This window comes from Oncorhynchus kisutch, linkage group LG13 (genome assembly GCF_002021735.2).
Source record: "Oncorhynchus kisutch isolate 150728-3 linkage group LG13, Okis_V2, whole genome shotgun sequence".
In the NCBI taxonomy this organism is placed as follows: Eukaryota; Metazoa; Chordata; class Actinopteri; order Salmoniformes; family Salmonidae; genus Oncorhynchus; species Oncorhynchus kisutch.
The window spans coordinates 7331594-7403682 of record NC_034186.2 but is presented as its reverse complement, the minus strand read 5'-3'; the positions used below and the strand labels follow the sequence as shown (position 1 = coordinate 7403682).

Genomic DNA, 72089 nt, shown 5'->3' with positions numbered 1-72089 from the left:
ATTATGGGGTATTGTGAATTGATTGATGAGAAAAAAAGTATATTTAATCAATTTTAGAATAAGACTAACATAACCAAATGTGATAAAAGTTAAGTGGTCTGAGTATTTTTCAAAGGCACTGTAGAATCCAAATGCCTACCTTGACTTCCTCTGAGACCTCAAACTGTTGGTGCACCACGTTGTCTACCTCCACCATGAGGATATCAGAGGAGGGCAGCGGGAGCGCCTCTACTGTCACGTCTGCCTCCTGCACCTTCTCCTCCATTGTTTCGGCCAGGATCGCTGGCTCTTTACGCTCTTTTCTCTTGGGCTTCCGGCGTGAGACATTGGGCTGGCTCCCTGGTTCAGTGACAGAGGCAGACTCAGAGGCAGCAGAGGCAGGCTCATCCGGCTCCACCTCCATCTGCTTGGTGATGCGGATTCTACCAGAGAGAAAAGAGTATTTCGTACAGTGCGTATGTTTCCAATGGACACTAACACACACTGTACAGATGAAATATCAAAAAGGTAACATAACATGCATAGTAAGTTCTTTCTTCTTCACCCCTACCTTCTGTGGCCCATAACAATCATCCTCAGCTTGTCACCAAGGTCCTGCATCTCATGGATCTGTACAAAAGTTCCTGTGTTGTAGATGGCATCCAGACTCTCCACCACATCAGTCTCATTACTGAAGAACCCCAGAGAGAGACGAGAGAGAGAGAATGTCAACAGAGAGAATACAGTAGGATCTGTCTAAAAGGGCAAGTACTAGATCCAGGATGATACCAGTATCGCGATACTCCTTAGTATTGTGGCAAGTGAGACAAAACAAAGTGGATTTAACTTCTTTAGGAAAACAGCCCTAATGTTGGAAATCATTATGTTGTCATCCAGAGTCACATGCATTTATTTTCCAAGCACACAATATGTTACAACAGGTTTTTAAAGAACCAAAGAGTTTGGTCTGCTTCATGTTATAGATATATTGCTATAATGCTGTCATCACAGGCCGTAGAGGTTACAGTTGAAGAAAGATGTCCCTTACGCATCATCTTTCTTCAGGAACACTCCAGCGTACGGTTGGGCAAGTCTGACTTTTCTCCTCAGAAGATCCATAAGCCCCTTGTTCTTCACCTACAAAATGAAACACACCATCTAATATATGTAATGATTAGCTTACTTGCACAACAACAAGATGTTTGAAAATGCAACTAATGCATTAACAAAAACAAAAAGAAAATGATTCCCCTAAAAAAAAATTAAAAAAAATGTTAGATCGAAAAGATCTACAGCAACGCTGACCACATACAGTACTAGCATTGAATATGATGCAATTCCATGTAAGACTTAGATTGGAGGCACTAAGATGTAAGACCCACTATGCATGAATCGCTCTGCCATTTCCTTGTTGCTAAAAATCTAATAGTTTGCCTAATTTCAGTTTATGTGACAAAACAAGCAAGTATAGTGTAGAGAATCATTGTACCATCTAAACTGCTGTGAAATATATTTTATATAAACAAAAATATTGGATTTTCAGCTGTTTGAAGCTGGTGTAAAGCAGAAAACTAAACTTAAAACAGGAATCATAGAAATATCATAGAACAGAGCTTAGATTTGCTTTAAATGAGAATGACAGATTTATAACTCCCATTTCTATGTGCGTTTTGTCAGGTCTCCTAAAAAGTTAAGTGTTGCAACTTTAAGTTGACACACTGGTAGAGAGACACTAGTCATTCAAAATAAGTGCATTTTCTAATTCTGAATATTGCATCATCCAGATGTGTCCTTGGGAGACCTCGGTGTCTAATGAGTCGGCGCTGCTTACCTCGATAATTTTGATAAACCTTGGGAAAACCGGGTTCCTACTGACGGCGATCAGTGGTACGTTGGGGAACACTTCAGGGACCAGCATGGGGGTGAGAGCTGTCATCTGGGGGGAGTTGTACGATGTTCCTCCATCTCCCCCCGACTCGTCTCCCCCAGACCCGCTGCTCTCCGACCCATCTTCCCCCGAGAAGCCAGCGCCGCTGCCTCGGTTGCCAAACAATCTTATCTGGTTGTAGCTGGTCGAAGGCCCGCAGCCGAGAATCGCTCTTTCCCCGGAATAAAAACCGGTGACCCTTGTCCATCGGTTGAGCTTCGCTAGCCTCCCGGCTCCTGTCATTGATGTAACAGCGTTCCCATAGCGGGCGTTGCATAATGTTTTCCTAAGCGTACCGTTTGTAGAATAAGATCTTTTGGCCACCATTCCAGTCCAGTTAGATGACTCGCTAACGAGAGATCGCACGGTCCCCGTTGTAAACATATTGGAGTAATTTTTCGACAAGATTGCGCCGTTTTTAGAAGTCTGCTTGCAAGCACCCAGCATTATCATGTAAGTGGCCATGTTGAATCTCGGGCTTTCTACTGTCGTCACTAGTTACCACAGCCACAAAGTATTTAACCCCGCCCATTTCTAAAATGTAACGTCTTTAAATATGATTTTAAAACTAACCTTGACGTTAACCTTAACCACACTGCAATCCTTATTCCTAACCTTAAATTAAGTTTTTATGATATAGTAAATGTTGTGGCTGTGCAATCAAGTGGAAACCGTTTCCTACGTCACATTTCCTTCTTCCGGCAGTGTTAAAAAATTTTTTTTAAATCTTTTGCAACAACAATAACAACTATACATATCAATACAGGGACATTCCTGTGAATACAATGAAAAATAAATGAAATAATAGTTGTACAAATCTCCACCCCCTTTTACACAAGCTCCCTGACATGAGCGTCAACGATGTGTTTCTTCTTCGATGAAGTTTAACGGCGGTTAGCATCCAATAAATGTTGCACTACCGCCACCTATTAGACTGGAGTGCAACTCCCTTATACTTTGCTTGAGGAAAAAACAAAATACCCGACCATCTAACACTACATTCACACCAAAAATTATTATAATAAAAAATAACATCACCCTTCTCCACTATTTAAATCTATTTAGCCCTACTTTAAGGCTCCTGAGTGGCGCAGTGGTCTAAGGCACAGCATCTCAGTGCTAGAGGTGCTACAGACCCTGGTTTGATTCCAGGCTGTATCACAACTGGCAATGATTGGGAGCCCCATAGGGCAGCACACAATTAGCCCAGTGTCGTTAGGGTTTGGCCGGGGAAGGCCGTCATTGAAAATAAGAATTTGTTCTTAAACTGATTCGCCATGTTAAATAAAATAATATACTTCAGGCCAACAGCCTGAAAGGATGGGACACCACCACTTAACACACCCCGTTGACGTCAAGTCCCACACACCCAAATACTTTTACCGCTACCCCAGTAATCACTTCTTTTAATGGCTCCCTTTCCTTGAGAACAAAACAATTGCCCCATTCGTTTAGCGCAGAGTGCCTCCTCCCTATAACCAGCAGAAACACAAACAATTATCACAAGACTACTTCTGGTTACCCTCACCGATTCCACAGCACCCAACTCTCTTTTCACTCACCCTGAAACCACAAATGGATCAGCCAAAAAGGCAACGGTCCACTTTTTCCCAAAAACGTCAATCCTACTGTCACAGACTCATCTTTATCCTGACCCTCGGTGCTAGCCTCGGGCTCAGAGAACTTCACCACACCCGATACGTCGCCCTCATTCACTTCCATTTCTCTTCCCGTCTTCAGCTCACTCTGCTTACACTTTCTACCATTCTTCTTTAACAAACCATCTCCCTTTTTCCCAACATTTTTAACCGACTCAAGCTCACCCACTTTCTCTCTCTCTCTCTCTCTCTCTCTCTGACCTCCTTTTCCCTCCATTCCTCATCCGTATCATCCAAAGTATAGTTCTCCTTGATAATACTGCACATCTCCTAGCATATATCTTGTTCTTGCCTTCTCAAGGGACGCCAATTTAACCGTCTGTCACAATCACAGTACAATCAGCAGGAACCCCTCAGGATGTAACGCTGAACAAGGTATCCACTTGTAAAGCAGCTGCTTGGTCTTGATGTTCTTCTTTATCAATAGCTTAGCGCTATGCTTTTACATTTCAAACAAGCGCGCTCTTCCAACCACCATCCCACTCTATCTTTATGCTGTCTGGGAATACTCCATCCAATAAACTTAATTGACAGTCTTTAAAAAAAAAAGATTTCTTTGAGATTTAATTGTTTCATAGACATCACTGTTTGCAAACAGAAAAAGCATATGCAAAGCATAATGTTACTGGAAACTTAATTGACAACAAAAAAAAGGATGTTATGCAAAAAAAAATAGAAGGTTTGATGATGCACATATTTACAGGTCACAGGGTGGCGCAAATAAAGGAACAATAAGGAAAACATTTAGTTATCGATTTGAACCAAGTTGTTGAGGCATATAATGTTCTCTCAATGTAAAATACTGGTTGTACAGTAGTGTGGGTATAGATGCTGTTCTAAGTGGACCAATCCTAATACCAGTTCCTGTACCTCAGTTTCATACAGTACAGTGCCTTCAGAAAGTATTCAGACCCCTTGACCTTATCCAACTTTTGTTTGTTTACAGCCTTATTCTACAATGTATTCAATTGTTCCCCCCGACCTCATCAATCTACACACAATACAACCATAATGACAAAGCAAAAACTGGTTCAGAATTTTCACATTTACAGTTGAAGTCGGAAGTTTACATACACTTAGGTTAAAACTAGTTTTTCAACCACTCCACACACTTCTTGTGAACAAACTATAGTTTTGGCAAGTCGGTTAGGACATCTACTTTGTGCATGACACAAGTAATTTTTCCATCAAATGTTTTCAGACAGATTATTTCACTTATTCACTGTACCACAATTCCAGTTGGTCAGAAGTTTTCATACACTAGGTTGACTGTGCCTTTAAACAGCTTGGAACATTTCAGAAAATTATGTCATGGCTTTAGAAGCTTCTGATTGCAGACCTCCACAAGTCTGGTTCATCCTTGGGAGCAATTTCCAAATGCCTGAAGGTACCACGTTCATCTGTACAAACAATAGTACGCAAGTATAAACACTATGGGACCACGCAGCCGTCATTCCGCTCAGGAAGGAGACGTGTTTTGTCTCCTAGAGATGAATGTAATTTGGTGCAAATCAATCCCAGAACAACAGCAATGATCTTGTGAAGATGTTGGAGGAAACTGGTACAAATGTATCGATATCCACAGTAAAACGAGTCCTATATCGACATAACCTGAAAGGCTGCTAAGCAAGGAAGAAGCCACTGCTCCAAAACCGCCATAAAAAAGCTAGACTACGGTTTGCAACTGCACATGGGGACAAAGATGGTACTTTTTGGAGACATATCCTCTGGTCTGATGAAACAAAAATATAACTGTTTGGCCATAATGACCATAGTTATGTTTGGAGGAAAAAGAGGGAGGCTTGCAAGTCGAAGAACACCATCCCAACCGTGAAGCACAGGGGTGGCAGCATCATGTTGTGGTGGTGCTTTGCTGCAGGAGGGACTGGTGCACTTCACAAAATAGATGGCATCATGAGGTCGGAAAATTATGTGGATATATTGAAGCAACATCTCAAGACATCAGACAGAAAGTTAAAGCTTGGTCGCAAATGGGTATCCCAAATGGACAATGACCCCAAGCATACTTCCAAAGTTGTGGCAAAATGGCTTAAGGACAACATTATCAAGATATTGGAGTGGCCATCACAAAGCCCTGCCCTCAATCCCATGGAAAATTTGTGGGCAGAACTGAAAAAGCGTGTGCGAGCAATGAGGCCTACAAACCTGACTCAGTTACATCAGCTCTGTCAGGAGGAATGGTCCAACATTCACCCAACTTATTGTGGGAAGCTTGAGGAAGGCTACCCAAAATGTTTGACCCAAGTTAAACAATTTAAAGGCAATGCTACCGAATACTAATTGAGTGTATGTAAACTTCTGACTCACTGGGAATGTGATGAAAGAAATCAAAGCTGAAATAAATAATTCCCTCTACTATTATTCTGATTTGTCACATTCTTAAAATAAAGTGGCGATCCTAACTGACCTAAGACAGGGAACTTTTTACTAGGATTAAATGTCAGGAATTGTGAAAAACTGATTTTAAATGTATTTGGCTAAGGTGAATGTAAACTTCCAACTTCAACTGTACATACCGTAAGTATTCAGAACCTTTTCCTCAGTACTTTGTTGAAGATCCTTTGGCAACGATTACAGCCTTAAGTCTTCTTGGGTATGACGCTACAAGTTTGGCACATCTGTATTTGGGGAGTTTCTCCCATTCTTCTCTGCATATCCTCTCAAGCTCTGTCAGGTTGGATGAGGAATGTTGCTTCACAGCTATTTTCAGGTCTCTCCAGAGATGTTTGATCAGGTTCAAGTCCAGGCTCTGACTAGGCCACTCAAGGACAATGAGAGACTTGTCCTGAAGACACTCCTGCATTTATTATATTTATTTAACCTTTATTTAACTAGGCAAGTCAGTTCAGAACAAATTCTTATTTACATTGACGTCCTACCAAAAGGCCTCCTGTGGGGCCGGGGCCTGGGATTAAAAATGTTAATAAATGAAATAAAAATATAGGACAAAACACACATCACGATAAGAGAGACAACACAACACTGCATAAAGAGAGACAACACTACACTACATAAAGATAGACAACACAACACTACATAAAGAGAGACAACACAACACTACATAAAGAGAGACCTAAGACAACACAACACTACATAAAGAGAGACCTAAGACAACACAACACTGCATAAAGAGAGACAACACTACACTACATAAAGATAGACAACACAACACTACATAAAGAGAGACAACACAACACTACATAAAGATAGACAACACAACACTACATAAAGAGAGACAACACAACACTACATAAAGAGAGACACCACAACACTGCATAAAGATAGACAACACAACACTACATAAAGAGAGACAACACAACACTACATAAAGAGAGACCTAAGACAACACAACACTACATAAAGAGAGACCTAAGACAACACAACACTGCATAAAGAGAGACAACACTACACTACATAAAGAGAGACAACACTACACTACATAAAGAGAGACACCACAACACTACATAAAGAGAGACAACACAACACTACATAAAGAGAGACAACACTACATAAAGAGAGACCTAAGACAACACAACACTGCATAAAGAGAGACAACACTACACTACATAAAGATAGACAACACAACACTACATAAAGAGAGACAACACAACACTACATAAAGAGAGACAACACAACACTACATAAAGATAGACAACACAACACTACATAAAGATAGACAACACAACACTACATAAAGAGAGACCTAAGACAACACAACACTACATAAAGAGAGACAACACAACACTACATAAAGAGAGACAACACTACATAAAGAGAGACCTAAGACAACACAACACTACATAAAGAGAGACCTAAGACAACACTACATAAAGAGAGACCTAAGACAACACAACACTACATAAAGAGAGACCTAAGACAACACAACACTACATAAAGAGAGAACTAAGACAACACAACACTACATAAAGAGAGAACTAAGACAACACAACACTACATAAAGAGAGACCTAAGACAACACAACACTACATAAAGAGAGACCTAAGACAACACAACACTACATAAAGAGAGACAACACAACACTACATAAAGAGAGACAACACAACACTACATAAAGAGAGACAACACAACACTACATAAAGAGAGACAACACAACACTACATAAAGAGAGACAACACAACACTACATAAAGAGAGACAACACAACACTACATAAAGAGAGACAACACAACACTACATAAAGAGAGACAACACAACACTACATAAAGAGAGACAACACAACACTACATAAAGAGAGACCTAAGACAACACAACACTACATAAAGAGAGACCTAAGACAACACAACACTACATAAAGAGAGACCTAAGACAACACAACACTACATAAAGAGAGACAACACAACACTACATAAAGAGAGACCTAAGACAACACAACACTACATAAAGAGAGACAACACAACACTACATAAAGAGAGACCTAAGACAACACAACACTACATAAAGAGAGACCTAAGACAACACAACACTACATAAAGAGAGAACTAAGACAACACAACACTACATAAAGAGAGACCTAAGACAACACAACACTACATAAAGAGAGAACTAAGACAACACAACACTACATAAAGAGAGACCTAAGACAACACAACACTACATAAAGAGAGACAACACAACACTACATAAAGAGAGACCTAAGACAACACAACACTACATAAAGAGAGACAACACAACACTACATAAAGAGAGACCTAAGACAACACAACACTACATAAAGAGAGACAACACAACACTACATAAAGAGAGACAACACTACATAAAGAGAGACCTAAGACAACACAACACTACATAAAGAGAGACCTAAGACAACACTACATAAAGAGAGACCTAAGACAACACAACACTACATAAAGAGAGACCTAAGACAACACAACACTACATAAAGAGAGAACTAAGACAACACAACACTACATAAAGAGAGAACTAAGACAACACAACACTACATAAAGAGAGAACTAAGACAACACAACACTACATAAAGAGAGACCTAAGACAACACAACACTACATAAAGAGAGACAACACAACACTACATAAAGAGAGACCTAAGACAACACAACACTACATAAAGAGAGACCTAAGACAACACAACACTACATAAAGAGAGAACTAAGACAACACAACACTACATAAAGAGAGACCTAAGACAACACAACACTACATAAAGAGAGACAACACAACACTACATAAAGAGAGACCTAAGACAACACAACACTACATAAAGAGAGACAACACAACACTACATAAAGAGAGACCTAAGACAACACAACACTACATAAAGAGAGAACTAAGACAACACAACACTACATAAAGAGAGAACTAAGACAACACAACACTACATAAAGAGAGACCTAAGACAACACAACACTACATAAAGAGAGACCTAAGACAACACAACACTACATAAAGAGAGACCTAAGACAACACAACACTACATAAAGAGAGACCTAAGACAACACAACACTACATAAAGAGAGATCTAAGACAACAACGTAGCATGGCAGCAACACATGACAATACAGCACGGAAGCAACACAACAGCAACACAATATGGCAGCAGCACAACATGGTAGAAATACAATATGGCAGCAGCACAACATGGTAGAAACACAATATGGCAGCAGCACAACATGGTAGCAACACAACATGGTAGCAACACAATAGGGCAGCAGCACAACATGGTAGGAGTACAAAATATGGTACAAGCATTATTGGGCACAGACAAAGGGCAAGAAGGTAGAGACAGCATGATGCTACCATATACACCATGACGCTGCCACCACCGCCAGGCTTCACTGTAGGGATGGTGACAGGTTTCCTCCAGACTGACGGTAGAGACAGCATGATGCTGCCATATACATCATGACGCTGCCACCACCACCAGGCTTCACCGTAGGGATGGTGACAGTTTTCCTCCAGACGTGACGCTTGGCATTCAGGCCAAAGATTTCAATATTGGTTTCATCAGACCAGAGAATCTTGTTTCTCATGGTCTGAGAGACTTTGTCAATGAAGTACAAACATGCATAGGTTGGCCCAATACCCTTTCAAGTGACTTTTTACAATAATTTGGTTCCTCCATCTAATATCATTGTCTTTATTGTCTTGATGTATTCATTGATTGAAACAAAGATCCCTCAGTCATTTACTCAAATAAAGACAAGTCCATTTTCTTCACCTTTCTTTACCACAAGGGGGTGCTATAATCCAGTTCAATGCAGGGCATCGAAATGTTATGATTATCCTGGCTGATGAAATTATTTTCTGCCCTGAAATCCAGCAGGGAATCACAACTCACATCATGTCAGTCAGAGCAACATGTGGTTTAGGGTGGTACAATTTGATATCGTCATGGTACATACAACACACCTTACAATGACATACAACACACCTTACAACGCCATACAACACACCTTACAATGATATACAACACACCTTACAATGACATACAACACACCTTACAATGGGGTTACTGTTCTCCTTTTTAACAACAATGAAATATCATCTTGTTTGCCGTGTGTCAGGTGATTAACAACAACAAGACTTTGTGAAACGGCTGAATAAACAATATCCTATCTAGATAGTATGATTATAGTGCATGGTCTGCTCTATACCAACAAGTAACAGTGGTCCAACATTTACAGTCTATAAAAAATAAGCAAATCAGCCCAGTCCAGTCAACCATACCAGACAGACTGACAGAGGACTGCAGCTGCATATGTTAATACCCATTCATTAAAGTCTGAATTGTTTCGGTGTGTCCATACGACCTTATACAACACCTCCTCTGTTTCAGACAGGATGACCTCACTGGAGACAGCACCTGCTAGAAGTGAATGGGTATGTAGTACAGTAGAGTAGAGGCCACAATAGAATGTTACTGTCATCCAATGTAAAGGCTGTTGTGATGGGGGGGGGGGGGGGGGGGTTCTCCGTCTCCCCCACCACACACACACACACGTTCGGCGGGGGGGTCGGTCTTAAGTGCAGAACATACATTTACCCTAGATGAGTTCATTAAAGTAGTCTGCTTATTGGCAAATCTCTTACTGGCATGCTTGTGTATGAAAGCACTTCAATAGAGTGGTATATCTATAAAGCTTTACGGCGTGGCAGGTTGGTTAGAGCGTTGGGCCAGTAACCAAACATTTGCTAGATCGAATCCCTGAGCTTACAAGGTAAAAATCTGTTGTTCTACCCCCTGAACAAGGCAGTTAACCCACTGTTCCCCGGTGGGCGGTCATTGTACATAATAATTTGTTCTTAACTGACTTGCCTAGTTAAATTTGTAAAAATATATATTTTTAAGAATAACTGAAAACAAGGGTTTGAAAATGTAACCCCCCCCCCCTACCCAAGAGGTATGTTTATGAGTGCATCTAACATAAACAACCTTTAGAGTTCTCTTAGAGAATCCTTTGAGGGAATCAAAGAGCGATTCCAAGATTGTTGAAACTCCCATCAACAAAGGAAGTGATGGGATCTGAATTACAGCCGGAACAGTTGGCAATCTTCAAACACAGCTGTTGACTGACAGTAAGAGGGACACAGATGGAAATGTGTGAGCCTGGTGTCATATCAGAGTATCAGACCCCAGGCAGCTGGTGGAGGGGAACACAGGTCTCTTTGGTGGGGAACATAACACAGGTCCCAGGTCTCTTTGGTGGGGAACATAACACAGGTCCCAGGTCTCTTTGAAGATCAGTGAGGTGAGAATACAGGCCGGACGGACAGACGGACAGACAGACAGACAGACAGACAGGAAGAAAGAAAGGGAAGCAGGTAAAACAGGGAGGCAGACAGGTAGACAGGCAGGAAGAAAGGGAAGCAGGTAAAACAGGGAGGCAGGCAGGAAGAAAGGGAAGCAGGTAAAACAGGGAGGCAGGCAGGAAGAAAGGGAAGCAGGTAAAACAGGGAGGCAGGCAGGAAGAAAGGGAAGCAGGTAAAACAGGGAGGCAGACAGGAAGAAAGGGAAGCAGGTAAAACAGGGAGGCAGGCAGGTATTTTCTTATTTGTAATTGTTATTATTGAACCTTTATTTAACTAGGAAAGTCAGGTAGACAGACATGTAGACAGGCAGACATGTAGACAGGCAGACAGGTAGTCAGGTAGACAGGCAGACATGTAGTCAGGTAGACAGGCAGACAGGCAGACAGACAGACATGTAGACAGGGAGGCAGACAGACAGACAGACAGACAGACAGACAGACAGACAGACAGACAGACAGACAGACAGACAGACAGGAAGACAGGCAGGAAGAAAGGGAAGCAGGTAAAACAGGGAGGCAGACAGGTAGACAGGCAGGAAGAAAGGGAAGCAGGTAAAACAGGGAGGCAGGCAGGAAGAAATGGAAGCAGGTAAAACAGGGAGGCAGGCAGGAAGAAATGGAAGCAGGTAAAACAGGGAGGCAGGCAGGAAGAAAGGGAAGCAGGTAAAACAGGGAGGCAGGCAGGAAGAAAGGGAAGCAGGTAAAACAGGGAGGCAGACAGGAAGAAAGGGAAGCAGGTAAAACAGGGAGGCAGACAGGAAGAAAGGGAAGCAGGTAAAACAGGGAGGCAGACAGGAAGAAAGGGAAGCAGGTAAAACAGGGAGGCAGGCAGGAAGAAAGGGAAGCAGGTAAAACAGGGAGGCAGACAGGAAGAAAGGGAAGCAGGTAAAACAGGGAGGCAGACAGGAAGAAAGGGAAGCAGGTAAAACAGGGAGGCAGGCAGGTATTTTCTTATTTGTAATTGTTATTATTGAACCTTTATTTAACTAGGAAAGTCAGGTAGACAGACATGTAGACAGGCAGACATGTAGACAGGCAGACATGTAGACAGGTAGACAGGTAGTCAGGTAGACAGGCAGACAGGCAGACAGGCAGACATGTAGTCAGGTAGACAGGCAGACAGGCAGACAGACAGACAGACATGTAGACAGGGAGGCAGACAGACAGACAGACAGACAGACAGACAGACAGACAGACAGACAGGAAGACAGGCAGGAAGAAAGGGAAGCAGGTAAAACAGGGAGGCAGACAGGTAGACAGGCAGGAAGAAAGGGAAGCAGGTAAAACAGGGAGGCAGGCAGGAAGAAAGGGAAGCAGGTAAAACAGGGAGGCAGACAGGAAGAAAGGGAAGCAGGTAAAACAGGGAGGCAGGCAGGAAGAAAGGGAAGCAGGTAAAACAGGGAGGCAGACAGGAAGAAAGGGAAGCAGGTAAAACAGGGAGGCAGACAGGAAGAAAGGGAAGCAGGTAAAACAGGGAGGCAGGCAGGAAGAAAGGGAAGCAGGTAAAACAGGGAGGCAGACAGGAAGAAAGGGAAGCAGGTAAAACAGGGAGGCAGGCAGGAAGAAAGGGAAGCAGGTAAAACAGGGAGGCAGACAGGAAGAAAGGGAAGCAGGTAAAACAGGGAGGCAGGCAGGAAGAAAGGGAAGCAGGTAAAACAGGGAGGCAGACAGGAAGAAAGGGAAGCAGGTAAAACAGGGAGGCAGGCAGGTATTTTCTTATTTGTAATTGTTATTATTGAACCTTTATTTAACTAGGAAAGTCAGGTAGACAGACATGTAGACAGGCAGACATGTAGACAGGCAGACATGTAGACAGGTAGACAGGTAGTCAGGTAGACAGGCAGACAGGCAGACAGGCAGACATGTAGTCAGGTAGACAGACATGTAGACAGGCAGACATGTAGACAGGCAGACATGTAGACAGGCAGACAGGTAGTCAGGTAGACAGGCAGACATGTAGACAGGTAGTCAGGTAGACAGGCAGACAGGCAGACAGGCAGACATGTAGACAGGGAGGCAGACAGACAGGCAGACAGGCAGACAGGGGGCAGGTAGACAGGGAGGCAGGTAGACAGGGAGGCAGACATGTAGACAGGGAGGCAGACATGTAGACAGGGAGGCAGACATGTAGACAGGGAGGCAGGCAGGTAGACAGGCAGGCAGGTAGACAGGCAGACATGTAGACAGGGAGGCAGGCAGACAGACATGTAGACAGGGAGGGAGGCAGGCAGACAGACATGTAGACAGGGAGGCAGGTAGACAGGTAGACAGGGAGGCAGGTAGACAGGGAGGCAGGCAGGCAGGTAGACAGGCAGGCAGGTAGACAGGCAGACATGTAGACAGGGAGGCAGGCAGACATGTAGACAGGCAGGCAGGTAGACAGGCAGGCAGGTAGACAGGGAGGCAGGTAGACAGGGAGGCAGGCAGGTAGACAGGCAGACAGGTAGACAGGGAGGCAGGTAGACAGGGAGGCAGGTAGACAGGCAGACAGGTAGACAGGGAGGCATGTAGACAGGCAGGCATGTAGACAGGCAGACATGTAGACAGGCAGACATGTAGACAGGGAGGCAGGTAGACAGGGAGGCAGGCAGACAGGGAGGCAGGCAGACAGGGAGGCAGGCAGACATGTAGACAGGCAGACATGTAGACAGGGAGGCATGTAGACAGGGAGGCATGTAGACAGGGAGGCATGTAGACAGGCAGACATGTAGACAGGCAGACATGTAGACAGGGAGGCAGGTAGACAGGGAGGCAGGCAGGCAGACAGGCAGACATGTAGACAGGGAGGCAGGCAGGTAGACAGGCAGAAATGTAGACAGGGAGGCATGTAGACAGGGAGGCATGTAGACAGGCAGACATGTAGACAGGGAAGCAGGTAAAACAGGGAGGCAGACAGGTAGACAGGCAGGAAGAAAGGGAAGCAGGTATAACAGGGAGGCAGGCAGGAAGAAAGGGAAGCAGGTAAAACAGGGAGGCAGGCAGGAAGAAAGGGAAGCAGGTAAAACAGGGAGGCAGGCAGGAAGAAAGGGAAGCAGGTAAAACAGGGAGGCAGGCAGGAAGAAAGGGAAGCAGGTAAAACAGGGAGGCAGGCAGGAAGAAAGGGAAGCAGGTAAAACAGGGAGGCAGGCAGGAAGAAAGGGAAGCAGGTAAAACAGGGAGGCAGGCAGGAAGAAAGGGAAGCAGGTAAAACAGGGAGGCAGACAGGAAGAAAGGGAAGCAGGTAAAACAGGGAGGCAGGCAGGTATTTTCTTATTTGTAATTGTTATTATTGAACCTTTATTTAACTAGGAAAGTCAGGTAGACAGACATGTAGACAGGCAGACATGTAGACAGGCAGACATGTAGACAGGTAGACAGGTAGTCAGGTAGTCAGGTAGACAGGCAGACAGGCAGACAGGCAGACATGTAGACAGGTAGTCAGGTAGACAGGCAGACAGGCAGACAGGCAGACATGTAGACAGGGAGGCAGACAGACAGGCAGACAGGCAGACAGGGGGCAGGTAGACAGGGAGGCAGGTAGACAGGGAGGCAGACATGTAGACAGGGAGGCAGGCAGGTAGACAGGCAGGCAGGTAGACAGGCAGACATGTAGACAGGGAAGCAGGTAGACAGGGAGGCAGACAGGCAGACATGTAGACAGGGAGGCAGGTAGACAGGTAGACAGGTAGACAGGTAGACAGGGAGGCAGGTAGACAGGGAGGCAGGTAGACAGGGAGGCAGGTAGACAGGGAGGCAGGCAGGCAGGTAGACAGGCAGGCAGGTAGACAGGCAGACATGTAGACAGGGAGGCAGGCAGACATGTAGACAGGCAGGCAGGTAGACAGGCAGGCAGGTAGACAGGGAGGCAGGTAGACAGGGAGGCAGGCAGGTAGACAGGCAGACAGGTAGACAGGGAGGCAGGTAGACAGGGAGGCAGGTAGACAGGGAGGCAGGTAGACAGGCAGACAGGTAGACAGGGAGGCAGGTAGACAGGGAGGCATGTAGACAGGCAGGCATGTAGACAGGCAGACATGTAGACAGGGAGGCAGGTAGACAGGGAGGCAGGCAGACAGGGAGGCAGGCAGACAGGGAGGCAGGCAGGCAGGTAGACAGGCAGGCAGGTAGACAGGGAGGCAGGTAGACAGGGAGGCAGGCAGGTAGACAGGCAGACAGGTAGACAGGGAGGCAGGTAGACAGGGAGGCAGGTAGACAGGCAGACAGGTAGACAGGGAGGCATGTAGACAGGCAGGCATGTAGACAGGCAGACATGTAGACAGGCAGACATGTAGACAGGGAGGCAGGTAGACAGGGAGGCAGGCAGACAGGGAGGCAGGCAGACAGGGAGGCAGGCAGACATGTAGACAGGCAGACATGTAGACAGGGAGGCATGTAGACAGGGAGGCATGTAGACAGGGAGGCATGTAGACAGGCAGACATGTAGACAGGGAGGCAGGTAGACAGGGAGGCAGGCAGGCAGGGAGGCAGACATGTAGACAGGGAGGCAGGCAGGTAGACAGGCAGAAATGTAGACAGGGAGGCATGTAGACAGGGAGGCATGTAGACAGGCAGACATGTAGACAGGGAAGCAGGTAAAACAGGGAGGCAGACAGGTAGACAGGCAGGAAGAAAGGGAAGCAGGTATAACAGGGAGGCAGGCAGGAAGAAAGGGAAGCAGGTAAAACAGGGAGGCAGGCAGGAAGAAAGGGAAGCAGGTAAAACAGGGAGGCAGGCAGGAAGAAAGGGAAGCAGGTAAAACAGGGAGGCAGGCAGGAAGAAAGGGAAGCAGGTAAAACAGGGAGGCAGGCAGGAAGAAAGGGAAGCAGGTAAAACAGGGAGGCAGGCAGGAAGAAAGGGAAGCAGGTAAAACAGGGAGGCAGGCAGGAAGAAAGGGAAGCAGGTAAAACAGGGAGGCAGACAGGAAGAAAGGGAAGCAGGTAAAACAGGGAGGCAGACAGGAAGAAAGGGAAGCAGGTAAAACAGGGAGGCAGGCAGGAAGAAAGGGGAGCAGGTAAAACAGGGAGGCAGACAGGAAGAAAGGGAAGCAGGTAAAACAGGGAGGCAGGCAGGTATTTTCTTATTTGTAATTGTTATTATTGAACCTTTATTTAACTAGGAAAGTCAGGTAGACAGACATGTAGACAGGCAGACATGTAGACAGGCAGACATGTAGACAGGTAGACAGGTAGTCAGGTAGTCAGGTAGACAGGCAGACAGGCAGACAGGCAGACATGTAGACAGGTAGTCAGGTAGACAGGCAGACAGGCAGACAGGCAGACATGTAGACAGGGAGGCAGACAGACAGGCAGACAGGGGGCAGGTAGACAGGGAGGCAGGTAGACAGGGAGGCAGACATGTAGACAGGGAGGCAGGCAGGTAGACAGGCAGGCAGGTAGACAGGCAGACATGTAGACAGGGAAGCAGGTAGACAGGGAGGCAGACAGGCAGACATGTAGACAGGGAGGCAGGTAGACAGGTAGACAGGTAGACAGGTAGACAGGGAGGCAGGTAGACAGGGAGGCAGGTAGACAGGGAGGCAGGCAGGCAGGTAGACAGGCAGGCAGGTAGACAGGCAGACATGTAGACAGGGAGGCAGGCAGACATGTAGACAGGCAGGCAGGTAGACAGGCAGGCAGGTAGACAGGGAGGCAGGTAGACAGGGAGGCAGGCAGGTAGACAGGCAGACAGGTAGACAGGGAGGCAGGTAGACAGGGAGGCAGGTAGACAGGGAGGCAGGTAGACAGGCAGACAGGTAGACAGGGAGGCAGGTAGACAGGGAGGCATGTAGACAGGCAGGCATGTAGACAGGCAGACATGTAGACAGGGAGGCAGGTAGACAGGGAGGCAGGCAGACAGGGAGGCAGGCAGACAGGGAGGCAGGCAGACATGTAGACAGGCAGACATGTAGACAGGGAGGCATGTAGACAGGGAGGCATGTAGACAGGGAGGCATGTAGACAGGCAGACATGTAGACAGGGAGGCAGGTAGACATGGAGGCAGGCAGGCAGGTAGACAGGCAGACATGTAGACAGGGAAGCAGGCAGGTAGACAGGCAGACATGTAGACAGGGAGGCAGGCAGGTAGACAGGCAGACATGTAGACAGGGAGGCAGGCAGGTAGACAGGCAGACATGTAGACATGGAGGCAGGCAGGTAGACAGGGAGGCAGACATGTAGACAGGGAGGCAGACATGTAGACAGGGAGGCAGACATGTAGACAGGGAGGCAGGTAGACAGGGAGGCAGGCAGGCAGGTAGACAGGCAGGCAGGTAGACATGTAGACAGGGAGGCAGGTAGGCAGGTAGACAGGGAGGCAGGTAGACAGGGAGGCAGGCAGGCAGGTAGACAGGCAGGCAGGTAGACATGTAGACAGGGAGGCAGGCAGACATGTAGACAGGCAGGCAGGTAGACAGGCAGGCAGGTAGACAGGGAGGCAGGTAGACAGGGAGGCAGGTAGACAGGCAGACAGGTAGACAGGGAGGCAGGTAGACAGGGAGGCATGTAGACAGGCAGGCATGTAGACAGGCAGACATGTAGACAGGGAGGCAGGTAGACAGGGAGGCAGGCAGGTAGACAGGCAGACAGGTAGACAGGGAGGCAGGTAGACAGGGAGGCAGGTAGACAGGCAGGCATGTAGACAGGCAGGCATGTAGACAGGCAGACATGTAGACAGGGAGGCAGGCAGACAGGGAGGCAGGCAGACAGGCAGACATGTAGACAGGCAGACATGTAGACATGTAGACAGGGAGGCATGTAGACAGGCAGACATGTAGACAGGGAGGCAGGTAGACAGGGAGGCAGGCAGGCAGGTAGACAGGCAGACAGGTAGACAGGTAGACATGTAGACAGGGAGGCAGACATGTAGACAGGGAGGCAGGTAGACAGGGAGGCAGGCAGGCAGGTAGACAGGCAGACAGGTAGACATGTAGACAGGGAGGCAGGCAGGTAGACATGTAGACAGGCAGGTAGACAGGCAGACATGTAGACAGGGAGGCAGGCAGGTAGACAGGCAGACATGTAGACAGGGAGGCAGGCAGGTAGACAGGCAGACATGTAGACAGGGAGTCAGGCAGGTAGACAGGCAGACATGTAGACAGGGAGGCAGGCAGGTAGACAGGCAGACATGTAGACAGGGAGGCAGGCAGGTAGACAGGCAGACAGGCAGACATGTAGACAGGGAGGCAGGCAGGTAGACAGGCAGACATGTAGACAGGCAGGTAGACAGGCAGACATGTAGACAGGGAGGCAGGCAGGTAGACAGGCATGTAGACAGGCAGACAGGTAGACAGGCAGACATGTAGACAGGGAGGCAGGCAGGTAGACAGGCAGACATGTAGACAGGGAGGCAGGCAGGTAGACAGGTAGACAGGGAGGCAGGCAGACAGGGAGGCAGGTAGACAGGCAGACAGGTAGACAGGCAGACATGTAGACAGGGAGGCAGGCAGGTAGACAGGGAGGCAGGCAGGTAGACAGGCAGACATGTAGACAGGGAGGCAGGCAGGTAGACAGGTAGACAGGGAGGCAGGCAGACAGGCAGGCATGTAGACAGGCAGACATGTAGACAGGGAGGCAGGTAGACAGGGAGGCAGGTAGACATGTAGACATGTAGACAGGCAGACATGTAGACAGGGAGGCAGGTAGACAGGGAGGCAGACAGGCAGGTAGACAGGCAGACAGGTAGACATGTAGACAGGGAGGCAGACATGTAGACAGGGAGGCAGGTAGACAGGGAGGCAGGCAGGCAGGTAGACAGGCAGACAGGTAGACATGTAGACAGGGAGGCAGGCAGGTAGACATGTAGACAGGCAGGTAGACAGGCAGACATGTAGACAGGGAGGCAGGCAGGTAGACAGGCAGACATGTAGACAGGGAGGCAGGCAGGTAGACAGGCAGACATGTAGACAGGGAGGCAGGCAGGTAGACAGGCAGACAGGGAGGCAGGCAGGTAGACAGGCAGACATGTAGACAGGGAGGCAGGCAGGTAGACAGGTAGACAGGGAGGCAGGCAGGTAGACAGGCAGACATGTAGACAGGGAGGCAGGCAGGCAGGCAGGCAGATAGACAGGCAGACAGGCAGACATGTAGACAGGCAGGTAGACAGGCAGACATGTAGACAGGGAGGCAGGCAGGCAGGCAGACATGTAGACAGGGAGGCAGGCAGACATGTAGACAGGGAGGCAGGCAGGCAGGCAGACAGGGAGGCAGGCAGGCAGTCAGGTAGACAGGGAGGCAGGCAGGCAGGCAGGCAGGCAGGTAGACAGGGAGGCAGGCAGGTAGACAGGCAGGCAGGCAGGCATGTAGACAGGTAGACAGGTAGACAGGGAGGCAGGCAGGCAGGCAGGCAGGTAGACAGGGAGGCAGGTGAGGGATCCTCTCCTCCTCTGGATTGGGACAGTCTGATGCTGCCTAAGGAGTTTTTCCTAGCCACTGTGCTTCTGCCTCTGCATTGCTTGCTCTTTAATGTTTGGTATCTGTAAAGCACTTTGTGACAATTGCTGATGTAAAAAAGGTCTAAATAAAATGAATGTGATTGATAGATGCTGCCTCTATCTGGGTTTCTCTCTCTATGTGCTTACATTTGTTTTGTTGGTATGGCATACTATTGGGGAATATTGAGTTCGGCATTAATGTACCATTCCAGAGATTATTCTCTGAGCATAAATCCATTCAGTGTTATAACAAAAATGTGTGCTAAATGGCACGGTAATAACTTCTAATTCCCCTAATCTACATCCCTGATTACCATACTAAATCCTTCAGAAAATTACAAGAATTTACCAAAAAACAATGAGCCATCGTCTGTATTATTGGACTTTGACCAACCTCACATTACAATGTGTACTGTACATGTAAGTGGGTAGTAGTACAATAGCCCTCTTTTCTTATCTGTAGACATTCAAGCATATTGGTGAAGTGTATAGCAAACCCTTATAAAACTGTTTCATTTAAAGAAATCATATATATTGAATAAACAATGATAAAAACAGCTTGTCTAAGTATTTGTCATGTTTTCTATCAATATCTGTCACAAAATGGATATGTAATTGCCTAGTTACATAAAGATTAAATAAAAAAGATATAATTAAAAAAATATATTATATTATTCAATTGTTCAGGGGGGGGGAATCTCAAACTTTCTTCTCTGCTGTGATTGGACGAGAGCATACATGAGTAGGAGGTGCTTATGGAGCTGTAGCTTGTGCTTCGTTACAGCTGTAGATATTGTCTACAACGCAGACGCACTGTGAACAACTTTGCAAACGCTTACATTTATTGTGTATTAAAAACACAGAGAAATAAAACAGATGGGTTACCAGTGTTTCAGCTTTCTAGGAGAAACATCGTCTGAACTTCGTTACTTAGAAAGCTATTTCGTGAACTAATACATTAAACTCACGAAGAAGTTGGGTGCCCATTCCATTGTGTTTTGGTCGGATATTCCTGCTTTGCTCCAAGACGATTTAGGTAAGGATTTGTTTCGATCACAGAGATACGTTCTTGTTTGACACTTCTTGTACTTCCGAAATATAACTAGCTGCTTGTAACATCCGATCCGTTGATCCGGAGCTTGCAATTGTAGCCGTGTATGTTTGCCAGGCTGATCTAAGTTCGGAAGAAACTGAGCGCATGCTGGACATGGTTTACATTTAAAGACTGTCCAGATCTTTGGCGGCTACTAATAAGTATGCACAAAAGACTGCGCGAAACGAATGTGATTTCAGTGTGTCGTGTTGGAGTCCTTGCTCCTCGGTCGTTTGGTTAAGCACAATGTTTGTATTTTTCTTATTCTATTAATGTATTGATTTGCAGGTGTTTTTTGGGACAGCCTCGTGAAATGTGAATATTTCAATTTATTAAACAGTTCCCTGTGCCGTCAAGCAATGGAATGTTTTCTGAAATAACTACAATTAATTGTATATAATTTAGTTGAAGAAATTCAGTGATTCTTAATTGCATTTTGGCTATCAAACAATATTATGAATTCATATTTTTTTAAAGTTACATAATTTGCTTTTAGTGTTGCACAATTCGGACAATTTATAGCCTGAAGGGGATGTTCTATAAGGTGTTCGGTTTTACACAGGGACTTGAATGCGTTGCCTATGGCACCGTCTAAAATGAGAGAGCTACGGAGGGAACAGTCATGGGAGGTTGGCACGGTGATTCATAGGCGTAAAATGCTGATAAAAGCCACGAAAGGGATGTCCACACCCAGGTAGCATACTTATTCACCTCACCTGGTTATGTAATATAACTAGGTATTTAATGAGAATTAAATTATATTTTTATGCATTTGTCAGTAAATAATTGATTACTGGTAGATTTGACAGATTTTTGATTCCCTTGTTGCCAGTGTGTAAACACAAACCTTATCATGTATCCTTTCATCTTCCAAGTCCAGAGTTCATTTCCGGATCCATCCTACTGATAAGAGATGATAGCTTTATAGACTAATGACATTTTGTGGCCAGGCTTGTATTTATTCAGGATGGGAGTGTCAGGGTTAATTTTCAATGCTTTAACATCTATGCTGGCAGGGTAAGGGCTTCTTTACACCACTTTGACAACACAAACTAGGTCCAATAATACACTTTTGGGCAACCTGACCAAATTCACATAGACGTACATGTGTGTTATAGATCTGTCACTCTCATTGAAAGCAAGTCTAAGAAGCAGATTTGTTCTATGTGCGCTATTTCAATACTTCAATTTACGTTTAAAAAAAAAGAAGTTTTAGATGGTACAATGATTTATCTACACAATAATTTCTTGTTTTGTAACAAACTGAAATTAGGCATTCTTAGAATTTTAGGAACCAGGAAATAGCCGAGAGATATCTCCCTAGTGCATCTTTGAAAGATCTGCTCAAGAGAGATCTACCACATCTATACCACATACCCCCTTCTGAGTGTTCTAGTGTAAAGACAAGGCCGTGGCTACAGATGCGTTTTCGCCCACGCCCCGTCCCTTCCAGAAACCTCTTGTTAAAACTTCGGATCCGGATCACGTAATGCACACGTTATTCTACGCATTCGTAGCTGCTCCTCCTCTTCACGTGTATCTCTTTTACGCACCCTCATTTTAACCACGATGATGTAGCTTATGTCTCTGCCTCATTTCTGCACAGCTTAAATAAAATACAACATTTGGCGATTTGAACGAACAATCCAAAACATGTAATATTATGAAGGTTATAACCTTCTCTGTCTGTTTTAACAAATAGTGTAGTTGCACAAGCAAGACCCAGTCCCGGATAGTTTGGACACGTTTTGTGTGATGCGGGCTAATCTTTTTAGAGTTGCTGCCATATCGTAGTTGCTGGAAGAAGAAACAAAAACACGACTTGTCTGCCTACTGCGCATCTTATTCAATGTTTGCAATGATGATGGAAAAAGTAATTTACAGTCGCCAATTAGACTGCGTGTCTGTCTTGCAGCGGAACGTATATCTGTATCCAGACGGGTAAAAATAGTTTGAAAATGGGCGCATTCGTTATGCATCGCTCCGTACCATAGTTAGGCCATATGCTGATATAGCGGTGAGAGTAAATAGCTGCATGTAACTCAGCATCTAAGAACATGAAATCACTAGACTGACTGTTTTGTATCGTGTTTATGTTTTGAAATACTGACGGCAAAGTTTGTACGAATATGTTGATAATGTAAATAGTTGCATGTAGCCTACTCCCCTCCTGGAAAAGAAAGAACATGACATTGTGCTTATTAAAAGCCTAGTGAGGTGATGCAACAGTAAGAACAGTTTGGTGTAAAACATGAAGTTTGTAGACTAAACAAGTGACCAGACAAAGGCGACCAAGGATGCGGAAGCGGAGCACCCAGCATGTCAACAGTGGTGGAAAAAGTACCCGAATGTCATACTTGAGGAAAAGTAAAGATAACTTCATAAAAATGACTAAAGTGAAAGTCACCAAGTAAAAAACGACTTGGGTAAAAGTATTTGGTTTTAAATATACTTAAGTATCAACAGTAAATGTAATTGCTAAAATGTGTTTAAGTAGCAACAGTAAATGTAATTGCTCAAATGTGTTTAAGTATCAACAGTATAAAACAAATCAAATTCCTTATGTTAAACAAACCAGACGGCACAAATGTTCTTGTTTTTAAAATGTACAGATAGCCAGGGGCACACTCCATGTACAAACCAAGCATTTGTGTTTAGTGAGTCTGCCAGATCAGAGGCAGTAGGGACGACTAGGGATGTTCTCTGTTTAGTGAGTCTGCCAGATCAGAGGCAGTAGGGATGACCAGGGATGTTCTCTGTTTAGTGAGTCCACCAGATCAGAGGCAGTAGGGATGACCAGGGATGTTCTCTGTTTAGTGAGTCTGCCAGATCAGAGGCAGTAGGGACGACCAGGGATGTTCTCTTGATAAGTGTGTGAATTGAAAAAAAAAATCTGTTCTGTTAAGCATTCAAAATGTAACAAGTACTTTTGGTTGTCAGGGAAAATGTGAGGAGTAAAAAGTAAATCATTTTATTTAGGACTGGTAGTGGAGTAAAAGTTGTTCAGAAATATAATCTAAATATACCGTGTCCAAACTCTCCGGGACTGGGTCTTGCTTGTGCAACTACACTATTAGTTAAAACAGACAGAGAAGGTTATAACCTTCATAATATTACATGTTTTGGATTGTTTGGATAGTCTCCCTAAAGACAAGGTTCAGGAGCTTGTGTTCAGCGAGGAACTGGAGGTGGAGGATGAGAGCCTGGTGTACGAGGCTGTGATAGACTGGGTCTTGCTTGTGCAACTACACTATTAGTTAAAACAGACAGAGAAGGTTATAACCTTCATAATATTACATGTTTTGGATTGTTTGGATAGTCTCCCTAAAGACAAGGTTCAGGAGCTTGTGTTCAGCGAGGAACTGGAGGTGGAGGATGAGAGCCTGGTGTACGAGGCTGTGATAGACTGGGTCTTGCTTGTGCAACTACACTATTAGTTAAAACAGACAGAGAAGGTTATAACCTTCATAATATTACATGTTTTGGATTGTTTGGATAGTCTCCCTAAAGACAAGGTTCAGGAGCTTGTGTTCAGCGAGGAACTGGAGGTGGAGGATGAGAGCCTGGTGTACGAGGCTGTGATAGACTGGGTCTTGCTTGTGCAACTACACTATTAGTTAAAACAGACAGAGAAGGTTATAACCTTCATAATATTACATGTTTTGGATTGTTTGGATAGTCTCCCTAAAGACAAGGTTCAGGAGCTTGTGTTCAGCGAGGAACTGGAGGTGGAGGATGAGAGCCTGGTGTACGAGGCTGTGATAGACTGGGTCTTGCTTGTGCAACTACACTATTAGTTAAAACAGACAGAGAAGGTTATAACCTTCATAATATTACATGTTTTGGATTGTTTGGATAGTCTCCCTAAAGACAAGGTTCAGGAGCTTGTGTTCAGCGAGGAACTGGAGGTGGAGGATGAGAGCCTGGTGTACGAGGCTGTGATAGACTGGGTCTTGCTTGTGCAACTACACTATTAGTTAAAACAGACAGAGAAGGTTATAACCTTCATAATATTACATGTTTTGGATTGTTTGGATAGTCTCCCTAAAGACAAGGTTCAGGAGCTTGTGTTCAGCGAGGAACTGGAGGTGGAGGATGAGAGCCTGGTGTACGAGGCTGTGATAGACTGGGTCTTGCTTGTGCAACTACACTATTAGTTAAAACAGACAGAGAAGGTTATAACCTTCATAATATTACATGTTTTGGATTGTTTGGATAGTCTCCCTAAAGACAAGGTTCAGGAGCTTGTGTTCAGCGAGGAACTGGAGGTGGAGGATGAGAGCCTGGTGTACGAGGCTGTGATAGACTGGGTCTTGCTTGTGCAACTACACTATTAGTTAAAACAGACAGAGAAGGTTATAACCTTCATAATATTACATGTTTTGGATTGTTTGGATAGTCTCCCTAAAGACAAGGTTCAGGAGCTTGTGTTCAGCGAGGAACTGGAGGTGGAGGATGAGAGCCTGGTGTACGAGGCTGTGATAGACTGGGTCTTGCTTGTGCAACTACACTATTAGTTAAAACAGACAGAGAAGGTTATAACCTTCATAATATTACATGTTTTGGATTGTTTGGATAGTCTCCCTAAAGACAAGGTTCAGGAGCTTGTGTTCAGCGAGGAACTGGAGGTGGAGGATGAGAGCCTGGTGTACGAGGCTGTGATAGACTGGGTCTTGCTTGTGCAACTACACTATTAGTTAAAACAGACAGAGAAGGTTATAACCTTCATAATATTACATGTTTTGGATTGTTTGGATAGTCTCCCTAAAGACAAGGTTCAGGAGCTTGTGTTCAGCGAGGAACTGGAGGTGGAGGATGAGAGCCTGGTGTACGAGGCTGTGATAGACTGGGTCTTGCTTGTGCAACTACACTATTAGTTAAAACAGACAGAGAAGGTTATAACCTTCATAATATTACATGTTTTGGATTGTTTGGATAGTCTCCCTAAAGACAAGGTTCAGGAGCTTGTGTTCAGCGAGGAACTGGAGGTGGAGGATGAGAGCCTGGTGTACGAGGCTGTGATAGACTGGGTAAAGGCGGACATAGAGAGGAGGCTGGGTGACCTTCCGGAGCTGCTGCGCTGTGTGCGTCTGGCCCTGCTGCCCGAGACATACCTGCTGAAGAACGTGGCCTCTGAGGAGCTGGTGATGGGACACAAAGTGGGCCGGGAGATCAAACATTGAATAAGATGCGCAGTAGGCAGACAAGTCGTGTTTTTGTTTCTTCTTCCAGGAACTACGATATGGCAGCAACTCTAAAAAGATTAGCCCGCATCACACAAAACGTGTCCAAACTATCCGGGACTGGGTCTTGCTTGTGCAACTACACTATTTGTTAAAACAGACAGAGAAGGTTATAACCTTCATAATATTACATGTTTTGGATTGTTCGTTCAAATCGCCAAATGTTGTATTTTATTTAAGCTGTGCAGAAATGAGGCAGAGACATAAGCTACATCATCGTGGTTAAAAAGTGGGTGCGTAAAAGAGATACACGTGAAGAGGAGGAGCAGCTACGAATGCGTAAAATAACGTGTGCGTTACGTGATCCGGATGTGCATTACGTGATCCCCCCCCCCCCCCCCCCCCCCCAAACTCCTTATCTGTAGCCACTCCGTAAAAACAACAGCTGTCCTTGCAAGAATTCCCTTTAATACCAGTGGACAGCATTTTTGCTCTGTTAGCCAAATAGAAAATGAAAAAAGGCTCTTTAAAATAGCCGCACATTTGTCAATCATTGCATTAATCAAGTGTGCAGCACTATGTGCAACATGGCTTAGATGAGGCTCCTGTATAGTTTGAATTTCTATCCTTATTTTGTTTGTCTATATACAACGGTATTTACGGTATGCCAATAGCTGTCCTCGCCAAAGCTGCAGGAAGTAGGGCCTGCAGCACCCCCTGAATCAATAAATCATAAAATATTATGTAATTTTTTTTGGGGGGGTACATTTTTTCTCTCACAAAAGTAGTGCACTGGGCTTTAATAGTCCTGTATTAGCGGATCTACCAGTCTGCAGCGCCAGCATGGGCAAAAAGATTTGTCTGCAGCCCCCCCCCCCCCATTTTACAGCACCCCCACCCCAAAACTACTCACACATGAAACAGGAATGTGGCTTTGGCCACACCACATCCCAAGGCTAGTGTAAACAGAAGTTGCAAATTTTTGTAATGTGAATGTCCCTAATAAGTCTGAACATATTTCAATATCCAAGACCATGTCAAGCCTGTAAAGCTAAAGAAAATGATGATTCATAATGACATTTTAGACCAATATATATATATATAGATATGTTTGCTAACATTGTGTTTGCTTGCCCTCCAGGTCCAAGATGTCTGTGAGCAACCACGAAAACAGGAAGTCCCGCTCTAGCTCTGGCTCCATGAACATCCAGCTATTCCACAAGACGTCTCATGCAGACAGCCTCCTGACCCAGCTCAACCTGCTCCGTAAGCGAAGAGTCTTCACTGACGTGGTCCTGAGGGCCGGGAACCGGGTTTTCCCTTGCCACCGTGCAGTGCTGGCCTCCTGCAGCCGCTACTTTGAGGCCATGTTTAACGGAGGCCTGAGGGAGAGCCGCGATGCCGAGGTCAACTTCCACGACTCGCTGCACCCAGAGGTGCTGGAGTTGCTGTTAGACTATGCCTACTCGGCCCGCGTCATCATCAACGAGGAGAACGCAGAGTCCCTTCTGGAGGCCGGGGACATGCTCCAGTTTCATGACATCCGAGACGCCTGCTCTGAGTTCCTAGAGAAAAACCTGGCACCGTCCAACTGCCTGGGCATGATGCTGCTGTCGGACGCCCACCAGTGCCAGCGGCTCTACGAGCTCTCCTGGAGGATGTGCCTGGCCAACTTCGCCACCCTCAACAGGACGGAGGACTTCCTTAGTCTCCCTAAAGACAAGGTTCAGGAGCTTGTGTTCAGCGAGGAACTGGAGGTGGAGGATGAGAGCCTGGTGTACGAGGCTGTGATAGACTGGGTAAAGGCGGACATAGAGAGGAGGCTGGGTGACCTTCCGGAGCTGCTGCGCTGTGTGCGTCTGGCCCTGCTGCCCGAGACATACCTGCTGAAGAACGTGGCCTCTGAGGAGCTGGTGATGGGACACAAAGTGGGCCGGGAGATCGTGGAGGATGCAGTGCGATGTAAGATGAGGATCCTCCAGAACGACGGCATTGTGACGGGGTTCTGCGCCAGGCCCAGGAAGGTCAGCCAGGCCCTGCTTCTCCTGGGAGGTCAGACCTTCATGTGTGACAAGGTGTACATGATTGACAACAAGACCAAGGAGATCACCCCCAAAACGGACATCCCCAGCCCCCGTAAGGAGTGCAGCGCCTGTGCCATTGGCTGCAAGGTCTATGTGACTGGGGGGAGAGGCTCTGAGAACGGGGCCTCCAAAGACATGTGGGTCTATGACACCCTGCATGATGAGTGGTCCAAAGCAGCGCCCATGCTGGTGGCCAGGTTCGGACACGGGACAGCTGAGCTCGACCACATCCTGTACGTTGTAGGTGGACACACCTCTCTGGCCGGCTCCTTCCCAGCCTCTCCGTCAGTCTCTCTCAAACAGGTGGAACAGTATGACCCACAGACCAACAAGTGGATCCTCGTAGCTCCTCTCAGAGAGGGGGTTAGCAATGCTGCAGTGGTGGGGGCCAAGAACAAGCTGTTTGTCTTCGGGGGCACCAGCGTCAACCGAGATAAGTTTCCCAAGGTGCAGTGCTTCGACCCGGTCCAGAACAGGTGGACGGTGCCTGCTTCCTGCCCTCAGCTCTGGCGCTACACGGCGGCGGCTGTCGTAGGCAACCACGTCGTAGTGATCGGTGGAGACACAGAGTTCTCGGCCAGCTCGGCCTACCGCTTCAACAGTGAGACGTTCCAGTGGTCCAAGTTCGGGGATGTGATGGCCAAGAGGATCAGCTGTCACGCGGTGGCGTCGGGCAACCGGCTGTACGTGGTGGGAGGATACTTTGGGGCTCAGAGGTGCAAGACCCTGGACTGTTACGACCCCTCTACAGACTCGTGGGACAGCGTGACCAGCGTGCCCTACTCGTTGATCCCCACAGCTTTCGTCAGCACCTGGAAGTACCTCTCAGCGTAGCGACTGACGGGGCAACAGGAAGAAATGGCTGTTAGGATCATTGGTGAGTTGCTTCTTCAAACACGTACAAAACAACAGGTCACACAGACCCAGGTTAAACTCTTAAAAACAATAAGAATGGAAATTGCAGTGTCTCAAAGAAGTTGGGGAGATAAAATTGATAAACCATATTAAGAGGGCGGCACAGGCAAGGGCATATTTTTTTTTTTAAACATGCAAATGAGAAGACGGTTTGTCTCCGCAGAGCTATTAAAGAGATTAATCACAGACAAAACGAATCCATGTGTTTCAAATCGAACTTCAGCAATGGAAACAAACTAATGGGACAAAAAAAAACGAATTGGTAACACATCGTCCCCCTCTAGATTGACCCAAATCCTATAAATCTGGAGGACAGTGCGCAGGAAGAGGTCATGTCACTTTGTTCCACTCTGGTCTCAGTCGATATTAAAGCATCACTCTCCTTCATAGTTGTTCAACCCTTACTACACTATGGCCTTAAATACAAAATAGTTGACTGGATTTATATAGCTTTCCAGGTGCTCGAGGACTTTACAACACTTTCGGTCGGGCGAGATCAGTCATTTGTCCTCTTGTCAGTTCGGTATCAGTGACCCCAAGCACAGGTGGACATCGAAGGGACCGACAAACCGTTTCAGTCCTCTGTTGTCATGGTTGTCATGGTTGCCGATGACTACAACATTATCTAATCGGGGCCTCTGGCTGGGTCTCTGGCTGGGTGTTGGATGATAAACATGGAGAAGTCAGTAGTTTATGGAGCAGTAGGAAATATGAATGTCAGCCTGGCAGTAATTACAGAGACACAGAGCCGCTCCACGTCGCTCTAGCCCTCAATCACTTTCAGCACAGGAGCAAGGCAGAGTTCAGGCCTGTGCATGCAATACACTACAGTCCCTTGGTGAGGAGTGTGCAATATCTGTGAGTTGGCCTCAGGCTCTATCCTCTAGGTCCTAGGATGTGGCAACAGGGGCGTCAATTTGGTATGGCAGTCGCAACTACAATTTACACTGAACAGAAATAGAAATGAACATGTAAAGTGTGTTGGTCGCATATTTCACAAGTTGAAATAAAAGATACCAGATACCAGGTACGCACAAACTATTCTCACTAATTTGTTTCCATCCCTGTTTGTGAGCATTTCTCCTTTGCCCAAGATCATCCATTCACACGACAGGTGTGGCATATCAAGAAGCTGATTAAACAGCATGATCTTTACAGAGGTGCATCTTGTGCTGGGGACAGTAAAAGACCACTCTAAAATGTGCAGTTGTGTCTCACAACACAATGCCACAGATGTTGCAAGTTTTTGGCGCATTCAATTGGCATGTTGACTGCAGGAATGTCCACCGGAGATGTTGCCAGATATTTGAATGTTGATTTCTCTACCATAAGCCGCATCGTCATTTTAGAGAATTTGTCAGTATTCCAACAGGACGGGATCGTCAGAAACCAGCCACCCAGACAGCAGAAGAAGAAGAATTTTTGCGTGCTCGTTGCCCTCACCAGGGTCTTAACCTGACTGCAGTTTGGTGTCGTAACCAATTAAAAAATATTATTATAATATTTTTTTTCAGTGCAAATGCTCACCTACAATGGTCACTGGCATGCTAGAGAAGTGTGCTCTTAATGTAATAATCCCAGTTTCAACTGGGCCGGGCAGATGACAGCATGTATGGCGGTTTGTTGATGGCAACGTTATGAACATACGTTTGTTGATGGCAACGTTGTGAGTACCCCATGGTGGGGTTCACCAAGCAGAAATAAGCTTTTATTGATGGCAGTTTGAATGCACAGAGATACCGTGACTAGATCCTGAGGCCCATTGCTGTGCCATTCATCCATCACCTCATGTTTCAGCATTATAATGCACAGCCTCATGTCGCAAAAATTGGTACACCGTTCCTGGAAGCTGAAAATGTCCCAGTTCTTCCATGGCCTCCTACATACTCACCAGACATGTCACCAATGAGCATGTTTGGGATGCTCTGCATCGATGTGTATAACAGCGTGTTCCAGTTCCCGCCAATATCCAGCAACTTCGCACATCCATTGAAGAGGAGTGGGTCAACATTCCACAGGCCACAGTCAACAACCTGATCAACTCTATGTGAAGGAGATGTGTCTCGCTGCATGAGGCAAATGGTGGTCACACCAGATACTGACTGGTTTTCTGATCCACTACCCTACCTTTTTTTTAAAGACATCTGTTAGTCACAGATACATCTGTCTATTCCCAGTCATGTGAAATCCATAGATAATCACATTTTTTATGAATTTATTTTAAATGCCTGATTTCCTTTATATATGAACTGTAGTTCAGTAAAATTGTTAATTTTAGCATGTTGCGTTTTATATTTTCAGTATAAAATACGCTACTAAAATCATTCCAATCCTGATTTAAAAAAAAATATTATTTTTTTTAAAGCAAATGCAGTTTAGCGGTATTGGCAGGCTGATTTGAGGACCATGTGGACGATCTGGGAGTGGGATGGAAGGATGTTTGTATGGCTCGCTGACTTTATCGATGCAGCTGCAGTGAACAGCTCAACTTTTTCTCAAAACAGTACAGAGGTAAAGAAGGCTGTAGGTAACTACTGTTTTGACTGGCTATAACCGGAATAGAAAGAGGAGTGGGAGGCCCCGGTGCACAACTGAGCAAGAGGACAAGTATATTAGTGTGTCTAGTTTGAGAAACAGACACTTCAAGTCCTCAACTGGCAGCTTCATTAAATAGTACTCGCAAAACAACAGTCTCAACATCAACAGTGAAGAGGCGACTCTGGGATGCTGGCCTTCTAGGTAGAGTTCCTCTGTCCAGTGTCTGTTTTGCCCATCTTAATCTTTGATATGGCTGAGATGTTTTTATCTTTGCAACTCTGCCTAGAAGGCCAACATCCCAGAGTCGCCTCTTCACTGTTGACGTTGAGACTGGTGTTTTGCGGCTACTATTTAATGAAGCTGCCAGTTGAGGATTTGTGAGGCGTCTGTTTCTCAAACTAGACACTAATGCACTTGTCCTGTTGCTCAGCTGTGCCCCGGGGCCTCCCACTCTTTCTATTCTGGTTAGGGCCGGTTTGCGCTGTTCTGTGAAGGGAGTAGTACACAGCATTGTACGAGATCTTCAGTTTCTTGGCAATTTCTCGCACGGAATAGCCTTCATTTCTCAGAACAAGAATAGACTGACGAGTTTCAGAAGAAAGTACTTTGTTTCTGGCCATTTTGAGCCTGCAATCGATCCCACAAATGCTGATGCTCCAGACACTCAACTTGTCTAAAGAAGGCCGGTTCTATTGCTTCTTTAATCAGCACAACAGTTTTCAGCTGTGCTAACATAATAGCAGAAGGGTTTTCTAATGATCAATTAGCCTTTAAAAATTAACTTTGATTAGCTAACACAACGTGCCATTGGAACACAGGAGTGATGGTTGCTGATAATGGGCCTCTGTACGCCTATGTAGATATTCCATAAAAAATCTGCTGTTTCCAGCAACAATAGTAATTTACAACATCAACAATGTCTACACTGTATTTCTGATCAATTTGATGTCATTTTAATGGACCAAAAAAAAATAGGCTTTTCTTTCAAAAACAAGGACATTTCTAAGTGACTCAACTTTTGAACGTGTGTGTGTATGTGTGCGCACCACATGATGTTAGTGGCACTTTAAATGGGGAGGATGGGCTCGTGGTAACGGGTGGAATAGAATTAGTGGAATGGCATTCCATTTACTCAGTTCCAGACATTATGTGCCAGCCTCCACTGACACACACACACACGATGCTTGCATCTAAACCATGTCAGTGGTCTACAGAAGAGGGTAGTAAGGGAAAGGCAGTGTGGAGGGGAGATGGTGAGAGAGAAACTGAGATGAGGAAGATATATTTTGCTGTGAACTTTCAACCAGGGTTTCAACCAGGGTAGGAAAAAACATAGGGTTTTCTCTCCCTCGTGTCGACAAGACTCCAGTTGGTTGCTAGAGAGTTCACTACACATTTGTAGTAAAAAGATTTTTGGGGTTTGACTGCTCTGAGAGTTGATCACTTTACATCTCGTAGTCTTGACTCTCCGTTGTAAAATTACATACATTTTGGCTTATAGCTAGCTGGTGGTTTTGGATTCGAATAATGCAGCCTGGGTTTCATGGTTTCATCGTCCAGGATTTATTTTTTAATTTAAGTACTGCATGTTGTTTCCAGAAATGGCAAAAGAGGCTCAGGGACTGTTCTGAAAGATCAACTTTGGGCAAAAAAAAATGTCTTTAAACGGTATAACTGATCAATGCACCATCATACCAGGTCATTTAACGCTTTAAAACAAAATGAATGAATACGTTTTCTTTTTTCCTACAGAAGGGCCATTTCTTACCGCTCTCTACTGCTTCTGTTCAAAAACACATTCTGTGATATAACATCAACACATACTGGAGGAGTTACTGGCTCGCGACAGCTGGCTCGCGACAGCTGGCTCGCCACGCCACAGCTGGCTCGCCACAGCTGGCTCGCCAAGCCACAGCTGGCTCGCCACAGCTGGCTCACTACGCCACAGCTGCCACGCCACAGCTGGCTCGCGACAGCTGGCTCGCCACAGCTGGCTCGCGACAGCTGGCTCGCCACGCCACAGCTGGCTCGCTACGGCTGGCTCGCTACAGCTGGCTGGCTCGCCACAGCTGGCTGGCTCACTACGCTACAGCTGGCTGGCTCACTACGCTACAGCTGGCTGGCTCACTACGCTACAGCTGGCTGGCTCGCTACGCTACAGCTGGCTCGCTACAGCTAACCAACTAACTACGTCGGTCGCGGCGTGCGTGACCAGAATGACACATCGATGAAACACCAAAGGCCCACCCTGTTTATGTTTAGAAAAAATATGGAAAGAGGAGGAGTTTGAGCACAAAAAAAAGTTCCAAGTCAACGTTTAACCACTGTCAAAATGTGGTGACTGTTTGTGCACTTTTCAGCAGCCGTGGCGTCACACAGGTGGGTGCTACATGTTCGGCAATGGAGGACCAGTACCGCCAGAGAACCGGGTCCTTTTGGAGGACCAGTACCGCCAGAGAACCGGGTCATTTTGGAGGACCGGTACCGACAGAGAACCGGGTCATTTTGGAGGACCGGTACCGACAGAGAACCGGGTCATTTTGGAGGACCGGTACCGACAGAGAACCGGGTCCTTTTGGAGGACCGGTACCGACAGAGAACCGGGTCCTTTTGGAGGACCGGTACCGACAGAGAACCGGGTCCTTTTGGAGGACCGGTACCGACAGAGAACCGGGTCCTTTTGGAGGACCGGTACCGACAGAGAACCGGGTCCTTTTGGAGGACCAGTACCGACAGAGAACCGGGTCCTTTTGGAGGACCAGTACCGACAGAGAACCGGGTCCTTTTGGAGGACCAGTACCGACAGAGAACCGGGTCCTTTTGGAGGACCAGTACCGACAGAGAACCGGGTCCTTTTGGAGGACCAGAACCGACAGAGAACCGGGTCCTTTTGGAGGACCAGAACCGACAGAGAGGCGCTCTGGGTCAATTTGTCACACTGCTTCTCTCTGGCTGTACTATTGATGCTTCCTCCTCTGAAGAGACGAGGCCTTTCCCGTCCAAACGGTCTCAACTCCTAGCCTTTCATCCCAAGCCAGATGGAGACGTTCCATCTTAATTTTACATTTTTTATTTGTTTAGCTTTTAATGCGCTTTGAGTTTTATTTTCTGTTATGAAAAGCATTTATACAAGTGAAAATTATTATTATTACTGTGTTTTACATGCTTATGAAACCACCCTGTCTTCCACTCATACCACACACACACACCACCCTTTTCCTTCTAATTCTAGAGGAATAAAAGTGTGGCTTTCAGTTCCATTGGTAATGATTTGGAGTGGGGAGATTTGAGCTGGAGTGGGGAGATTTGAGCTGGAGTGGGGAGATTTGAGTTGTCTTGGAGGTTTCTTCTAGTGTAATGATCAGCTAGTTTTCAGTTGTCTTCTCTCCAGTTGGGTCTGACCACAAATTCAGGCTACAATCCATTCACTCACTGTTGATGGGAAAAAAACTATTTGTGACTGTAAACACTCGTATTATGGTTTGTCATAGACTCCTAGTCTAGACAAGAAACAATCTGTTTTATTGTAGAGCAGAGGTCAAAGTGTAGATTTGTTGAGTGAGCTCCGTTAATCACACATGGCAGCAGGAACATGCAAACAATTCCACCAGTAATATTACAGCAAGGTACCAGTGCAACAGTTTTAACACAGTGAAACTAAATGGATACTGTATGAAAGGGAAAAGAATAGGTAAACGCCAGACTCCAAACAGAAACCCCTCCTGGATTCACCTCAGAAGGACGGGTTAGGAAGATGAATAAATGAGACATTTCAGTAACAGGTGAAATAAGTTAAACAGATTGGATTAGTTTAGAAAAATGTATGTTATTTTATCTTTGTGTTGCATAAGATTAATGCAAAAACAGATTTTGAAACAAACATATTTTGCAACTGCAATAGAGCATGCAGGAAAATATAATGATGGGTGTGGCTTTGAGTGTTTGTCATTCTTACTGTGTAGAATTTAAAAACAATATTCTACACCACATAGTTAATTGAACTATTTTTGAGTAAAAGAATAGGAACTCTGCTGTAATGACATTATTTCCTGTGGATTTGTTCTGTTTTCCCTTGTGCTTGTATAGCACCCTAGAGTAGTTAATCATGAGTTGAGGGAGTTGGGTCTTAGCTGACATATATGTGGGGGGGGGGTATCCTAGCTTAGCCCCAACACTGTGCTGGTGTAGGACTATAGACAGACAGAATGTAACCGGAGATCTGAGCACAAAGTTCAACGAGGTTTCCCCGGACACCCAACAGGCCTAGCAATGGCTGTTTGTTCTCACCCCCCCCCCTCCCCCCTCTTCTTTCTCTGCTCCCCCTCTCACAAACATCCCAGAAACAGAGGCCCATTTAAACTGTTCCAACTGAAACCTGAGGCTGTGGGGCGGCTCTGTGATGGGGCACACCTGGGCTGGGTCATAGGCCAATGGGCAGGCTTCAGTGGGCGCCTCCCCAGACTGCTGTTTTAAAGAAAGGGCCGAGGATGGATAGATGGATGGAGGGAGGAGAGAGGCTCAATACTAATGTTTTATTAAAGCCCACCAGGAACGCTCTCTGAATGAGCCTTTTTATAATGGCATCTGTGTTCAGCATCCCCCCCCTCCCCGAGAGAGCGAGGGTGAACTCGGGGCACGTGCCCACACTGTCTTGAGTCTCCAGAGTAATCAATCTGTCACGTTTATGGCCCTTGGCGCAGCATCATTTGCATAAAACGAATAGGGTTTTTATTGGCCTTTTCTCCGGAACACAAAGGGAGGATGTGCTTAAAATGGCCGACTAATCTTCAGACTATAATTTGATGATCACTTTAAAACAGATGAGTCGGCAGCGCTGTGGGGCTTCTTCGAACACTTTACACTATGTTTCCCTCAGAAGCATGTATCATTGAAGGGGGTGTCGGTCTGCATGTATCATTGAGGGGGTGTCGGTCTGCATGTATCATTGAAGGGGGTGTCGGTCTGCATGTATCATTGAAGGGGTGTTGGTCTGCATGTATCATTGAAGGGGGTGTCGGTCTGCATGTATCATTGAAGGGGGTGTCGGTCTGCATGTATCATTGAAGGGGGTGTCGGTCTGCATGTATCATTGAAGGGGGTGTCGGTCTGCATGTATCATTGAGGGGGTGTTGGTCTGCCACAGCTGTATTCTCTGTCCCACTGTTAGTCTCAGTCCAGCGTCTGCTAGGAACAATGTTTTATGCTAGAATTTGTCAGGCTCAACTCCTGGTAAGACAATGCTCGTTTGCATTAGTATGCTGTCTGACTTTACCTCACAGACAAGGGGGGGGGGTCTAATGAGCAGATCTTTTCAAGGGAGAGGGACGCTTTGCGAAACTGAAATTAGCCACTTGATTACTTCAGTTTGACGCAGCGGGTGTCCTTTTGGATTTATGTGACTTCTTTTATGACTGGGTGTGTAGCCTTTGATGCATTTCTTATCATTAAACACGCGCTTGTTCTGGAGATTTTCCTTGTAGCTAACAATGATTTAACATAGAGACCAAGGAACTGGACAGAGACTGAGCGATGATGGGCCATGGTCCAGTGCATTGTGGGGTAGCAGTATTGACTCCGGGTGGGTAGAGGCTGCAGGGTTTTGGTGAAAATACATCCTTCTGCGCAGGACTGGAACTACAGTCAACTCCTGATTCTGTGTACACTCAGGCCAAGCCCAAAAGTAGTGTACACTATATAGAGAAAAGGGTGCAGACTCTCTGGCTTACTGTCTGCAGTGGACTAACCAGACTCACTGGTATGGGCTGGTGTTAGGAAATAGGTGAAAAGCCAACTGTGAGGTAACACAGAGGAGAGTTTATGGCTGTTTGACCCTTCACTAATATGAAGAGACAGGCTGAGACGCACACAGACAAGCCAAGCCTATGTTGTCTGAGCCTGTCTGATGGTAGTAAAGGTGGTGACGACTGATCGTTGATCTCTGAGGTTCGGGAGTGTAGTTCACCTCATTGGGGTTGAGATTAGTTGCTTTGCAATGTGAATGCAGCTCAATGTGAAACCTGACTTTAAATAGAAAGATAACTATATTTAAAGGTGCCGTACTTGTGAAACAGTGATAGGGTGGCTGGCAGCAGAGGGTAGTACTCCTGGTGGTGCTGGCTTTAGTCGTCTACCCTGGTGGTGCCGGCTTTCGTCGTCTACCCTGGTGGTGCCGGCTTTCGTCGCCTACCCTGGTGGTGCTGGCTTTCGTCGCCTACCCTGGTGGTGCTGGCTTTTGTCATCTACCCTGGTGGTGCTGGCAGTGCCGGCTTTCGTCTTCCCTGGTGGTGCTGGCTTTCGTCGTCTTCCCTGGCGGTGCTGGCTTTCGTCGTCTTCCCTGGCGGTGCTGGCTTTCGTCGTCTTCCCTGGCGGTGCTGGCTTTCGTCGTCTACCCTGGCGGTGCTGGCTTTCTTCGTCTACCCTGGCGGTGCTGGCTTTCGTCGTCTACCCTGGCGGTGCTGGCGGTGCCGGCTTTCGTCGTCTACCCTGGAGGTGCTGGCGGTGCCGGCTTTCGTCGTCTACCCTGGCGGTGCCGGCTTTCGTCGTCTACACTAGTGGAAAATGTTTTATTAAAAAGAGCTGCAGGGACTGTGCCGGGACACCCGCACAGTGACACACACAAACACTTGCTGCAGTGGAAAGTCTCATCAGGCCTGCTGATGTGGTGTTATTAGCATATTAGTCAACATAAACAAAACCGTTTTTACATGTATTGTGTAATATGTTTGCACTATAGTATGAGAACAGCAGCCGCTCTCTAGTCCTTGTGGTAAATGGGTACAGGCCTTCGTAGCTGTGATGTGAGATTGTAGCCTCAGTAGCAGATACTGAGGAGACTCAGGCTCCTGCTGTATTACCAGGTTCCGCTCTGCTCTGAGAGGATACCCAGGTTCCGCTCTGCTCTGAGAGGAGGATACCCAGGTTCCGCTCTGCTCTGAGACGAGAGGATACCCAGGTTCCGCTCTGCTCTGAGACGAGAGGATACCCAGGTTCCGCTCTGCTCGGAGACGAGAGGATACCCAGGTTCCGCTCTGCTCGGAGACTAGAGGATACCCAGGTTCCGCTCTGCTCGGAGACGAGAGGATACCCAGGTTCCGCTCTGCTCTGAGACGAGAGGATACCCAGGTTCCGCTCTGCTCTGAGACGAGAGGATACCCAGGTTCCGCTCTGCTCTGAGACGAGAGGATACCCAGGTTCCGCTCTGCTCTGAGACGAGAGGATACCCAGGTTCCGCTCTGCTCTGAGACGAGAGGATACCCAGGTTCCGCTCTGCTCTGAGACGAGAGGATACCCAGGTTCCGCTCTGCTCTGAGACGAGATGATACCCAGGTTCCGCTCTGAGATGAGAGGATACCCAGGCTCTGCTATGGTAATGAGCTCATTAAGCTGCCTTAAACTACCCCAGCAGTCTCTGTCTGCTGTATCGCACCATGCTTTGGTGTCTGTTAGGCGCACCTATACACACAAACAAACAAACAGCTCCTGCAGACAGAATCGCATTAATTCCCCAAATGCAATTCAGAATATAACTTTTTATTTTTTTTCTTCAAATGAACTGTTCCATCTTAACAGCAGGCAAAGGAAATTAGATTCTAAAATATCTGAAGTCAAAGATAGACTGGGATATGAGAGTCCAGCTACAGAACCCAGAGGAATCACCACAATGTAGAATGTACATATCTACAGCTGAACAGATTTCTAGCTCCAGAGTTGACAAGCAGTACTTGTGTCAGTCTAGAATCATGATAAGCCTGGATGTGTATTGGTTTACGCCCATATTAGGGTTAAGGCATACGATTTAATTTGTTCTCTTTTTTTGTAATAATATTACAGCAATACAATATATTTTTTTGTAACGGGAACAACTCCAATCCTACATTTTGTGGGAATTTCTCTCCATCATAAAGCATGAAAAATTGTATGTTGATGAGCATGATAAGACACTACTGATGAGCTGTTATAATGGTCCACACTGCAGTATCTGCATTCTCACTTCCTGTATATGAGCTGTTGCTAGACATGTGGCAAGTGTTCACAGAAATGTGAATGATTCTCATGGACAAACTCAGAGTTCTTGGTATGCCTAACGCTTATCTTCTTTCTCTCTCAGCAGTGGTGTCTGGAATGCAGGCTTGTCTCCCTTCGGTGGCTGTGGAATGCAGTGGAGGTGTGAGGAGGGGTTGTCAACCTTGCCCTCCAGGCTTGCAGTCAGAAGAGAATCACATGTCCCCAGCTGCAGAGCAGGAGTGTGGCTAAACTGGGCCTAAGGTCGGGTGAGGAGAGGAGCGGCCTGTCCCTCCCAGCCCGCCTAATCTGATGTTTCCTCTGCTGAGTAACTTTCCATCGAGATACTGGCCTGAGCTGCACCAGACCACTGGGGAGGGGGGGGGGGGGGTGCTGCAGGAATGCCAGGCTGGGACTGTACTACAGAGGAACATGGATGCCGTACTGTACATCCCTCTGAGTCCTGGGGCTCATAGTGTGTTTATGACTGCTCCACTGACACTATGATCAGAGCATACAAACAGAATCTCTTCTATGGATTCTATTTCTACGTTTCAGAGACTTATAAACTCCAGAATGACTGCAGCCGAGGATAGGACGGATTGTGATGTCACTCTAAAGGAGCTGCCACATTGGTTCTCCTGCTCTGACAGAGAAGGGCATGGGGTCTGAGCCACTGGGCTCCTCCAAACACTGGGTTATTGACTGTGTTCCTCAGGTGGCATTTGTTGAACTAGTGACAAACTCAAGGAGGCCTTGCCCATGTTAGTTAGGAGTTAATTTTGGGAAGTGAAGTGTATGATTTTGTGCATAGAACAATCTTCCTGTTTATTTTTAGACTTGGACTCGAACTTCCCTCAATTTTGGTCAACTAAATTTGTATCTTCTTTCTCAACTCAAAACACACTGCAAAGAATGTGACTCATGGCTGAAGATACAAAAATCACAATTTGACTAAATGCCTGTTGTATGTTTCTTGTCTCAGGGTTTATGCAATTATTTGTGTTTGTGCGTAGTCTGGATGTACTGTTGCAACCTTTTTTTGTGTGTGTTTTCGTTTCTGTTTGTCCCTGGAAATGGCCTGAAAGAGGATGTTAAACTGAGCTCTGACTGTACAGACTGTCTCACTAACAGAACATTCACAGGATGGCTCGAATGCAATTAGACCCATTTTTAGGATCTGTCTTGAAGTTTAAACTCGTATCTACCCGAGGATGTCTTCACAGCTATGCTTTGCCAAGTTGTCTTTCATGTTCATTTGTCAACTGAAATATCTTTTATAAAAGTGACCCTTTACCATGAATCCGATCTAAGTAGTATTTGTGCCGGACCCTAATATTTTGGCCTGTTGAGGTTTTTAAACAGTGTTTTGATTTGCAGAAGGAATTGTCTTGTTTTTTTATTCTAATTTTGACAGCAAACATTCATGTTCACATTTGAGTAATATAGAGGTTAAGTGCCTTGCTCAAGGGCACATCAACAATTTTTTTCACCTAATCAGCTCGGGGATTTGAACCAGCAACTTTTCAGTTACTGGCCCAATGTGTTTCACCGCTAAGCTACATGCCGCCATATTCACGCTGTTCCTCCTTCTACAAAAACAGACGTCTGTACGTCAGAGAAGTCAAACCTGTGAAACCAACTGTTTTAAAGAATGGCATTTTCTACCATTTACCATATGTCATACTAATCTGGTTGGAAAACACAAGTTTATTTCTAGGAATGAACAGAATGTTTACAGCTGTTCACTTCACAGCATAGTACCTGCCTGATTATATAGTTGTCTAAGGGCACATTTTCCAAATGGAAATTCCAGGAAGTTTGTGTTTTAACAGGGATGCCCTGTTTCCATTTGTCTCAACAGTGGGTTGGGCTCAAACTAACAGTCACAGCTGGGTCAAATACCTGAGCTGTTAAATCAACTACATTTTTATTAGGATCCCTATTTGCTGTTGCTACTCTTCCTGGGGTCCAAATAGAGCATGACCATAATACAGATCAATAGACAAGACAGCTCAATGACAGAACTAGTTTATAAAAATTTAAAGGCACACACAAACTAAGTCAAATTACATACTTTAAAACAATTTGTAGTTAGAGTGAATTGTGGCTCCAAAAGATGGTCTGTGCCTTTTCAGATCACTGTAGTTAATTAAGGAACCCCCGCAGGGCATTTCACAGGGACACAAAGATTGGTGAGACCAAGCCACCTTTTCTGTCATGAACCCTTGTTGCCATGAGGTTGTGTTACCTGAGGACTGGTTCTGCATGGAGAGAACGATCACATGGTGCGATGTCAACATACTTGAACCTTAGATGACAGATGCCCTTCCTTTGTTACAGGAACATCTCCCCCAGGTATGATTTTACTCTATATGGCTGGCTGCGAGGTATGTGGTCTGAAACTCCCTGGCATCTGCAACCATAATGCATCATTAGCTAGTACCTTTTAGAGCATATCTAATGTAGCGCAGTAATCCGCTACTAGACCTCATACCTCTCCTCTCATACAGCAACAGGGGATGAGTCCTTGTAGAAGAACGCTTGACAGCGGATGGCACACAATACCACAGACAGAGGGGGATTGGGTTGTCTGAATCTTTAGACCTAGATTTACGGACCATTCAATCCGTAATCGTGGAAATTCAGCGACGGAATTCATGTTAACCGCTGCACATGTAGGCTCAATCGGGAATAACTTTTTTTTTGTGCAAAATCTATAACGCTTCAGCAATACGGATTGAGTAGAGCCGTCAATCGGATCAAGCGTTAACTGGCGATAGCCGACACCCGCATGCATAGATGATGTTTTGGCGATGTTCAGAATGAGAAAGTGTAGAAATAATTAAGCTAAAATTTAAAATGAAATGAGGATTGTTATCAGCCTAATCAATTAGTGTAGATGACATTTTACATTCCAGTGGTCAAACTTGTCTACATGGGATTTCTCTTAATGCGACTTTATGCAGCCAACGGCAATGACCAAGAGCCGCTTGTGGATTTGACAGCTCTAATATTCCACCGCCGACCCCCACGCCGAGAGGACCTACAGACCACAGCACCCCCCCCCCCCCCCCCCCAAACCAATCAACCCCCCCCCCCCCCCCAAACCAATCAAACCCCCCCCCCCCCCCAAACCAATCAACCCCCCCCCCCCCCCCCCCCCCCCCCCCCCCCAAACCAACCATGCTGCCATGAATGGCCTGTTCGGGTCAGGTTACCATGTGGACCACACTCCTACAAGAGACATCTCTCCCAGGCTGACTACACCTCTCCCAGGCTGACTACACCGCTCACAGGCTGACTACACCGCTCGCGTCGGGTGTGCGAGCGTTGCAAAATACACTTAGAAATCTACGTTATTCAATTATTGCGCACGCCAACGAGCGTCTGCGTTGCCAAGGGCTAAAATAGAAGTCAGTTCTATTTCTGACGCAGATCGCGCTGCCTCTCCCTTCTCCTCATTGGTTAATAGAAGCAGGTACCCACGTGGGTGACTGAAAGATGTAAATAGTCAGTAATGCACCTAATTTATGAAAGTTGTCAATCGCAATATAAAGTCAAGAGAAGAAAAAGCCTGGAAGGAGGAGAGATGACTACAAACGATTCGGTTGACCGTTTTATGTGTGGATTCATTGGCGGAGAAGAGGACCTTGTGCATTTCAGGTAAAATAACAACTCAATGTTTATATCCCAGGACAAATTAGCTAGCAACAGCAAGCTAGCTAAATTGCCATAAATGTTTAATGTTTTTCGACCTGTCCCCAAAATAATATAATTGGTTCAGAGTTTGTTTTGATATTGTAACCTGCGTGTCGTGATCGCATTTGGTGTGGGGGGACAAAATACATTATGCACGATGGCACACGCAGCCGGTTTGGGTTCCGTGCCACACCCGCCAGAGGGGGAGAGATCGAGAGGTATGGAGGTGGGGGTTCGATGACGCCTCACACCTATTGTAAATCTTAAGGCAGCACAAAATCCCTTTGTCCTCTCACTGTGGAGGAATGGAACGTATGATGGGCCTATGGAGAACCTACCTCGGAACAGTACCATGCAATAAATGGACTTTGGGACAATATGTTTCATCAGCCAATGTAACACTATAACTTTAGATCGTCCCCTCGCCCATACCCGGGCGCGAACCAGGGACCCTCTGCACACATCGACAACAGTCACCCACGAAGCATCGTTACCCATCGCTCCACAAAAGCCGCGGCCCTTGCAGAGCAAGGGGAACCACTACTTCAAGGTCTCAGAGCAAGTGACGTCACCGATTGAAACACTATTTAGCGCGCACCACCGCTAACTAAGCTAGCGTTTCACATCCGTTACACCAACATGGTAGTAATGACGATAGATGGAATATGAAAATGAATGTCGTTTTTGTTATGTTATTAAAAGTTAAATGACGACGTTATAACAAAAACATTGTAACTTGAAGAGTTTTCACAACCTGATGTTTGCATACTGTACATTGTGTGGAAAATATCCAGATCAAAGAAAATGTTTTTGTAAAGATGAAATGCGACGTTAGTTGTCTAAATTGGATCTGAGTTAAGTCCAGACCTCCAGCCTCGTAACTAGTTACACCCAGAGAACTTGCCCTAAAGGCAGAAACGCCCATTTCTGACCCAAGGGTATAAAACGTGAGTTAAGAATTATCACGACTAGGTGACCACGAGCTGCAGCCAAGGTCCGATTAGTTTATAACCCCAAAATGCAACACGAGGTTGAAGAAGACAAAGGTACCTTTTAACAATCTATGCTACTGTTGAGTAGCTGTGTCTAAGAGGGTGAATTCAAGCAGGACCACCCGGTTACCACTCTCCAAGGAATCGTGTGTCTACACTGCTTTAATTCCTATGCTGGAGCCCTGGTCTACACGGCTGGCTGTCCTCAGAAGACCCCTTTTCAGAACAAGGGCAAGGAAACAGACCACTAAGACAAAGGACACGGACAGCGTGGGGACAATGAAGAGAGTTACAACCGGTAACCAAAGAAGTGGCGTCATCAGAGGAGAAGCCGAAACCCGGTCCACAAAGAGACACCTCATCGGAGACCTTCGACACGTAATTACATCATTATACTCTGACCCATAAGAGTGGCAGTTCAGGGCAAGTTTACAAATGTACCCAGGTCTGCTTTTCTCTCTCCCTCTTTTTAAATCCCCATTTTGGGTAGCACGTGTCATATTGTGTTGGTCCGCTAGGGACCTGTTTCATTGTACTAAGTTCTAATCAATAGCCTAGACTGTGTCTTCTTGTATCTTATATTATAATTTTAGCTTGTTAGTAAATAAATAATCAACTCAATTGGTGTGGTACGGGCGTATTTAATGGGGCTCTGGTTTGTGCATATTCCTGGATTATTCAACGTTCAGAATGAGACTGCAGAGGAAATGAATTAATTAGCGATTGTTGTAAAATGAGACTGTAGAGGAAATTAATTAATTAGCGACTGTTGTAAAATCTTTGACTCAATAAAGCCAAACTTTTCCCATGGTGCCCCAGGTTACTGAGTTAATAATTACCTGATTTATTTAATCACGTAATTATAAACCGTTTATCATTCGATGAACAGCAGTCGTCACATTAATCAATCCAACGGCACTACAACGCCTACACCCCATTTAGACCCCCTCAAATCAGACCTATGCCCTTTCTGCCCACCTCATGTCCCCCCACTTCCGCAAAGAGGGCCTCAACATGAAAGTCACACATACGCCCAGGCCGTGAGCAGGCAAACAGGCCCAACCCCCACTATTACACTAGCCCAAGCCAATGGCATGTACCAGATGCTCAGCAGGCTCTGCTCACACTTACTGGCCTGAGGCCAAACCACACGACTAACATTGGACACTTTATGAAACACAAAGCCTTCTCTATCTAATCCTGGAATATCCAAGGCCTGAGATCATCTGCCTTTCACCTAAAGAGCAGGAACCTGGACTTCATCAAAGAAATCGGAAATCGTCATCCTACAAGAAAAATTGTATAGAGGAGATGGACCCACTGGTTGACCTCTAGGATACAGAGAGCTGGTAGTCCCATCCACCACACTACCAGGTGTAAAACAGGGAAGGGACTCCGGGGGTATGCTAATTTGGTATAGAGAAGACCAAACCCAGTCTATTAAATGAGTCAAAACAGAAACATTTTTACATCTGGTTAGAAATGATAAAGGAAAAATGTCCTCGTGTGCTACCTACATCCCCCCACTAGAATCCCCATACTTTAATGAAGACAGCTTCTCCATCCTGGAAGAGAAAATCAATCATTTCTAGGCCCAGGGACATGTACCAGTCTATGGCAACCTAAATGCCAGAACTGGACACCCTCAGCACACAGGGGGACAAACACCTACCTGGAGTAACTGAGTCAGGTTTGTAGGCCTCCTTGCTCGCACACACTTTTTCAGTTCTGCTCACAAATTTCCTATAGGATTGAGGTCAGGGCTTTGTGATGGCCACTCCAATACCTTGACTTTGTTGTCCTTAAGCCATTTTGCCACAACTTTGGAAGTATGCTTGGGGTCAGTGTCCATTTGGAAGACCCATTTGCGACCAAGCTTTAACTTCCTGACTGATGTCTTGAGATGTTGCTTCAATACATCCACATAAATTTTCCATCCTCATGATGCAATCTATTTTGTGAAGTGCATCAGTCCCTCCTGCAGAAAAGCATCCCAACAACATGATGCTGCCACCCCCGTGCTTCACAGTTGGGATGGTGTTCTTCGGCTTGCAAGCCTCCCCCTTTTTCCTCCAAACATGACGGTGGTCATTATGGGCAAACAGTTTTATTTTTGTTTCATCAGATCAGAGGACATTTCTCCAAAAAGTACCATCTTTGTCCCCATGTGCAGTTGCAAACCGTAGTCTGGCTTTTGTATGGCAGTTTTGGAGCAGTGGCTTCTTCCTTGCTGAGCGGCCTTTCAGGTAATGTTCATATAGGACTCATTTTTCTGTGGATATAGATACTTTTGTACCTGTTTCCTCCAGCTTCTTCAAAAGGTCCTTTGCTGTTGTTCTGGGATTGATTTGCACCAAATTACATTCATCTCTAGGAGACAAAGCACGTCTCCTTCCTAAGCAGAATGACGGCTGCGTGGTCCCATAGTGTTTATACTTGAGTACTATTGATTGTACAGGTGAATGTGGTACATTCAGGCATCTGGAAATTGCTCCCAAGGATGAACCAGACTTGTGGAGGTCTGCAATTTATTTTCTGAGGTCTTGGCTGATTTCTTTTGATTTTCCCATGATGTCAAGCAAAGAGGCACTGAGTTTGAAGGTAGGCCTTGAAATACATCCACAGGTACACCTCCAATTGACTCAAATGATGTCAATTAGCCTATCAGAAGCTTCTAAAGCCATGACATAATTTTCTGGAATTTTCAAAGCTGTTTAAAGGCACAGTCAACTTAGTGTATGTAAACTTCTGACCCACTGGAATTGTGATACAGTGAATTTATAAGTGAAATAATCTGGTTGAAGAACGAGTGTTAATGATTCCAACCTAAGTGTATGTAAACTTCCGACTTCAACTGTAGGTCAGGCATAGAGTTACTCAGATTCTATTCTCAGTGGTCAGGAGAGGACTCAGGCCTGTGGAACTGTTCTCAGATCAGTGGTGCGTGGACAGTGTGGTTGACAGCCTCATTGAAAGGCAGCCTACTGAGAACTTCTTCCTGAGAAAAGCTGTGGGCGGCCTGGCCTGTACAGTAGGCTACGCTTGATTGTTGACACCTCTCTATGGAGGACAGATTGCAGGAATAAATCAACGCCTCCCTAACTACAGTCTGGGTGCGAACTGTGAATTCAGTTTCTTAGAGGGAAACATTTGACTTGTAGATTTCTGATTGACACCCACAGTCTTTCATCCATATCCCCATTTCCCTTTCCTGACTCTGTCTGAGATGCTGTTTGAGGCTACGCTGCCTGGAGCCCCAAGGGCCTGCTCTGGGTAAAGGGGCACTGCCGGGTGTGTACCGCAGTGGAGATGCTCCTCTTTGGGGGTGTTTGGAGGAGGATATGAGGCTGTGGCCCAGTCCTGATGGACGGCTGCAGAGGGAGAGGGGCAGTGGAACTGCCAGATGGGAGAATCCTCCTCCCCCTCATCATCCTTCCCTTCCTCCTCCTCTCCCTAAAACAGCTGGGTTATCTCCCCGGAGAGGAGAGAATAGGAGAAGAGGAGAAGAGAAGGAGAGAGTAGAGGAGGAGAGAGGAGAAGATAGGAGGAGAAGAGAGCGGAAGAGGAGAGAGGGCAGACCAGACAAAGTTGGAGAAGGGAAGAAACAGCAACTGTCTAGATTTATTTTGCATCTATCTTGAAACTCAAAACATCATCATTCCGGTGATTTTAATTCTGTTTTCATTATCAAATAATACCCCTCAGACATAATTCTATCATAAAGTACAAAAGAATCTAAAATAACATTTAAGGTATTTGACCAGAAAATGATTCCCCAAAAACAGTTGCCTTTGTTTGTACAAAACATATTGCTCTTAAGAACATCCACAGTAAAATGTCTAGAGATATGAGATAGACATTCACATACATGTGACACAACATCATGAATTATTTTCAAAGCCAATGAAAAACTTCAAAACGAACCCCACAAATCTATGTAAACAACAACAGCACAAAAAAAAAACTGTGCCTACTAGATATGATATTATCCTCAACAAACCCTGTTCCGTTATGCTTGGCTCCTCTCTCAAACCCTGTTCTGTCATGTTTGGCTCCTCTCTCAAACCCTGTTCCGTCATGCTTGGCTGCTCTCTCAAACCCTGTTCCGTCATGTTTGGCTGCTCTCTCAAACCCTGTTCCGTCATGCTTGGCTGCTCTCTCAAACCCTGTTCCGTTATGCTTGGCTGCTCTCTCAAACCCTGTTCCGTTATGCTTGGCTGCTCTCTCAAACCCTGTTCCGTTATGCTTGGCTGCTCTCTCAAACCCTGTTCCGTTATGCTTGGCTGCTCTCTCAAACCCTGTTCTGTCATGTTTGGCTGCTCTCTCAAACCCTGTTCTGTCATGTTTGGCTGCTCTCTCAAACCCTGTTCTGTCATGTTTGGCTGCTCTCTCAAACCCTGTTCTGTCATGTTTGGCTGCTCTCTCAAACCCTGTTCCGTTATGCTTGGCTGCTCTCTCAAACCCTGTTCCGTTATGCTTGGCTGCTCTCTCAAACCCTGTTCCGTTATGCTTGGCTGCTCTCTCAAACCCTGTTCCGTTATGCTTGGCTGCTCTCTCAAACCCTGTTCTGTCATGTTTGGCTGCTCTCTCAAACCCTGTTCTGTCATGTTTGGCTGCTCTCTCAAACCCTGTTCTGTCATGTTTGGCTGCTCTCTCAAACCCTGTTCTGTCATGTTTGGCTGCTCTCTCAAACCCTGTTCGGTCATGTTTGGCTCCTCTCTCAAACCCTGTTCTGTAATGTTTGGCTGCTCTCTCAAACCCTGTTCTGTCTGTCATGCTTGGCTGCTCTCTCAAACCCTGTTCCGTCATGCTTGGCTGCTCTCTCAAACCCTGTTCCGTCATGTTTGGCTGCTCTCTCAAACCCTGTTCTGTCATGCTTGGCTGCTCTCTCAAACCCTGTTCTGTCATGCTTGGCTGCTCTCTCAAACCCTGTTCTGTCATGCTTGGCTGCTCTCTCAAACCCTGTTCTGCCATGTTTGGCTGCTCTCTCAAACCCTGTCCAGTCATGTTTGGCTGCTCTCTCAAACCCTGTCCAGTCATGTTTGGCTGCTCTCTCAAACCCTGTTCTGTCATGTTTGGCTGCTCTCTCAAACCCTGTTCTGTAATTTTTGGCTGCTCTCTCAAACCCTGTTCTGTCATGCTTGGCTGCTCTCTCAAACCCTGTTCTGTCATGTTTGGCTGCTCTCTCAAACCCTGTTCTGTCATGTTTGGCTGCTCTCTCAAACCCTGTTCTGTCATGTTTGGCTGCTCTCTCAAACCCTGTTCTGTAATGTTTGGCTGCTCTCTCAAACCCTGTTCTGTCATGTTTGGCTGCTCTCTCAAACCCTGTTCTGTCATGTTTGGCTGCTCTCTCAAACCCTGTTCTGTCATGTTTGGCTGCTCTCTCAAACTCTGTTCCGTTATGCTTGGCTGCTCTCTCAAACCCTGTCCAGTCATGTTTGGCTGCTCTCTCAAACCCTGTCCAGTCATGTTTGGCTGCTCTCTCATGGACATGTTTGTGGCATCATGCTGGATCAACATTTAAATTGATGGATTTCCTAACACAATGCAAACATGCATAAGAAGATGAAACATCTTGCTCTGAAAGGGGGATCTGGCAGAGGCTAGCGGGATGAGCAGGGCTACTCAATGGACCCATTGTCATGTATTTTTGTTTTTTTACATTTCAAACAGATTCTGCCCGACAACACCATTAAACCGCGTCGCATAAATAGACGTTTGAAATTCGGTCAGAGACAAAAGTCTCTCACTGGCTGCCAAAGAATGAAAGGGAGGGAGGAGATTAAGAATGCAAACTGTCGCCCCAATCTGGACGGTGGGGTGTGTGTCCGTGTGTGTGTGTGTGTGTGTGTGCGTGTGTGCGTGCATTTAGAGCTTGTTGTGGCCTTCCTAAGAATGGGGGCAGTGAGCTGGAACTGACATGGTGGGGATATTCAGCTTCTCCACAACAAATATCGGCGTGTGTCTGCTGGCCTGAGACACACAGCTGGGGTAGCCTCGCCAGGCACAAAGGCCACAAATTAGTTCAGAATGGACTTCCACTCATTTCCCCTGGGTGCCTCACCCTCGCTCCTGTGTTCAAGACTGAGGGCCCCCACTGCGAGACGGCCAATCAAATGGACCCCTCTGCTAAACCTCCTAGCGCCTACACACGCATGTCTCTATGAAACGGTCACAAAGGTTCAGTTTGAGCAATATCTCAACATTGTAATATTGCTATGGCGAATGTTTGCCCAATTGTAAGTGGTTGGGGGGGGGGGTTCAGAGTTAGACCCAACAGGAAGGAAGACTGTCTGTTCATATCCTTTTGCACCAAAATGTCTTGAAATGTGTTTTATTGTCACATACACCGGATCGGAGCAGGGAAATGTGTTTTATTCCAAAGTACTTGCAGGATTGTCTATGTTGTTTTATAATATACAAAAATATAATTGCAGGGCCATATTTTGACGCCAATGTTTGTCTGCTGAGCTGGCCCGTGAGCTTGATGTGGCTAGTAAGGTAGTCTGGCTGCAGAGCACACACAAGGCCCCATTAATACCTGGCACTAACATTCTCCCTGTGTCTGGATTATGTCCACTATCTGGTTGTGCCCACATTTTCAGACAGATGTAGACAATTAAAATATGCATTGGGAACTTATTTTCGATCAGATGTTATAAAGTGTAAACGGACAAGATCAGTACAGAGATCAGAACGAAGGACACATGTTACCAACAGATATAAACGGGGCTAGAGAGAAGATAGGCGGTGTGTTGAACCACAGTCTCCAGTCTACTGTTACAAGGAGCTCTGGGCTGAATTCCTAGGTGAGTCTGTGGTTGGAGTATGAGTGGTATGTGTGTGTCGTGATTATAGAGGTGGCTTCGGGAACTTTGTTGGGGTCGCATAAGGATTCCTAAGGTATCAAAACCATTCAAATGTCAGAGGTTTGTCTGTGGCCCTCGTCTCCTCCGATCATCTCAGTCTCTCTCTCTCCCCCTCTCTGTCTCTGTCTGTGTGTCTGTCTGTTCTTCCCCTCTGGCTTCTGTGGGGCTGGGTAAGTAAACAGTGTCTGACTGAGACGGCCTAACCGCAGGTGCAGAGGAGCTGTCTCCAAACCTGCTTCATTTCAAACCCATATCCACCATTTTTCAAACCGCTGGAAGCACCATTGTCAAAGTAGGTAATAGGAGGCAGTGATGTAGTCAAGTAGGTACTAGGAGGCAGTGATGTAGTCAAGTAGGTACTAGGAGGCAGTGATGTAGTCAAGTAGGTACTAGGAGGCAGTGATGTAGTCAAGTAGGTACTAGGATGCAGTGATGTAGGTACTAGGATGCAGTGATGTAGTCAAGTAGGTACTAGGAGGCAGTGATGTAGTCAAGTAGGTACTAGGAGGCAGTGATGTAGTCAAGTAGGTACTAGGATGCAGTGATGTAGTCAAGTAGGTACTAGGAGGCAGTGATGTAGTCAAGTAGGTACTAGGATGCAGTGATGTAGTCAAGTAGGTACTAGGATGCAGTGATGTAGTCAAGTAGGTACTAGGAGGCAGTGATGTAGTCAAGTAGGTACTAGGATGCAGTGATGTAGTCAAGTAGGTACTAGGATGCAGTGATGGAGTCAAGTAGATACTAGGATGCAGTGATGTAGTCAAGTAGGTACTAGGATGCAGTGATGTAGTCAAGTAGGTACTAGGAGGCAGTGATGTAGTCAAGTAGGTACTAGGATGCAGTGATGTAGTCAAGTAGGTACTAGGATGCAGTGATGTAGTCAAATAGGCACTAGGAGGCAGTGATGTAGTCAAGTAGGTGCTAGGATGCAGTGATGTAGTCAAGTAGGTACTAGGAGGCAGTGATGTAGTCAAGTAGTTACTAGGAGGCAGTGATGTAGTCAAGTAGGTACTAGGAGGCAGTGATGTAGTCAAGTAGGTACTAGGAGGCAGTGATGTAGTCAAGTAGATACTAGGATGCAGTGATGTAGTCAAGCAGGTACTAGGATGCAGTGATGTAGTCAAGTAGGTACTAGGATGCAGTGATGTAGTCAAGCAGGTACTAGGATTCAGTGATGTAGTCAAGTAGGTAATATGATGCAGTGATGTAGTCAAGTAGGTACTAGGATGCAGTGATGTAGTCAAGTAGGTGATAGGATGCAGTGATGTAGTCAAATAGGTACGAGGAGGTAGTGATGTAGTCAAGTAGGTACTAGGATGCAGTGATGTAGTCAAGTAGGTGATATGATGCAGTGATGTAGTCAAGTAGGTACGAGGAGGCAGTGATGTATTCAAGTAGGTGCTAGGTTGCAGTGAAAACAGAGATGCTTGTTCTAGGTCCCAAGAAACCAAGAGATCTTCTGTTGAATCTGACAATTAATCTTAATGGTTGTACAGTCGTCTCAAATAAAACTGTGAAGGACCTCGGCGTTACTCTGGACCCTGATCTCTCTTTTGAAGAACATATCAAGACCATTTCGAGGACAGCTTTTTTCCATCTACGTAACATTGCAAAAATCTGAAACTTTCTGTCCAAAAATGATGCAGAAAAATTAATCCATGCTTTTGTCACTTCTAGGTTAGACTACTGCAATGCTCTATTTTCCGGCTACCCGGATAAAGCACTAAATAAACTTCAGTTAGTGCTAAATACGGCTGCTAGAATCCTGACTAGAACCAAAAAATTTGATCATATTACTCCAGTATTACTCCAGCCTCTCTACACTGGCTTCCTGTCAAAGCAAGGGCTGATTTCAAGGTTTTACTGCTAACCTACAAAGCATTACATGGGCTTGCTCCTACCTATCTCTCTGATTTGGTCCTGCCGTACATACCTACACGTACGCTACGGTCACAAGACGCAGGCCTCCTAATTGTCCCTAGAATTTCTAAGCAAACAGCTGGAGGCAGGGCTTTCTCCTATAGAGCTCCATTTTTATGGAACGGTCTGCCTACCCATGTCAGAGACGCAAACTCGGTCTCAACCTTTAAGTCTTTACTGAAGACTCATCTCTTCAGTGGGTCATATGATTGAGTGTAGTCTGGCCCAGGAGTGGGAAGGTGAACGGAAAGGCTCTGGAGCAACGAACCGCCCTTGCTGTCTCTGCCTGGCCTGTTCCCCTCTTTCCACTGGGATTCTCTGCCTCTAACCCTATTACAGGGGCTGAGTCACTGGCTTGCTGGGGCTCTCTCATGCCGTCCCTGGAGGGGGTGCGTCACCTGAGTGGGTTGATTCACTGTTGTGGTCATCCTGTCTGGGTTGGCGCCCCCCCCTTGGGTTGTGCCGTGGCGGAGATCTTTGTGGGCTATACTCAGCCTTGTCTCAGGATGGTAAGTTGGTGGTTGAAGATATCCCTCTAGTGGTGTGGGGGCTGTGCTTTGGCAAAGTGGGTGGGGTTATATCCTTCCTGTTTGGCCCTGTCCGGGGGTGTCCTCGGATGGGGCCACAGTGTCTCCTGACCCCTCCTGTCTCAGCCTCCAGTATTTATGCTGCAGTAGTTTATGTGTCGGGGGGCTGGGGTCAGTTTGTTATATCTGGAGTATTTCTCCTGTCCTATTCGGTGTCCTGTGTGAATCTAAGTGTGCGTTCTCTAATTCTCTCCTTCTCTCTTTCTTTCTCTCTCTCGGAGGACCTGAGCCCTAGGACCATGCCCCAGGACTACCTGACATGATGACTCCTTGCTGTCCCCAGTCCACCTGGCCATGCTGCTGTTCCAGTTTCAACTGACCTGAGCCCTAGGACCATGCCCCAGGACTACCTGACATGATGACTCCTTGCTGTCCCCAGTCCACCTGGCCATGCTGCTGCTCCAGTTTCAACTTCCACCTGACTGTGCTGCTGCTCCAGTTTCAACTGTTCTGCCTTATTATTATTCGACCATGCTGGTCATTTATGAACATTTGAACATCTTGGCCATGTTCTGTTATAATCTCCACCCGGCACAGCCAGAAGAGGACTGGCCACCCCACATAGCCTGGTTCCTCTCTAGGTTTCTTCCTAGGTATTGGCCTTTCTAGGGAGTTTTTCCTAGCCACCGTGCTTCTACACCTGCATTGCTTGCTGTTTGGGGTTTTAGGCTGGGTTTCTGTACAGCACTTTGAGATATCAGCTGATGTACGAAGGGCTATATAAATACATTTGATTTGATTTGATTTGTTATAGTCAAGTAGGTACGAGGAGGCAGTGATCTAGTCAAGTAGGTACTAGGAGGCAGTGATGTAGTCAGGTCACTAAACCTTGTGTCTAAGTCCAGTCCCAAGTCCCTAGTGTTCAAGTCTGACCCTTTATAGTTGAGTCACAAGTCCCTAGTGTTCAAGTCTGAGTCCTATATACTCGAGTCACAAGTCCCTTAGGTGTCCCAAAAGTAGCGGTCCAACCATTTATACATTTCATAAGTGTTGCACATCTGCACATCTCAATAGATAATACAGCTATCTAACATTTGCTGTTGTAGCTAGTATGTTGAATTATGCAAAAGAGAGAGATTCACCACTGGTCCAGTCCCAGTCGAGTCACAAGACATGAAAATTATGAGATAAGTCTAAATCCTGGACTCAGGTACTACAATAATGCTAGTAGGTACTTGAGAGACTGTAAGGTAAGCGTAGGAAAATGTATAATGTTTTGGAAGGGACATTCCATTTAGATCCCTAGGAAGCTAGGGTTAGGGTTGAGTCGGGATGTGGGCAGGAAGCTAGGGTTAGGGTCAGGGTTGAGTCGGGATGTGGACAGGAAGCTAGGGTTAGGGCTCAGGGTTGAGTCGGGATGTGGGCAGGAAGCTAGGGTTGAGTCGGGATGTGGGCAGGAAGCTAGGGTTAGGGTTGAGTCGGGATGTGGGCAGGAAGCTAGGGTTAGGGTCAGGGTTGAGTCGGGATGTGGACATGAAGCTATGGTTAGGGTTTGGGTTGAGTCGGGATGTGGACATGAAGCTAGGGTTAGAGCTTGGGTTGAGTTGGGATGTGGACATGAAGCTAGGGTTAGGGTTGAGTCGGGATGTGGACAGGAAGCTAGGGTTAGGGTTGAGTCGGGATGTGGACAGGAAGCTAGGGTTAGGGTTGAGTCGGAATGTGGACAGGAAGTTAGGGTTAGGGTTGAGTCGGGATGTGGACATGAAGCTAGGGTTAGGGTTGAGTCGGGATGTGGGCAGGAAGCTAGGGTTAGGGTCAGGGTTGAGTCGGGATGTGGACAGGAAGCTATGGTTAGGGGTTTGGGTTGAGTCGGGATGTGGACATGAAGCTATGGTTAGGGTTTGGGTTGAGTCGGGATGTGGACTAGAAGCTAGGGTTAGAGTTTGGGTTGAGTCGGGATGTGGACCCGAAGCTAGGGTTAGAGTTTGGGTTGAGTCGGGATGTGGACAGGAAGCTAGGGTTAGGGTTAGGGTTGAGTTCGGATGTGGCCATGAAGCTAGGGTTAGGGTTTGGGTTGAGTCGGGATGTGGGCAGGAAGCTAGGGTTAGGGTCAGGGTTGAGTCGGGATGTGGACAGGAAGCTAGGGTTAGGGTCAGGGTTGAGTTCGGATGTGGCCATGAAGCTAGGGTTAGGGTTGAGTTGAGATGTGGGCAGGAAGCTAGGGTTAGAGTTTGGGTTGAGTCGGGATGTGGACATGAAGATGTGTGCACCAGTGGTCTCAACCTTATTCATATCGGTCTGGTATAGAAAAACATTTATAAACTCTTTAAAGAAACAGATGCAAAGTCCAGGCGAATCTGGGAGCACGGTTTCTTTACGGTTTCTTTACGGTTTCTTTACGGTTCCTTTACGGTTCCTTTACAGTTTCTTTACGGGTCCTTTACGGTTCCTTTACGGTTTCTTTGCCGTTCCTTTACGGTTTCTTTGCCGTTCCTTTACGGTTCCTTTACGGTTCCTTTACGGTTTCTTTACGGTTTCTTTACGGTTTCTTTGCGGTTCCTTTGCGGTTTCTTTACGGTTCCTTTACGGTTCCTTTGCCGTTCCTTTACGGTTTCTTTACGGTTCCTTTACGGTTTCTTTACGGTTCCTTTACAGCAAAGGACTCTCTCTCCAAACAACCTGCACGGCCCACAAATGTTTCTCCCACTGTCTAAACAAAGGTAATGCTGTGTCATTCAAGCTTGACTCAGAGCAGTAAAAAAAAGCAATCAAATCTGCATTAGAAACACACACACACACACACACACAGAGGGAGGTTTGTGTGTCTTCCTGCCGCTTCTTCAGGCTAGTTCAAACAGCCTCCGTCTTGGCCAGAGGAACTGGAGAGGTTTTTATTTTTAAAATCTGACTGCGCAGGCAACAGCCTGGGCTTTGAACAGAGGAGCAGGAGGAGTAATGTAGGAGAGTTGTGACAGGAAGGAGCTTTCAGGCCAAGCAACGTTTGGCAACGGTAATCGCTGTTTACACAATGGAGCAATTACTCCGTAAATTGCAGAGAAAAGAGAGGAAAAGGGGGGAGGAGAGAGAGAGCGAAAGGGTAGCTAGGCAAAGCCCTGCTGACAGACGTACTAACAGGGAGTTTATTGTGTTGGTTCATGTCTTTGATGGTGCCGGCTCTGTGTTACAGTTTAATGGCCTCAGGTTTGGGCGTGGCTGGCTGGCTGCACTTTAAAACACACACCTTTAGCCCTGGTGCTCTCAAAGCAATTACTGTGAAGTCAGTCCAGAAAACACAAACCCTTGTTATTTTACTACATTTTGTGTCCAGATTCACATTCCTCATCCGCGCCCCAATAAGAACTTTTACATCTGAGAGCTGATGGAATACCTGCCTTGCAAATCCACCCAGTAAACAAGTTTGTGCACAAAGAAAGCACTAGAACGCATCCGGCAGAAAGTCTTCACATCTCTATGTTCACGTCGTTAACGTGAAACAGAATGTGTTCTTACCAGATGAAATACAGTTAAGAGTGATGTAATGTGACGGGGGTTGAGATAGCATCATTGATATGAAGACTTGACATCGCACAAAGGGTTTCATGCTATTAACCAAATGGACTAGCTTTGCAAACAGACATTCCAGGCAAGCTGGGCATATTTGGACATGAGTGTGGGACAAACTATTTTCCTTCCCGTTTGTCACAAAGCCACAGTAAAGCCTTTGTTTTGGGAAGCAGTGTGGGCTTTAATTGACATTTCCTCTGAGTTTCATTAATAAAACAGGGAAGGATTCCCAGTTGGGCTGAACAGGCTCAGAGGGAGGGCTCTACAGTCTCGCCCCAGGGCACAGCTGAGTACACAAAGCTTTGGCTCTCCAATCACAGGCACAGACCCCCAGAAAGGAACAGACCCCCAAAAGGCTTCAAAGGTGTGTCCTTTCCACCACCTCTCCCTGAACCCTCAGTTGGCCAGTCAGCCGGCCAGTCAGACGGCCAGCCAGCCAGTCGGCCAGTCAGCCAGCTAGCCAGTCAGTCAGCCAGTAGATGGCCAGTCTGCCAGCTAGCCAATCAGTCAGCCAGTCAGACGGCCAGTCAGCCAGCCAGTCAGACGGCCAGTCAGCCAGTCAGTCAGCTAGCCAGTCAGACAGCCAGTCAGTCAGCTCTGCACCACAGGGGGCCCTCTGTCAGCCAGCCAGTCAGCTAGCCAATCAGTCAGCCAGTCAGACGGCCAGTCAGCCAGCCAGTCAGTCAGCTAGCCAGTCAGCTAGCCAGTCAGTCAGTCAGCTCTGCACCACAGGGGGCCCTCTGTCAGCCAGTCAGTCAGCTAGCCAGTCAGTCAGCCAGCCAGCCAGTCAGTCAGCTAGCCAGTCAGTCAGCTAGCCAGTCAGCTAGCCAGTCTGTCAGTCAGCCAGTCAGACAGCCAGTCAGTCCTGCACCACAGGGGGCCCTCTGTCAGCCAGTCAGTCAGCTAGCCAGTCGGACTTCGTGCTCATCTGAACCAACACTCTGATCCAAAGTGACAGCCTCTGATGAATAATACAATAGAGAGACACAAGTGTTCCCATTCTGTCTGCATCTGTCCCTCTCTCTGGGGTAGAAGTGTGTCACCCTCCCTCATTCAGAGCAGAGTTTAATGAAGCAGCAGACACATTAACAGGGGAGCCTCAGGACTCAGCCGCGCGGCGACTTTGTTAACGAACCTCGCATGGGTGTCTGACTCTGAGTGTGTGTGTGTGTGTGTGTGTGTGTTGTCTCTGGGAGCTCCCGCACAAAGAGGAAAAGAGAGACAGTTGTCATCGGATTTGTTGTCAGATGAAATACCCAGGAGCAGAGCGGGTAATTAAAACAGAGGGAGGTGACTGTAAAGACTCCCCACTGAGGAGGAGGAGGGAGAGAGGGAGGAGGAGAGAGGAGAGGGATGAAGAGACGGAGGAGGAGAGGGAGAATAAGAGAGAACAGGGAGGAAAAGAGGAGGAGGAGAGGGAGGAAGAGAGGAGGAGGAGGAGACTACACCCACAGACAGAACTCCAACCCCCTCAGTGTGCTGTAGAGTACACCCCCAGACACAATCACATACTTTCTGTTTCTGTCTGCCACTCTGTGCTGCTTCTGCCTGCCTCTCTGTATCTCCCCCTTCCTCCCTCTTCTGTTTCTATTGCAGCCAGAGGCCTTGAGGTTCTTTGGCTGCGGTTGGCGGGGCACAACAGCCGTTACTGTGGGAGGTTGGCTGGCTGTGTCTGGGCGACTGCTCTGTTCCAGCTCCTAACTCATTGAGTGGTTTGGTGTCTGAGGGCCCCCTGTGGTGCAGAGCTGCCCGCGTTCAGCTACTGCGAGATACTGTTACTCACGCCCCAGTTTGCCCATTTGGAGCCCCGTTTTGCAGTCTGTTTAGCTTTCTTGAAAGGCTTGCGCTCCAACTGACAGATGAGCCAATGTTACGCACAAGAGGTCTCTGGGACGGCGCTGCGCATGCAGACAGTCCTTGTTTTCCATGCTGACTGAGGCATATACAGTGCATTGGGAAAGTATTCAGACCCCTTGACTTTTTCCACATTTTGTTACCTTAAAACCTTATTCTAAAATGTATTAAATTAAAAAAAAAATCCTCATCAATCTACACACAATACCCCATAATGACAAAGCGAAAAGAGGTTTAGATTTTTTGTCAAATGTTTAAAAAAATATATATATAAAAACAGAAACACCTTATTTACAGTTTTAAGTTTTCAGACCCTTTGATCTGAGACTGGAAATGGAGCTCAGGTGCTTCCTGTTTCCATTGATCATCCTTGATGTTTCTCCAACTGGTTTGGAGTCCACCCGTGATGAATTCATTTGATTGGACATGAAAAGCACACACCTGTCTATATAAAGGTCCCACAGTTGGAAGTGCATGGGCTCTCTAGTAGTGCAGCGGTCTAAGGCACTGCATATCTCAGTGCTAGAGGCATCACTACAGACACCCTGGTTCGAATCCAGGCTGTATCACAACTAGCCATGATTGGGAGTCCCATAGGGCGGTGCACAATTGGCCCAGCGTCGTCTGGGTTTGGCCGGTGTAGGCCGTCATTGTAAATGAGAATTTGTTCTTAACTGACTTGCCTAGTTAAATAACAAAAAAATGTCAGCGCAAAAACCAAGCCATGAGGTCAAAAGAATTGTACGTAGAGTTCCGAGACAGGATTGTCTCGAGGCACAAATCTTTGGAAGGGTACCAACAAATGTCTGCAGCATTGAAGGTCCCCAAGAACACAGTGGCCTCCATCATTCTTAAATGGAAGAAGTTTGGAACCACCAAGAATCTTCCTAAAGCTGGCAGCCTGGCCAAACTGAGCAATCAGGGGAGAAGGGCCTTGGTCAGGGAGATGACCAAGAACCCAATGGTCACTCTGACAGAGCTCCAGAGTTCTGTGTGAGATGGGAGAACCTTCCAGAAGGACAACCATCCCTGCAGCACTCCACCAATCAGGCCTTTATGGTAGATGGAAGCCATTCCTCAGTAAAAGGCACATGACAGCTCGCTTGGAGTTTGACAAAAGACACCTAAAGGATTATCAGACCATGAGAAACAAGATTCTCTGGTCTGGAGGAAACCTGGCACCATGAAGCATGGTGGTGGAAGCATCATGTTGTGGGGATTCTTTTCAGAGGCAGGGACTGGGAGACTAGTCAGGATCGAGGGAAAGATGAATGGAGAAAAGTACAGAGAGATCCTTGATGAAAATCTGCTCCAGAGCGCTCAGGACCTCAGCCTGGCTTGAAAGTTCACCTTCCAACAGGACAACGACCCTAAGCGCACAACCAAGACAACACAGGAGTGACTTCGGGACAAGTCTCTGAATGTCCTTGAGTGGCCCATCCAGAGCCTGGACTTGAACCCAATCGAACATCTCTGTAGAGACCTGAAAATAGCTGTGCAGCGACGCTCCCCATCCAACCTGACAGAGCTTGAGAGAATCAGGAGAGAAGAATGGGAGAAACTCCCCAAATACAGGTGCGCCAAGCTTGTAGAGTCATACCCAAGAAGACTTGAGGCTGTAATTGCTGCCAAAGGTACATTAACAAAGTACTGAGTAAATGGTCTGAATACTTATGGAAATCAGTTTTTGCATTTTTATACATTTGCTAACATTTCTAAGAACCTTTTTTTGCTTTGTCATTATGGGGTATTGTGATGTCATTATGGGGTATTGTGATGTCATTATGGGGTATTGTGATGTCATTATGGGGTATTTTGTAGATTGATGAGGGGAAAAAACAATGTAATCAATTTTAAGATAAGGCTGTAACGTAACAAAATGGGGAAAAAGTCTAGGGGTCTGAACACTTTCTGAATGGACTGTACATACAAGAAAGAATACACAGCAAAATACCGGGATAAATTACAGTACTTAACTTTAAAAAATGTCTTCCCCTACAACCTTAATATATACATCCTTCAGGAGTGTTATCCGACAGGACAGGACAGAACAGAGCAGGACAGGATAGAGCAAGACAGGACAGAATAGAGCAGGACAACGCAGGACAGGACTGAGAAGGCTGGACAGAGCCAGACAGGACAGAGCAGGACAGGCTCCTAGAGAGCTTTTCAAGTGCAGGGTATTGTATAGAGGATGAACAATATTTCTGCATTACTCCACTACATTAAACTACAGAGTCTGCAGCAGCACTCAAAGACATATCACATATACTGTACCAATGTTTTGACACAGTCAACTCAGGAGGATAGGATACAACCACCAAGCATAATGTACACTGTGTTTCCCACTTACGCTCTCTTAAAGCTCAGGACAACTTTTCCCTCAACGTGAGCAAGACAAAGGAGCTGATCGTGGACTTCAGGAAAGGTAGGGCCAAACACGCCCCCATTCACATCGACGGGGCTGTAGAGGAGCGGGTTGAGAGTTTGAAGTTCATTGGTGTCCACATCACCAACAAACTATCATGGTGCAAACACACCAAGACAGTTGTGAAGAGGGCACGACAACACCTTTTCCCCCTTAGGAGATGTACAGCTGCACCATCGAGAGCATCCTGCCTGACTGGTTGCATCACCGCCTGGTATGGCAACTGCTTGGCATCCAACCAGAAGGTGTTACAGAGGGTAGTGTGTACGGCCCAGTACATCACTGGGGACAAGCTTCCTGTCATCCAGGATCTATATACCAAGCGGTGTCAGAGGATGGCGCAAAAATAGTCAAAGACTCCAGTCACCCAAGTCATAGACTGTTCTCTCTGCTACTGCACGGCAAGCGGTACCGGAGCACCAAGTCTAGGTCCTAAAGGCTCCTTAACAGCTCTACCCCCAAGCCATAAGACTGCTGAACAATTCATCAAATGGCCACTCGGACTATGTACACTGACTGCCTTGGAGGATTTGGTTTTCAAAGTAAGATTTTCAGTCAGTCAGAAATATGATCATTTTACACCCTAATTATACTCCAAAAACATAGATTTAAGTGATAATGCCTGAGAAGCTGGTGTATGGAGGATATATTGACACGGATGTTGTTAGGCCCGATGGCCGACAAACTGTGCCAATATATCCTCCAAACACCGGCTTCTCAGGCATGATCACTTTCATGCCAGGGGTTACCAACATATTCAAGTAATGATTTGCATATTTTCATCATAAAAAAAACTATTTCATCCTTCCACAAGATATAGTCCCAACAGAAATCTAGGGTTGCTACTCAAGCCGGCTGGTCGTTCGTTCTATCAGTTCGTTTGCCAGAGACCCGACCCAGTCGTTCAGTCTTTTTGTTGTGTATCTATGGACGAGACCCAGTTGTTCAGTCTTTTTGTTCTGTATCTATGGACGTGACCCAGGTTTATACAAATCTCCGCTGTTGAAAACTAAAAGAAATGTGAGATAATGTCTAGATGCTTTTTATAGTAGAGATCAAATGTATAAATTGCCTGGCTGGGCTGATGAGACAGTGGATTGCGTAGTCACATGGAACAGAGTAAAAAGGCATTTTAACGTCATAGATTTAGCCTGTGGTAACTTGTGGAATAGACACCGACTGGAATGCGGATTTAACCAATCAGCATTCAGGATTAGACCCACCCGTTGTATAACTGGATAATAAAGCATATGTAGTGTAACAAAACACTATGTGCAACACCTGTTCTCTCCTTGTAGTCCTTTGTAGATCAATTGGTAGAGCATGGCGCTTGTAACACCAGAGTAGTGGGTTCAAATCCCGGGACCACCCTTATGTAAAATGTATGCGCGCATGACTAAGTTGCTTTATATTATACAGTATTACTCTCTGCCCGAAAAAAACCCCCAGACTTAGGCATTGTCCAATGGATAGTGAAACTAGGAGCTCTATTCAGTCTGCTAAACTAGAAATTTAAAGGTAATTTCCGATTGAGCCGACATATGCAGCGTTTGCAATGAATGCAGTCTCTACTAAAGCAGGAACATCACCTTTAAATTTCAAATCATTCAATCATTGAATAGAGGCCTAGATTAACAAGCCAACAACTTGGTCTGCAGCTGAATGCAGAGCGGTGTATGCCAATGTACACAGTGAGTAAGTTAGCAAACCTTGTTTGAATACTTCCATTTTCAGATGGATTTAGGCTAAGTGCCCTATCTGTTGGAATTACACCTGATCTGATGGGTCATTTGGCATCTATTGCAGAAGTATTGTGGAGATCTTCTCATGCTTTTTCTGCAACATGATCTGCCATCAGGTGAGCAGGTTTCAGGAACAAAGCCTTGTTTTAGTCCTGTAATAGTAGTGGTGGTACGTGCTCCTTGTTAGTTGACCTCTCATACAGTAGAGCAGTAAAAAAATGTTTTGGGACTTATAGTAGTAACTAGGGAAACGTACTGTTTAGTCAGAACACAGAGTTTACAGTCCCCCTAATAAAGAACTTCAAAGTTTAAAAAAAAAAGGACAGGAAGTTATCTTTCCTGGGACCTGCAGGATAGTTATGTAACCTACTCTACAGTCTGTACAGGACTTTTAAAGAGAACCGTATTCAGTCTGTACAGGACTTTTAAAGAGAACCGTATTCAGTCTGTACAGGACTTTTAAAGAGAACCGTATTCAGTCTGTACAGGACAGTCAAAGAGAACCGTAATTCAGTCTGTACAGGACAGAACTGTTAAAGAGAACCGTATTCAGTCTGTACAGGACAGGACTGTTAAAGAGAACCGTATTCAGTCTGTACAGGACAGGACTGTTAAAGAGAACCGTATTCAGTCTGTACAGGACAGGACTGTTAAAGAGAACCGTATTCAGTCTGTACAGGACAGGACTGTTAAAGAGAACCGTATTCAGTCTGTACAGGACAGGACTGTTAAAGAGAACCGTATTCAGTCTGTACAGGACAGGACTGTTAAAGAGAACCGTATTCAGTCTGTACAGGACAGGACTGTTAAAGAGAACCGTATTCAGTCTGTACAGGACAGGACTGTTAAAGAGAACCGTATTCAGTCTGTACAGGACAGGACTGTTAAAGAGAACCGTATTCAGTCTGTACAGGACAGGACTGTTAAAGAGAACCGTATTCAGTCTGTACAGGACAGGACTGTTAAAGAGAACCGTATTCAGTCTGTACAGGACAGAACTGTTCAATACATCCATAACAGGTTCAAGTCTGGGCTCTGGCTGAGCCACTCAAGGAAATTCATCCCGAAGCCTCTCCTGCGTTGTCTTCGGTATGTGCTTAGGGCCGTGGTCCTGTTGGAAGGTGAACCTTCGCCCCAGTCGGAGGTCCCGAGCGCTCTGGAGCAGGTTTCCATCAAGGATCTCTCTGTACTTTGCTCCGTTCATTTTTCCCTCGATCCTGACTAGTCTCCCAGTCCCTGCCGCTGAAAAACATCCCCACAGTATGATGCTGCCAGCACCATGTTTCACTGTAGGGATGGTGCCAGGTTTCCTCCAGACGTGACGCTTGGCATTCAGGCCAAAGAGTTCAATCTTGGTGTCATCAGACCAGAGAATCTTGTTTCTCATGGCCTGAGAGTCCTTAAGGTGACTTTTTTGCAAACTCCAAGCGGGCAGTCAGAGGGCACCTTTATGTGCCTTTTACTGAGGAATTGCTTCCATCTGGCCACTCTACCATAAAGGCCAGATTGGTGGAGCGCAGCAGAGATGGAAGGTTCCGGAAGGTTCTCCCATCTCCACAGAGAAACCTTGGTGCTCTGTTAGAGTGACCATCGGGATGTTGGTCCTTCTCCCCCGATTGCTCAATTTGGCAGGGCGGACAGCTCTAGGAAGAGTCTTGGTGATTCCAAACTTCTTCTATTTAAGAATGATAGAGGCCACTGTGTTCTTGGGGACCTTCAATGCTGCAGACATTTGTTGGTACCCTTCCGCAAATCTGTGCCTCGACACAATCCTGTCTCGGAGCTTTATGGACAATTCCTTTGACCTCATGGCTCGGTTTTTGCTCTGACATGCACTGTCAACTGTGGGACCTTAAATAGACATGTGTGTGGCTTTCCAGATCATTTCCAATCAATTGAAATTACCATAGGTGGACTCCAATCAAGTTGTAGAAACTTCAAGGATGATCAATGGAAACAGGATGCACCTGAGCTCATTTTCGAGTCTCATACCACAGGGTCTGAAAACTTGTGTAAATAAGGTATTTCGTTTTTTTATTTTGAAGAAATTAGCAAGATTTTCCAAAAACCAATTTTTCGCTTTGTCATTATGGGGTATTGTGTGTAGATTGATGACCATTTAAAAAATATATATATTTTAGAATAAGGCTGTAACGTAACAAAATGTGGAAAAAGTCAAAAGGTCTGAATACTCTCCGAATGCACTGTATCATGGTTGAATTATGGACCAGGCATGAATGGCACGTGCCATGGTGCCCTGACCTCTATGGGGCCACAACTGATTTTGCTAGCCACTCGCACTCAGATTTAGTTTTAACATGGCAAAATGTGTAGAATTTCAGGAAATGTGCTTTAAATACGGCAATATTTTCTCTCCACCCAATGGCAAAGTGTAGAATTAGTACCGGGGGTCCTTCAGACGAGTCTTGGCCGTCCTAGAGAAAAACAACCGACGTACAGAGGTCAAATTACAGTGTAGCCCAAACTGTTGACGCTACAGACAGAAGTTGGCATACCGGCTATTCCGACATCAGACGAGTCCCAAGACGCTTGTGGGAGCCGTAGAGCAAAGTGGAGAAACACCATCGTCTTCATGAGAGTCTCATCTTTCCATAGATGTAAGCCAAACCATTCGGGCACTACAGCTGATTTTGTGAGAAGACCGATTTTCAGGATGTCTCATGTTCTGACAAACAACCACTCTGGCTCTGTCACCTTTCACCACAGACGTGGAAGTGCCACAAAGGTGCATGAGGTGGTTTGAGATGCAGCCAATGCAAAAAATAACAGATCTCTAGTTTAAACTGATGGCTTTTTAATGGGGCTATTTGTTTAATGCGAATCATTATAAATAAGAATTTGTTCTTTAACGGACTTGCCTAGTTAAATAAAGGTTCAATAAATAAAAAAAATAAAAAAATGGTGGCTGTGAGTTCCAATCTCATTGGGAGAAAACCCTCTAGCCAAACCAGTCAATATACATTGTTAGTTGTATTTACGTATTTAATGATTATAAAAACAAATGGTTGTAGGCGTAACCTACATGTAGGGCAGTGTACACATCCATGTAGCCTCATATGCTGAGATATTATCAGGCTGTAGCAGTCGTGCTTTTGAAGAGTGAGATAGTCAGGCTGGAGCAGTCGTGCTTGTGAAGAGAGATATTATCAGGCTGTAGCAGTCGTGCTTGTGAAGAGAGATATTATCAGGCTGTAGCAGTCGTGCTTGTGAAGAGAGATATTATCAGGCTGTAGCAGTCGTGCTTGTGAAGAGATATTATCAGGCTGTAGCAGTCGTGCTTGTGAAGAGAGATATTATCAGGCTGTAGCAGTCGTGCTTGTGAAGAGAGATATTATCAGGCTGTAGCAGTCGTGCTTGTGAAGAGAGATATTATCAGGCTGTAGCAGTCGTGCTTGTGAAGAGATATTATCAGGCTGTAGCAGTCGTGCTTGTGAAGAGTGATATTGTCAGGCTGTAGCAGTCGTGCTTGTGAAGAGAGATATTATCAGGCTGTAGCAGTCGTGCTTGTGAAGAGAGATATTATCAGGCTGTAGCAGTCGTGCTTGTGAAGAGAGATATTATCAGGCTGTAGCAGTCGTGCTTGTGAAGAGAGATATTATCAGGCTGTAGCAGTCGTGCTTGTGAAGAGAGATATTATCAGGCTGTAGCAGTCGTGCTTGTGAAGAGTGAGATATTATCAGGCTGTAGCAGTCGTGCTTGTGAAGAGAGATATTATCAGGCTGTAGCAGTCGTGCTTGTGAAGAGAGATATTATCAGGCTGTAGCAGTCGTGCTTGTGAAGAGAGATATTATCAGGCTGTAGCAGTCGTGCTTGTGAAGAGAGATATTATCAGGCTGTAGCAGTCGTGCTTGTGAAGAGAGATATTATCAGGCTGTAGCAGTCGTGCTTGTGAAGAGTGAGATATTATCAGGCTGTAGCAGTCGTGCTTGTGAAGAGAGATATTATCAGGCTGTAGCAGTCGTGCTTGTGAAGAGAGATATTATCAGGCTGTAGCAGTCGTGCTTGTGAAGAGAGATATTATCAGGCTGTAGCAGTCGTGCTTGTGAAGAGATATTATCAGGCTGTAGCAGTCGTGCTTGTGAAGAGAGATATTATCAGGCTGTAGCAGTCGTGCTTGTGAAGAGAGATATTATCAGGCTGTAGCAGTCGTGCTTGTGAAGAGAGATATTATCAGGCTGTAGCAGTCGTGCTTGTGAAGAGAGATATTATCAGGCTGTAGCAGTCGTGCTTGTGAAGAGAGATATTATCAGGCTGTAGCAGTCGTGCTTGTGAAGAGTGATATTATCAGGCTGTAGCAGTCGTGCTTGTGAAGAGATATTATCAGGCTGTAGCAGTCGTGCTTGTGAAGAGAGATATTATCAGGCTGTAGCAGTCGTGCTTGTGAAGAGAGATATTATCAGGCTGTAGCAGTCGTGCTTGTGAAGAGTGAGATATTATCAGGCTGTAGCAGTCGTGCTTGTGAAGAGAGATATTATCAGGCTGTAGCAGTCGTGCTTGTGAAGAGAGATATTATCAGGCTGTAGCAGTCGTGCTTGTGAAGAGTGCTGAAGAAAGTTCTAGACCAAGCTCCTTATGAAGTTAATTCTTAATCCTAATTTTTAAAGGTAATGACTGCAACTTGATAATTGTCCAGACTGGTGTGGTGATACTTTTGACTTGTCGCCACAGATGGTTTGTTTACGTAGCAGGTTAGGAAAAGGGTTAGGGTTAGCTACAATGCTACCATTGTCATCCCCCAGGCGACCACTAGATAGAGCTGTAGGCGACAATCAGTATCACAACACCTGATCAGAACGTGTCGGTGGATTTTTGCTAAGGATGATTTAGTGAAACGTGACCGATTTTAATTAGCCAAGACACAATTTGTTACCGGATATAATTATCTGCTCAGCTGGCTGAGTGGCTAATGTTAGCTAAGCTAGGGGTTCGGATTAAGAGTTAGGTTTAAGGTTAGGGAATGGATTAGCTAACATGCTAAGTAGTTGCAAATGAGCTGAAATGCTAAAGTTTGTCCATGATGAGATTCGAACACACAACCTTTGAGTTGCTAGACGTTCGTGTTATACTCCCAACCAACCACCTTACTTTCTTTATTGCTTTAAGTAAACTTCTGTCTCATGTAACCATACCAAACATATACTTTACTAATTTGAGTGTCCCGGATGTATGGTTACTATGTTACATCTTGTCTCTGAGACCAGGCTGGAGATGGTCAGCATTGTCTTTCAACAAGTTTCTTTGTGTCGCTCAGAAGCGACATCATCACACCACCACAGGCCTCTTAGACCATTTATTTTGATTTTTTATACCTTTATTTAACTAGGCAAGTCAGTTAAGAACAATTTCTTATTTTCAATGACAGTGGGTTAACTGCCTGTTCAGGGGCAGAACGACAGATTTGTACCTTGTCAGCTCGGGGATTTGAACTTGCAACCTTCCGGTTACTAGTCCAATGCTCTAACCACTAGGCTACCCTGCCGCCCCATGAGCAGGGAAACAGTGTTTTCCAAACGGTTGCCTATTGAGAGGAGAGTGAGCTGCAGTTCTTCTCCACAAGCCAGAGAAGATAAAAGAATAGCAGAATGCAGGATGCAGGATGTCCTGCAGGGATTTAAACGGCACAACCACAACACCTGGAAAACAGCCTTTTGTCTGCAGCAGCACGACAAACGAGGAAGAGCAAACATTCTGCCCACTGTTCTCTTCCGGTTTTTCCATTTAGCCAATATCATCATAGAATGCCATGACAGCCACTCGTAAGAGTCTAGATCACGTGTCAGACTCATTCCAAGCGTTGATTATTTAAATCAGCTGTATAGCGTTAAGGCAACAAAAACAACTAAATGTTGATCCTCTTGGGGTCGCGAGGACTGAGTTTGGGGAAACGCTGCACTAGGCCCTCCTTGGGACGAGTTTGGGGAAACGCTGCACTAGGCCCTCCATGGGAACGAGTTGGACACCCCGGTCTAGACCCTCCATGGGAACGAGTTGGACACCCCTGTCTAGACCCTCCATGGGAACGAGTTGGACACCCCTGGTCTAGACCCTCCATGGGAACGAGTTGGACACCCCTGGTCTAGACACTCCATGTGAACGAGTTGGACACCCTGGTCTAGACCCTCCATGGGAACGAGTTGGACACCCCTGGTCTAGACCCTCCATGGGAACGAGTTGGACACCCCTGGTCTAGACCCTCCATGTGAACGAGTTTGACACCCTGGTCTAGACCCTCCAAGGGAACGAGTTGGACACCCTGGTCTAGACCCTCCAAGGGAACGAGTTGGACACCCTGGTCTAGACCCTCCATGTGAACGAGTTTGACACCCTGGTCTAGACCCTCCAAGGGAACGAGTTGGACACCCTGGTCTAGACCCTCCATGGGAACGAGTTTGACACCCTGGTCTAGACCCTCCAAGGGAACGAGTTGGACACCCTGGTCTAGACCCTCCACGGGAACGAGTTGGACACCCTGGTCACGAGTCAAAATAAAAAAAAACATATCCTTTGAAATAAAACACAAAATTAAAAATGTACAAATCACATTAACCGACAACCAGTTAACTTTCAACTGGGAAGGTAACTAGCTAAGTTAATCATGCTGGGAAATATGAGATGATAAATAGTTATGTTCATGTGAGCCCAGTAATCCATACGTAATAAACACTTAAAAATCCCTAGCGAATAAAACAAACCCACAACACATTGTTTAAAAAACATTTATTCCTATAAAATGCTGATTTCTCTAAGGCAGCAGTTTCATGCGTCTTTTAGGTCTCTACATCTGACGGGCAACAAAATTCAACGACACAATAAAAACCATCCTTTGCTGTGTGCTGCTACAAAAAAAGACTAAATAAAGACAGACGGAAAGCGATAGATACAAGTTAGAACCAACCTCACATTACTAAGCATTATTATTATTATTAAGGACATTCATTTCCCCTTCGAGTATGCTACTATCCAAAGTGACTCGTGGTAATTGGCAGTACACAACATGATCTTGGTTCTTTATAAATTTGTACACAACATGATCTTGGTTCTTTATAAATCAGTACACAACATGATCTTGGTTCTTTATAAATTAGTACACAACATGATCTTGGTTCTTTATAAATTACGGATCATCACACTTGTATCTGTAGAAACACACAAGCAAGGAAATAAAACAACTTCTAGATAACCTTTCAGTTAGGCAATATTGATAACATTGACGGGGGTATTCTCTCTCTCACACACACACACACACACACACACACACACACAGCTCTCTTGTTTGAGTAAGACTCAAACTCAGATTCCAGTAGAGCTAGAGGAAATGTAAGACTTTAGAAATGGTGACATCTTTAAAAACATGGACCTTAGATGAATCATCTCTCAGACCAGTGACATCACATCTTTAAAAACATGGACCTCGGATGAATCATCTCTCAGACCAGTGACATCACATCTTTAAAAACATGGACCTCGGATGAATCATCTCTCAGACCAGTGACATCACATCTTTAAAAACATGGACCTCGGATGAATCATCTCTCAGACCAGTGACATCACATCTTTAAAAACATGGACCTCGGATGAATAATCTCTCAGACCAGTGACATCACATCTTTAAAAACATGGACCTCGGATGAATCTTCAAATCAAGCTATGATTCTCCATCGCATCATCTCCAAAAAATAACCTTTTCATATCAGTTTCAATAAGACACACCATAAAGCATTAAGGTCAAATATGAAAATGTCTTTTGGTTAACCAGGTGAAATGAAATGTAAAATAAATTAGTCGCCAACTACTGCTACACAACGTCGGTGTTATAACAGCAAAACAATGATTAGAGTACCAGTTCTTTACAGAACAAAAATATAAAATGCAACATGTAAAGTGTTTGGTCCCACGTTTCATGAGCTGAAATAAAAGATCCCAGATAAAAGATCCGTATTGTTCCATACGCACAAAAAGCTTATTTCTCTCAATTTTTGTGCACAAATTGGTTTACGTCCCAGTTTGTGAGCCCTTCTCCTTAGCCAAGATAATCCATCCACCTGACTGGTGTAGCATGTCAGGAAGCTGATTAAAACGGCAGGATCATTACAAAAAGGTACACCTTGTGCTGGGGACAATAAAAAGGACACTAAAATGTGCAGTTTGTCACAACACAATGCCACAGATGTCTCAAGTTTTGAGGGAGCGTGCAATTGGCATGCTGACTGCAGGAATGTCCACCAGAGCTGTTGCCAGATAATTAAATGTTAATTTCTCTACCATAAGCCTCCAACATTTTAGTACGTCCAACCGGCCTCAACGGCAGACCAAATGTAAACCACGCCAGTCCAGGACCTCCACATCCGGCTTCTTCACCTGCGGGATCAGAGACCAGCCACCTGGTCAGCTGTTGAAAGGAGTATTTCTGTCTGTTATAAAGCCCTTTTGTTGTAAAAACTCATTCTGATTGGCTTGGCCTGGCTCCCCAGTGGGTGGGCCTACGCCCTCCCAAGCCCATCCATGGTTGCACCCCTGCCCAGTCATGTGAAATCCATAGATTAGGGCCTTAAAATGGTATTTCAATGTACTGATTTCCTTATTTGAACTGTAACTCAGTAAAAATCGATGAAAATGTTACATGTTGCGTTTATATTTTTATTTAGTATAAAATAAGAGCCAACTTTGCCTTCATCGTTTCCAAAAAAAGCACAGGTTAAGAGATAAAACATCTGTACCACAAAACTGAATTATAGCTTATTCTTTTCTTGTGGAGTTAATGAAATATCACCGGAATCAGAATTAGGCCGGTGGTCCAATAGCTAAGCTTTACATGTTGCTAACTCAGAGCACCAGGACTATCCTTCGCCATCCTCATGTATACTCAATGGCTGTCCATGCAG

General features: G+C 45.8%; 3 protein-coding genes across 4 annotated transcripts in view; 1 reads left to right on the top strand and 2 right to left on the bottom strand.

Annotated features, from left to right (window-relative positions):
* Positions 1-2600, bottom strand: part of lonp1 (lon peptidase 1, mitochondrial) — a 17249-nt gene extending 14649 nt beyond the window's left edge. Inside the window, exons 1-4 of the mRNA XM_031785488.1 lie at positions 1811-2600; positions 1028-1116; positions 551-670; positions 140-422 (exon numbers count right to left, since the gene is read on the bottom strand). Of these exons, the coding sequence (XP_031641348.1) occupies positions 140-422; positions 551-670; positions 1028-1116; positions 1811-2371 (1053 nt within the window). The 5' untranslated portion in view covers positions 2372-2600. The remainder of the gene's footprint in view (positions 1-139; positions 423-550; positions 671-1027; positions 1117-1810) is intronic.
* Positions 2601-20544: 17944 nt separating this feature from the next.
* On the top strand, positions 20545-40891 carry enc3 (ectodermal-neural cortex 3). 2 transcript variants are annotated; one of them, XM_031785487.1, is made up of 3 exons: positions 20545-20810; positions 27192-29011; positions 39698-40891. In XM_031785487.1, exon 2 carries the CDS (start codon positions 27199-27201, stop codon positions 28966-28968), a length of 1770 nt encoding a protein of 589 aa, XP_031641347.1. In that variant the 5' UTR covers positions 20545-20810; positions 27192-27198; the 3' UTR covers positions 28969-29011; positions 39698-40891. The 2 variants fall into 2 exon arrangements, with proteins under 2 accessions (XP_031641347.1, XP_031641346.1); XM_031785486.1 differs by having other exon boundaries at positions 39695-40891.
* A 29018-nt stretch (positions 40892-69909) lies between these two features.
* The window catches only part of LOC109879506 (rho guanine nucleotide exchange factor 18), a 111580-nt gene continuing 109400 nt past the window's right edge, over positions 69910-72089 (bottom strand). The window contains exon 30 of the mRNA XM_031838024.1: positions 69910-72089. This exon is cut by the window's right edge and continues 2899 nt beyond it. The gene's annotated coding sequence lies outside the window, so the exon portion shown is untranslated.

Coding starts and splice junctions, on each gene's coding strand:
- enc3 (XM_031785487.1), top strand. CDS start 27,199: ATGTCTGTGAGCAACCACGAAAACAGGAAGTCCCGCTCTAGCTCTGGC.